This window comes from Macaca nemestrina, chromosome 13 (assembly GCF_043159975.1).
Source record: "Macaca nemestrina isolate mMacNem1 chromosome 13, mMacNem.hap1, whole genome shotgun sequence".
NCBI classification, from domain to species: Eukaryota; Metazoa; Chordata; class Mammalia; order Primates; family Cercopithecidae; genus Macaca; species Macaca nemestrina.
Genome location: NC_092137.1, coordinates 122463172 through 122515906, shown reverse-complemented (window position 1 = coordinate 122515906; position 52735 = coordinate 122463172). Strand labels below are relative to the sequence as shown.

The window sequence follows — 52735 nt, the reverse complement described above, 5'->3', positions numbered from 1 at the left end:
GGGAGGCAGAGATAGGAGAATTGTTTGAGCACAGACCTGCCTGGGCAACATAGCCAGGCCCCATTCTCCACAAAAAGGGAAAAAAAAAAAAAAGTAGATTTACAGATTCTTCACTTTGGATGATGAGAATTGAGCTCTTGTCCTTCTCCGTCCCCCACCTCCCGCATTCAGTTCCCCTCCCTCCACCCTCCTGTGCGGCTGGCTGCGTGGGAATCTTGTGTAGGTCAGAATTCATCCTTCGTAGCGCCGTATGTCATGCTCTTCAGAGACAAGCCATTTAGGGCACCAGAACCACTTCTCCTTTCTTTTGTTTCCCATGAAGCTAGTAATTGCCTGCAGTTTGGGGTTTTGTGGAGTTTTTTGTGTTTGTTTTGTTTTTTTGTTTCTGTTTTTCAAGAGAAGGGGCTTTTCTTCTTCTATTTACTTGTCATTAATTCAACTCAAATCTGGTGACGATTTTTTTTTTTTTTTTTTTTTTGAGACAGAGTCTCGCTCTGTTGTCCAAGCTGGAGTGTGGTGGCGGAATCACAGCTCACTGCAACCTCAATCTCCCAGGCTCAAGCCGTCCTCCCCTCTTAGTCTCCTGAGTAGCTAGGACTATAGATGTGCACCCACAGGCTTGGCTGATATTTTCTTTGTAGAGACGAGGTCTCGCTGTGTTGCCCAGGCTGGTCCAAACTCCTGGGCTGTGACAATTTTTTGAGTCTCCCTCATCATCAGACACATCAGGTATTCCATCAGCTTCCTCTTCCTGGGGGGTCTCTCCCAGAGCCTTCCCACCTGCACGGGGTGCCCTCAAGGCCTGGGGCCCACGGTCCCTGCCTCGTCTTCCTGGGTGCCCCTCCTCGCCCCTGTGCCCCTCTCCCCTTTCCTGCTGTGTGCACAGCTCTCGCTCCTGTCAGGTTCGTTCATGCAGGGACACGTTCTCCAGTGACCGCCTACGAAACTAACTAATAGGAGTTGGTATGGCTGGGTTTTAGACTGTTACTGTTGGACAACATTTTATTCTGCTTCCACCTTGATTAATAGTTAAGCTGAGAATAAAATTGGGGTTAAAAGTAATTTTCTTTCAAAATGTGGGAGGCATAGTTCTGTTGTATTCAAGCTTCCAGAGTTACTATTTCTTCCATGATTTCCTGCGCTATTTTTCTGTCCTGTTTAGGACTTTCTATTATTTGTGTATCCAGTTTTCTGAACTGGCTCTCTAAGTTTCTTTATTTTACTGTCTTTTTTTTTTTTTCGAGACAGAGTCTCACTCTGTTGCCCAGGCTGGAGTGCAATAGCGCGATCTCGGTTCGCTGCAACCTCCGCCTCCCTGATTCAAGTGATTCTCCTGCCTCAGCCTCCTGAGTAGCTGGGATTACAGGTGCGTGTCACCACGCCCGGCTAATTTTTGTATTTTTAGTAGAGACGGGGTTTCATCATGTTGGTCAGGCTGGTCTCGAACTCCTGACCTCATGATCCACCCGCCTCGGTCTCCCGAAGTGCTGGGATTACAGGCGTGAGCCCCCGTGCCCGGCTATTTTACTGTCTTCTATCTCTTTGTCATTTTGCTCTACTTTCTGGGAAGTTCCTCAAATTTGTCTTCCTATCCTTCTACTGAGTTTTTAATTTTTATTGTTAATTTTTAAAAACGTATTTCTAAGAGATTTCTTCTGTGCTCTGATTTTCCTTTTCAAAGTCATCCTTCTTTGCTTCACGGATCTGTTATATTTTCTTTTTTCCCCTCCTAGGATATTAGTAATCGTATGGATGTTTTATTCTCCCTTATACTCACTTTTTGTTTGTTTTGATTTCCCTGTTTTATATTAAAGGCATTCCTGGGATTTCTGGTAATCTTTGTTTTAATAGTTTATATTTTAAAAAACAACCTTATTGGGGCTTGGCGCAGTGGCTCACGCCTATAACCCCAGCACTGTGGGAGGCCAAGGTGGGTGGGTCACCTGAGGCCAGGAGTTTGAGACCAGCCTGGTCAACATGGTGAAACCTCATCTCTACTAAAAATACAAAACTTTGCCTGGCATGGTGCTGCACACGTCTGTAGTCCCAGCTACTCGGGAGACTGAGGCAGGAGAATCGCTTGAGCCCAGGAGGTTACAGTGAGCCAAGATCATGTCACTGCACTCCAGCCTGGGTGACAGAGCGAGACTCTGTCTCAAAAATAATAATTAATTAAAACAACCTTATTGAGGCACAATTTGCATTTAATAAAAGACAACTGTTTTCCACATACATTTTGATAAGTTTGGCACATACATGCATGCATGTGACAACCATGAGAATCAAAAGAAAGAACATTTCCATCACGCAAGATAGTTCCTGTGCCTTTCCCAGTCAATCCCCACCATCCTCACCCCTCAGTCCCAGGCAACCACTAATCTACTTTCTTTACTATGGAGTAGATTTGTCATTTCTAGCATTTTATATAAATAAAATCTTACATGGTATGTTCATCCACGGTGTACATGGTGCCCGCATTCTTTTGTCCAGCATGATGTGCATGAAATTCATTCATGTTTTGAGCACTTCAGAGTTCATTTCTTCTTATTGCTGTTTTCCCCCAGTAACCCATTGCATGAATATGTCTTTATTTATTCATCCATCTGCCAATGGACATTTGGCTTGGTTCAGTTTTAGTTATTATGACTAAAGCTGCTAGGAATATTCACGTAAAAGTCTCTGTGTGGGCATATCTAGTTGTAGAGTGGCAAAGTCAAATTGTCAGTGAATCTTAGGTTTATAGGAAACCATCAAAATGGTTTCCGAAATGGTCGTACCGTTTTCCATTCCCACCAAAAATGTATGAGAGTTCCAGTTTCTCCACATCTTCTGTTATCAATCTTTTAAGATTTTAGCCATTCTTATGGGTACGTAGTGGTAGCCCTTTGAGGTTTTAATACGCATTTCCCCAACAATTAATGATGTTGGACAATTTTTTGTGTCATTATTGGCTATTTGTATAGCTTCTTTTATGAAGTGTGCATTCAAATAATTTTTCATATTTTCTATTAGATGATGACAGATAGACTCAATTCTTGTTAATCACAGGAGTTACGTTCTATAAACTCACCACAAACACTGAATTAGGGAATACCGAACTGCTGCTCGCAGGATAAATAGAGGATGAGGTTCTTATGAGCCTATGGCCACAATATTTTTGTCATCTGAGAAATACGTAATCTTGTTTTATGTGAATTTCTGTTTAGAGACACCCTTATTTAACGTATGTCATTGGTTCATTAACGCTGAAATAACAGCCAACAGCACTGTAACTCACGCCTGAACAAAGCTGGTCGAACACGTGTATTTTCTCCACAAGGCACATGGAAGCACTCTCGAGCATCCGACAGCACGTCAGCACTGTGCTTGAGGGTCACTGGACACAAAGCACCAAATGCGAACAAAGGGGCACTAAGTGGGCAACACAAAGACTTGTTTACAGTGTGAGCTCACACCGTTGGGTTTAACCACGGCTGCTTGGATATGATACCAAAAGCACAGGCAACAAAAGAAAAAGTAGGCAAATTGGACTTCATAAATATTTAAAAGTTTTGTGCACCAAAAGGCAACATCAACAGAGCAAAACACAACCAGCAGAATGGGAGAACATATTTGCAAATCATGCATCTGATAAGAGATTAATATACAGAATATATGGAGAACTCCTGAAACTCAGCAACATGAAAAGAACGAACCTGGCTGGACGCGGTGGCTCACACCTGTAATCCCAGCACTTCGGGAGGCCGAGTCGCACTCTCAGAGCCCGCCTGTGGATTGCAGCCAAACCCTTCTGTGTCCACCTGCGGGGCCACATGAGCCGCCAGTTCTGGGGTCCAGGACATTTAGGCTCAGGAGAAACTGCACCTTGAAAGAGAGATGACCAGAGAGAAGCAGCCTTTTAACTGGCCTCCATCTGTTGGTGTCTCAAAACTTCATCTGTCAGATACCAAAGGAATCAAAGAAAAGCTTCACCCAGAAAAGGGAATAATTCTTATTTCAGAAGGTTCCACCACAGGACTACTGTAATGTTCTATAGATGTGCCATAATTTTTTTGGGATTTTCACCTTTGGATGCATCCATGGAATTGACATGCCATTTTGTTTTGTGTGTTGCCTGGACTTGGGAGCTTTAAAAAATACAGCCCAGGACCCAAGCCTTGGAAATCCGGATCCAGTTGCCAGGTAACGGATGTTGAAATCTGCTTTTTTTTTGTTTGTTTTTTTGTTTTTTTTGAGACAGGGTCTCTCTCTCTCTGTTGCCAAGGCTGGAGTGCAGTGGTACAATCACAGATGACTGCAGCCTTGAACTCTTGGGCTTAAGCATCCTCCCACCTCAGCCTCCTAAGTAGCTGGGACTACAGGTGCCTGCCACCACGCCCAGTTACTTTTTATTTTTTGTAGAGACACAGTCTCACGATGTTGCCCAGGCTGGCCACAAACTCCTGGCTTTAAGCAGTCTCCCTGCCTCGGCCTCTGAAAACGCTGGGATTCCAGGGGTAAGCCACTGCACCTGGCCAGAAATCTGCATTTTTAAAGAGCTTTTTCAGAAGGTTCATTTATGGTCAGCCAGGTTTGAAAACCACTGACTGAGAAGGCACTGGAAGGTCCTGGCCTCAGCCTCATCATCAACGAGATCAAGGGGCTCCTGGAAGGTCTCAGAGATGGCATGGTCACATGCCAATTCTAGCCCACGTGAAGCAGGAATGTGTGTGTGGGTGCACGCTGCTGAGTCCGGCTCTCACTGGGGACTCAAGGGGACTCTAAACCTGTGGCTTCCATCCTGAGGGCCCTGGGAACTAGCTCTGCACATTCACCTGCAGTCCAAGCCCCTTATAACCTCCAGTGTTGTTTTTCAAAATGTATACCTGTGCTCATGGTGCCTGCGTTAAAAACACCGCTGACCTCAGAGCGGTGTTTTACAAACCTCTATCTCCATCGACAGCTACTAGAAGTGTACCTACTATTAACATGTGTCTTGGGTAGAGGACCAATGTGCGAATTTAAAATATATATATATTAAACAGAGATCTTTGAGCATGGACAGGCTGGGAAGTCCTGGGGAGAGGGCCTCCCTGGAGCCAGAGGCCGCCTCTGAGTTAATGAGCAGCTGGGTAGCTGCTGCCCTGACCGCTGGGCAGGCAGTCACCCCACTCCCACCCCACTCGGGTGACAGCTGGCCCGGGTGCGGTCCAGGACTTGAGTCATCCCAGTCTGTGACAGGGAGGGCAACGTTAGAGAGGAGGGCCTGGGACAGAGTGAGCCTTTTGACCATGGAACTGCCTGGGGTGAGGGTGAGGGCACCGTGGCAGCCATCCTAGTGAAGCCCCACCCCACCCCACACTTCAGGCTGACTCTTAAGATTCTTAGAAGAGTTCTCAGCCTGCCCAACATTGAGTGGAAGGGTCTGGGTGTTGATGGCCTCAAAGGCACCTGTCAGGCCCACAAAGACACCATGAACAAGCCCACAGTACCTGACCAGCAGCATGGCTGACCCCACGGTCCTTCCCTAGGCGTAGGCAGGGGCTATGGAGGGTCAGCTGGCCAGCGTCTGATTCATAGGCTCAAATCAAAAAGGCCGCTGAAGCTCACATGGCTTCCTGTGGGGAGGAAAGGAGATTTTACTCCTGCACAGCCCAAGGGCACAAAAAGCCCTGGCCATACGGCCATCTGGAGAGGAGAGCACACCAGGCACCTGAGGCTGTGTGAGGTGGGTGAAGGCCAGCAGTCTCCGAATGCTCTCAGATGCCCCTGTGCTCAACAGCACGTTCCCCACGCCCCAGACGCCCAGCTGGGAAATTCTGCGTGGTCCATGGTAAATGCCCTTTCTGAGAAGCAACCACGACCTCCTCAAGAACACTTCAGAGGCACTTTTCCTTCTTCTCCACCAACCGACATTTTGTTGGAACTCACCAGGCAGAGCGCACCCAGCTCTGCTCCTGCACCTTCCCTCAGAGCTTTGACAGCTGTTTCCAGGCTGCCTCTTTCTTTGGAAACTGCTGCACAGCGGTAACAACGAGCAACAACTCGGGACGCGTTCTTGTTAACGGAAGACAGGGCCAGATGGAACCGCCAAGGGGGCCATTTCTGGCTCTGCTGGAGTCTGTCAGCTTCTGGTGGGAGCCACAGCCTGAGGGCAGCCAGGATGGCTCTGCTGGGAGGGAGACCCTGGGAGCAGGTGACGAAGGCTCCTGGAGGCAGGGTTATAGCCCGGGGTCCCAGAGGCAGGAACAAAGCCCCCAGGGCAGGCGGGTGAAGGCTGCTGGGGGTCGGAGAGGAAGCCTTGCTGCCTAGGAGCTCAGGCCGGACTGAGAAGGGCAATGCCACAGAACCTCTGAAAGGAGCAGGACAGCAGTCAGAGTTCCGGACGAGACTGCAGAGGGCGGGGGAGCCAAGCACCACGGGGACGTCAGGAAGGGCCGTGAGCCCTCCTCTGAAGGCTACTGTGGCACCCGCATTCGTGAAGGGCTTGAATGACTCCTCTTTTAACGGACAGGCATCCAAGGGCTTCCTGAAAGCCACAGAAAGCCTGGCAGTAGGTTGTTCCTTACCTTCTAGGAATGATCTTGGTCATGCTGGTGGTGAATCCCCCTCCCTTTGGTGACCTTCCCCCCCCCCCGCCCCGACATCTGCCCCAAGCGACTTCTCCAGGGCCAGCCTTAGGAGGCAGAGAGAGCCACTCTGGCCTGCTGTCCCAGACCTTGAGGGTGCCATGGGTTACATGGGTGCTCACATGAGTCTATGAGTTGAATCCCCATAGGCCTGGGGGCAGCACCATGTCTGAAGCAGCAGCTGCACTTGCAAGATGAAGATCTGAGCCAGTTTTTCAGTTGTATCTGCAGCGTTTATCAAGAAAGGGCCTCTGGGTTTGTGTTTACTGGACATGAATTGAGCTGCTCTCCAGGGATAAGAAAAAAATATAGCAGCCCTGCTATGTGGGCACCCCATGGCAGCCCCCGGGGTTAAGGGGCAGCTTTCTTTCCAAGGAATCCCATTGCCAAAGATGAACCTTCAGGTGAGGGCTCAGAGCTGCTTGCTTGGGCAGATACTTACGGCATGGCAGCATGGTTCCCAGGGAGGTGAGCCCATCGCCCCACAGAGGAATCTGTGCTCAGGCGCTGTGCCCAGGGAATATCAAGATCCGCACCCGGGAAGCCTAAGGCTGTAGCCTCAGCCCCAGTTAAGGATCATGCAGTCTGGTCTGTCCCTTAGTTTTACAGATGGGGAAACTGAGGACCCAGAGGAAGCAAGAGCAGCCCCAGGCCACACAACCCCCTTTTTATTATTCATTCACTGACTACACTGCAGAGGCTGGACCCCTATCTCATCATCTGAATAGTAAATTGTTTTCTCTTCCTGACCCTTAGTCTGTGGGGGGTCTCATTGCACCATGCATCCAAGAAGGAACTTTCTGAAGCTTTCCAATGCCACCCAATCCCTGCATCCTACTCTATGCTTGAAAGTGAAGCTCGTGGGTTTTTTTCCACTTCAGGTTGTTTTTAAAACCACAATCGGCCGGGAGCGGTGGCTCACTCCTGTAATCCCAGCACTTTGGTGGGAGACTGAGGCCGGTGGATCACCTGAGGTCAGGAGTTCGAGACTAGCCTGGCCAACATGGTGAAACCCCGTCTCTACTAAAAATACAAAAATGGGCCGGGCGTGGTGGCAGGCCCCGGTAATCCCAGCTACTCGGGAGGCTGAGGCAGGAGGATCGCTTGAATCCGGGAGGCGGAGGTTGCGCTGAGCCGAGATTGCGCCCTTGCACTCCAGCCTGGGGGTCAAGAGCGGAAAACCGCCTCAAAAATCAAAAACAATAACAAAAAACCCACAATCAGTGCTGAGTGCTGAGCGCCCCCGCCAGCAGCACCGCCCTCCCTCCCCGGCCACCCTCAGGCCGGCCCCGCCCCCGAGGTCACCCCTGGCAGGGGGCGCCTCCCGGGTGCAGCTCCCCGGGTGCAGCTCCCCCGGCGGGACTGGCGCCCCGGCCCTCTCGGGAAACGCCAGCGCCCAGCCCAGTTCGGGCCAGCAAGGGGCGTTCGCGGAGCAAACACCGAGCGGGGCTCGCTGACTCGCGCCCTCCAGAAGGCGCCTTGTTCAGGCGGGGGCGTCTGGACCCGCGCAGACCCCTCCTCGAACCAGCAGCAGCTAAGAGGTGGGACCGCCGGGGACCGGGAACGAAGGCTCCCTCCGGCGGCCGAGCGCGCCGCAGCCCGAGGGGGGGTCAGGGGACGCTCCCAGGTCCCAGCAGGCGCCACCAGCGTCCCAAACGCCCGCGCACCCCGCCTGCTCCTCCCGGAGCGCCTGGCGGAACGGAGGGGTTCTCCGGCCGCTACCCTGGCGGGGCGCCCCCCACCTGCAGGGACCCCACCAAGGTTCAGCAGCCCGCTGGGCAGAGCTGTGGGGATCGCAGAGCCCCAGGACTACGGCGGGGCGTCCCACACACCCTACGGGGCCTGTGCAGCTGCCGGGGTCCTCTCCCTTCCCCCTCCCCACGAGCCTCCGCAACCACTATGTCTCCCGGTGTATACAGCACCCTTGACGTAACCAACTCCGCCTTAGAAAAAGACTGCATCTTACACACCGTAGGACACTGTGCTAACAGGGACCAGATATTTGCCTGGTCAATAAAGACTGCATCCAGCCGGACAAGGGCACAACCAAGCACGCTCCTCCACTCAGTCCTCGTCAGAGGACACCGTGGCCATAAGAGCAGGACTTCAGCAGCCGCAAATGGCCGTCTGAACAGACCCAGTCTTACAGCCACTAGTGATCAGCACCTGACATCTGCCCACATCAAAGACGCTTCCTACAAGTACTGAAGGTTGCACCAGCCCACACCGAGAGATTTCTTTTTCTCTGTTACTCTCCTTGGACTGGTTTGTTAACCTTTTTCCTACCACCCTTCTCTTCATGTTAAATGTTACTGCGTGTTGTGGAATGTTTAATCTATAACATCTATATATTGATTAAGTATATGACTCTGCATGGCTTGTAATGCTGACTGGCTGGTGGAGTGGCTGGAGCATGTGTGCTCTGACTGGGGAAGTGAACAGGAAGTACTAAGGAGAACTGCCCCCTGAGGAACTCCATGGCACTCATGGCCCCTGTGATTGAAATAACATCAATCAGAGTCAGACACTGTGGAAAGACAAAACACGCGCGGACCTGGTTATCGCTGAATTGTGTGCACCGCTCAGGACAGAGGGCTCGGGACTCACGTGGCTCCCACACACAATCCAGCTTCAGCTCTGAACTAGCCAAGCTCCACCACGCCACAGTCCCTTCGCCCTCTACCCAGTGTGTGCACGCACACGCACTCACACACCTCCTACTGTCCCTCATGACCCTACGCAAAAATCCTTTCACTCCTCAGTGCTCCTTGAGCTTTCCTTCAAAGGCCTTTGAAACCCTTGCTTCTCCTCCACTCTCTGAGCTATTTCCAGGTAAGGGAACTTGTCCAGCCTCACTGGGGCAGCCTGGTCTTAGGAGCTGGGCACTGGGCCTGCCTGCCTGGGTGTCAACCCTGGCCTCACCTCTTACCAGCTATGTGTTGAGCAAGTTTTTTAATTTGGGGATCTAAGTGCTCAAGGTTATTAATTTAAATATGTAAGTGGATTACAACACTGTCAAGCACAGGTCAAGTGTTCAATAAATGTCAGCACATTGGAAAAAAAAACACCTAAAGTCACAGGACACTAATACTCACCAAACAATATTCTAGGTAAGCATGAGGAGATCAACCAACATCAAAGTAATGAGCAAATCTCTGAGGGTCCAGAATCACTGATTTGAGTGCTAAGAAAAAGGCTGAGGTGCTTCTGCCTGTCGCAGGCTGTAGAGCTGTGGCAGCCAGTGACAGTGCTGTGCAGCGTAGACACTCATTGCTTCTGCCTGCACCTACAGCTCGGTTCTCATTTGCTGGCCTCTTTCTAAAAATAAATGAGCCTCTGGCTGGGCACAGTCACTCACGCCTGTAATCCCAGCAGTTCGGGAGGCTGAGGCGGGAAGATTGCTTCAGCACAGGAGTTCAAGACCAGCCTAGGCAAGAAAGCGAGATGCTGTCTCTACAAAAAGAAAAAAAAATTACTGGGTGTGGTGGCATGTGCCTGTGGCCAGTTACCTGGGAGGCTGAAGTACAGGATCGCTTTATCCCAGGAAGTTGAGGCTGCAGTGAGCTGTTTACACCACTACACTCCAGCCTGGGCAACAGAGCGAGACTCTGTCCCTAAAAAAACCAAAAATTTAAAAAAAAAAAAAAAAAGAGCCTTTTAGAAGTAGCGGCACTGGGCTGTTGAGAGGATGGCTCCAACTCACACGCCTCAGGTCTAGGAGGAGCTCAGAAGGCTCCACTCCCTGAGCTGCTGTTTGTCCCCTGCAGCCCATCAGCCACCGATGACACCCAGCGTGATGCTTTCCTCTCCACCCGTGCTACGCTGGCCGACGGCGTGGATCTTACGTAACGCTCACGCGGTGGAGAGCTCACTACTTTCAGAAAGCTAAGATGGTGGTGGAGGGTGCTGGGGTCGGACCGAAGACTTAAGCAACACGACTGACGTCACACAGCAAGTTGATGAATTTTCAAGGGGCAGTCCCCAGATCCGGTGCGCGTCCTGCCTTTGCCCCACAACCCTGACCCTGACTTACACTTTAGGCTAGTGATAAACTGCAGTGCGAATGCATGATCTGCAGCTGAAAGGTGTTTGAAAACCGCTCAGGAGAGGAAGAGAAGCAAATGCGATTCTTTCAAGGTAGTCTTTGTCATGCAAATCTGGAAGCTTAACTTTAATCATGTTGCTAGCGGGTACTCACACCCCTTGAAGATCCCACATCTAGCATTTCAAACAGAAGTTATTATCTCTGTAGAACACAGCATTTTTCTTTTCTTTCTTTTGCTTTTTTTTTTTTTTTGAGATGGAGTCTTGCTCTGTCGCCCAGGCTGGAGTGCAGTGGTGCAATCTTGGCTCACCGCAACCTCCGACTCCCTGGTTCAAGCGATTCTCCTGCCTCAGTCTCCCGAGAAGCTGGGATTACAGGCATGTGCCACCACGCCCAGCTAGTTTTTGTATTTTTGGTAGAGACGGGGTTTCATCACGTTGGCCAGGATGGTCTGGATCTCCTGACCTCGTGATCTGCCTGCCTCAGCCTCCCAAAGGGCTGGGATTACAGGTGTGAGCCACCGCACCTGGCCCGGACACAAGCATGTCTAACTGCAAACTATTTCACTGAAAGGAGAGAGAGGTTTCTACTAGAATCATCAGTGTCTACATTGCGCATTCAGTAAACAGGGACTAATATATTTGGGAAGCTCTTCCTACCCCCTGGTGGTTGTAAAGATGTTTAGCATAAACTGCACACTAAAGAGTGTACTCTTGGCCGGGCGCGGAGGCTCAGCCTGTAATCCCAGCACTTTGGGAGGCTAAGGCGGGAGGATCAGGAGGTCAGGAGATCGAGACCATCCTGGTGGACACGGTGAAACCCTGTCTCTACTAAAAATACAAAAAATTAGGCAGGCATGGTGGTGGCGCCTATAGTCCCAGCTACTCGAGAGACTGAGGCAGGAGAATGGCGGGAACCCGGGAGGCGGAGCTTGCAGTGAGCCAAGATCATGCCACTGCGCTCCAGCCTGGGCAACAGAGCAAGACTCTGTCTCAAAAAAAAAAAAAAAGTGTACTCTTGGGTAAGTTTTGATATATACATACACTGTGAAACCATCACCACAACCAATTTGTTGAACATATCTGTCACCCGTAAATGTTGCTTCATGCCCCTTTGTAATCCCTCCCTCACACCCATCTTACCCCCACCCAGCCCCAGGCAACTGCTGATCCACTTTCTGTTATTGTAGACTAGTTTGCACTTCCTAGAATTTTATAGAAATGAAATCATACAGCATGTGCTCACTTTTTGGTCTTACTTCTTACACTCAATGCATTTTGAGACCCATCTGTATTGCATATCAATAGTCCTTTTTTTTATTGGCCAGGTGTGGTGGCTCACACCTGTAATCCCAGCACTTTGGGAGACCAAGGTGGGCAGATCACTTGTCAGGAGTTCAAGACCAGCCTGGCCAACATGGTGAAACCCCGTCTGTACTAAAAATACAAAAATTAGCCAGGCATGGTGGTACACGCCTGTAATCCTAGCTACTGGGGAGGCTGAGGCACGAGAACCCAAGGAGGTGGAGGTTGCAGTGAGCCAAGATCGTGCCACTGCACTCCACTCCAGTCTCGGCAACAGAGCAAGACTCCATCTCAAAAACACAAAAACAAAAACAAAACCTATGCTACCTGCAAGGCCATTTGCACAACGCATGAGTCAGATGACTCCATTCTTTGAATGGCCAAGGCGACAGCATTGTTTCAAAGAACTTCTGACTAGAGAGTATCATGAATGTGCAATATTTCACATAAAGAAATAGTTTTTAAAACATATTGAAAACTAGAGGAAAAAACATCCTACCTATAGAGAGTAAAAATAGAATTACATCCAACTTCTCCCCAAAACCACGCAAGCAAGAGTGAAGTGAAATATTTAAAGTGGTAAGAGAGAAAAAATCACCCCACTACCTAGAATTCTGTATCCTGTGAAATTATCCTTCAAAAGCACAGGAGAATAAAGATTTTCTCAGACAACAGGGAATTTGATGCCTTGTGAGAAATGTTAAAAGTTCTTTAGAGAGAAGATAATGACATAAGTCAGAAACTGGTTCTACACAAAGGAAGAGCATCAAAGGAGGAACAGGTGAAAGGAAAATAAAAACTTTTCATTTTTCTTGGTTGATCTAACAGATAACAGTTTGTTCAAAATAGTAATAGCAACAATGTACTTGATGAGTATAGTTTATATAAGTAAAATGAATGACAGCAACGGACAAGAGGGAGGAATTAGGAATAGTTTATTAATGCAAGGTACTCGCACTACCCAAGAAGCAATATACTGTTATTTGAAACTGGCCTTGGATTAGTTGCAAATGTGTACTGCAAGATCTAGGGTAAACACTAAGGAAAGTTTAAAAAAAAAAAAAAAAAAAAAGGGTGTATGCCAAGAAAGGAGAGAATATGGAATTAAAAGGCAGGAAAAGTGGGAAACAAAAATAGGAACAAAGAGCGAGGGCAGCAAAGAACAATAATGTTATGGCAGACAGTAATTCAATTCTATCAAGAATTACTGTAAATGTCAAAGTTCTAAATACACAGATGGAAAGACAGATTGTCAGAAGGGAGATTTTGATTCTTGATCAAAAATCAAGAATCAAGTATATACTGTCTACAATAAACCCACTTTAAATATAAAAATGCATGTAGATTAAAAGTAACGGAATGGAGAAAGACGTATCATGCTAACACGAATCAAAAGAAAGTAGCTATATTAATTTCAGACAGAGCTGACTTCAGAGCAAGGAAAATCAGCAAGCATATGGGAAGACGACATGATGATAAGGGGTCGATTTTCCTAGAAGACATATCCTTGTTTTGGGGGGTATAAACATGGCTCATTACAGCCTCAACTTCCCAGGCTCAAACAGTCCTCCTGCCTAAGCTTCCCTGTAGCTGAGACTACAGGCACGCACCACCATGCCTGGCTAATTTTGTAATTTTTTGTAGAGATGAGGTCTCACCATGTTGCCTAGGTTGGATTACAATCTTTAATGAACAACAGAGCGTCAAAAAATACATGAGGCAAAAACTGATAGAACTGCAAGGAGAAATAGAGGGATCCAGTATTACAGGTTAGAGACATCAACACCCCCTCTCAGAAACAGATCTAGCAGGAGGAACATCAGTAAGGACACAGGTGAAAGCAACACCACCATCAACCGACTGGTTACAATGGACACATTTAGACCATCTACACTTTAGGTGATTATGACATGGCTGGGTTTAAATCTACTATCTTGCATCTTTTCTATTTATTTCACCAGTTCCTTGTTCCTCTTTTCCTGCCTTCTTTTAGAATACAATCTTAAAACTTCTTCATAAAAATGTTTTAAGATTGCTTTTGTATCCTCTTTGTTGGCTTAATAGCTGTAACTGTGTTACTTCAGTGATTCCTTTAGGGCAAATTTTTAGTGCACATCTTTAACTTAAACCAATCTACCTTCATATGATACTACACGACTTCCAATATGTAACAACCGCATGACTACGTATTTCCATTTCTTCCCTCTGCCTTTGGGCTATTACCATAGATTTCACATCTGCACGTTGGAAACCACAATACATGATTATTTTTGCTTTAAGTGGTCAATTAGGTGTTAAAGATACCTAAATAAAAGGATATATGAAATATTTTATGCATATAATAACCTAGTCATCATTTCTAGTGTTCATTTATCTGCATAGAAGGGATGTTACTATCTTTCTTCTGCATGCAGAACCTCCTTTAACAACTCTTGTAACGCAGGGCTGCTGATTCTTTCAGATTTTATGTCTGGAAAACCCTCCATTTGTCCTTCATTTTTGAAAGAAATTTTCATTAGGTAAAGAATTCCAGGTTGGTAATGTCTCTTTTCATACTTTAAAGCTGTGTTTCCCTGTCTCGTACCTTTCGTTGTTTCCTACAAGCAAGCTGCTCTCATCTTTACCTTTGTTCCTCTGTACCTAATCTTCTCTCCCTTCCTCACTTCTAAAATTTCCTCCTTATTGCTAGTTGAAATTTGATTGATACAGTTACTGTATTCATTGGGTCTCAGTAGTTGCCATCAACTCAGCTATTATTTCTTCGAAAAAAAAAATTTTTTTTGAGACGGAGTCTCGCTCTGTTGCCCAGGCTGGAGTGCAGCGGCGTGGTCTCGGCTCACTACAACCTCCGTCTCCTGGGTTCAAGTGATTCTCCTGCCTCAGCCTCTGCAGTAGCTGGGGTTACAGGTGCCTGCCACCATGGCTGGCTAATTTTTGTATTTTTAATAGAGATGGAGTTTCACCACGTTGGCCAGGCTGGTCGCGAACATATGACCTCGTGATTCAGCCGCCTTGGCCTCCCAAAGTGCTGGGGTTACAGGTGTGAGCCACTGTGCCCAGCCATAGTTCTTCAAAAATTTTTTTATACCTCCCTTCTCCAGGGACTCCAATTATACACACATTTGTCTCCCGAAGTTGTCCCATAGTTCTCTAATGCCCAATTTCTCCTACCAACTCTTCTTCAGTCGTTTTCCTGTTTAAGTTGCTGTCTTCAAATTCTTTCATATCTTTTTCTAAGATGTCCAATCTGCTGTCAGCCCCATTCAGTGTTTTTCATCAGATATTGCAGTTTTCATCTCTAGAGGTTCAACTTGGTGTTTTGTATCTTCCACACCTCTACTTAGTATGTTTCTCTCTCTAGCTTTTTGAACATATGGAACACAGTCATAAAACCTGCTTTAATGTCCTTGTCTACTGATTGTGCCATTCCTGGGTGAGTTTTGATGGACTGATTTTTCCCTTCATTATGAGCTTACGTTCTCGTTTCTTTGCATACCTAGTGATTTTTTTTTTTTTTTTTTTTTTTTGAGACAGAGTTTCACTGTTGTTGCTCAGGCTGGAGTGCAATGGCATGATCTTGGCTCACCACAACCTCCACCTCCCTGATTCAAGCGATTCTCCCGCCTTTGGCCTCCCAAGTAGCTGGAATTACAGGCATGTGCCACCACGCCTGGCTAATTATTTTGTATTTTTAGTGGAGACAGGGTTTCTCCATGTGGGTCAGGCTGGTCTCAAACTCCCGACCTCAGCTGGTCCGCCCGCCTCAGCCTCCCAAAGTGCTGGGATTACAGGTGTGAGCCACCGCGCCTGGCTGCCTAGTGATTTATTCGATGCCGAGTATTGTATATTTTACTTTATTGGGTATATTTTTGGTATTCCTATATTCTTCAGCTTTGTTCTGGAACACAATGAAGTTACTCGGAAACAGCTGTGTTCCAGTTTGGTCTTGTTTTTAAGCTTTCTGAGTTGGGACCAGGGGTAGTTTTTATATATAGTTAATTTTTCTACTCGTAGGGCATCTTAGTTCTCTTCCAATGCCACCTAGATTACAAGGTTTTCCACCGTGGCTGCTGACACTATATTCTGCTCCAAACACTGTTCCTTCTAATTCTTTTGGATGAGTTTCCTCACAGGCATGCACTGTTAGTGTGTAACTAAATATTTAATGGAAACTCTGCAGATCTTAGTTCTGCTGTGCAACTCTCTCCTCCAAGGCATTCTCCCCGTGAACTCTAGCCATTTTGGCTGCCCAACTGCACCTCAACTCCAGGAGACCGCCAGGTCCTGATGGGGTAACGCTTCCTAGAGCCACAGACTTTCTGCAGATAGTAAGGACGAGTAATTTTGTTTCCCCTCTCCAAAGGATCATTGTCCTTTATTGCTTAAAGTTCATTGTCTTGATATTTGTTAGGTATTTAAGGAAAGAAGGTAAACTAACAAGACAGGTAACTTTCAGGAAATAACTACCTTACTCTAGCAAAATGCCACAGGAAAAAAAAGGGACCTCACCCTCACCAGATAATGTCACAGGCTGAAAACTTTCACCATCCAGCCTAACATGGACTTCTCCCTATCCCATGTCATCAGGGTGCTCCTCCTACTTCCAGCAAAAAGGCATCAGCAGAGGTCCCGAGGACAGCGGCAGTAGGAAACCTGGATCTCCATCCTCACCAGGCAGTAAGGAGCCAGGGCCCCATCCCACACCAGCACCGTCAGAGGAAGCATGCTGACAGATTTAAATAAGTGTCAGAGCTTCATAACGTAACAGTGACGATGTCCAGTACAGCCAAAGTCACTCATCATAACAAGAACCAGGACATTGTAAACTTGAATGAGAAAAAACCTCAAGGGATGTCAACACTAAGATGACACAGATGTTGAAACTTTATGACAAGAATTTTTTGTTTTTGGAGACAAGGTCTCACTCTGCTGCCCAGGCTGGAGTGGCATGAACAAGGCTCACTGCAGCCTCAACCTCCTGCGATCAAACGATCCTCCCACTTCAGCCTCCTATGGAGCTAGGACTACAGGTGCACACCACTATGTGTGTCTAACTTTCACATTTACTTTTATTTTTTGTAGAGATGAGGTCTCACTTTGTGGCCCAGGCTGATCTCAAACTCCTGGGCTGAAGCAATTCTCCTGCCTCAGCCTCACAAAGTGCTGGGGTTACAGGCGTGAGACACCACACCCACCTGATGACAAGGATTTTAAAGCAGCCACCATAAAAATGCTTCAGTGAGCAGTTATAAACACTCTTGAAGCCATTAAAAAAAAAAAGTCTCAGCAAATAGAAAGTCTCAGCAAAGAAACAGTAGGTATAAAAAAGAAATCAAATGGAAATTTTAACTGAAATATACAATGATAGCCAAAGTTAAAGTACTGCATGGATGGTTCAAGAGCAGAATGGAAAGGAAAGAGAAAATAACCAGTTATTCTGAAGATAAAACAATAGAAATTATCTAAACTGAGCAACAGAGAGAAAACAGACCAGAAAAAAATAAACAGAGCCTCAGGGACTCATGGACGATAATAAAAGATTGAACATTTGTGTCATCAGTGTCCGAGAAAGAGGATGTGGGTGGGGCAGAAAGAGTATGCAAAGAAATAAAAATAAAACGTTCCACAGAATGGGTAAAAACTTTTGTGAAGCATGCATCTGATAGGGGCTTATATCTAGAAACTATAAGGAACTCAATAATAATAAAAAATAACTTTTTAAATGGGTGAAGGCCCTGAATAGACATTTCTCCAAAAAACATATACAAATGGCCAATCAGCACATGAAAAGATGCTCAACATCATTAGCCCTCAGGGAAATACAACGGTGTACAATTAATCGCCACTTAACATTCCCAATGTAGCCAACAACTTCCATTTCCACTGTAGAAAAGTTTGGCAGTTCCTCAAGGTAGTCAAGTTACTTAACTGCTCTGTCAAATGAAGTTAATCACGTTCACTTTGGATGAATGAGTTCGTATATATCAGCTATAACTGCTATAGCGATTACCACTGTGTACATTATTACCAATCGGGTCAAATCATTAGCCCCGTCTCCCTAATTCATTTACTTTTGTTACTTTGGATGAATATTTAAAGTAGTCTTGAACTGAGATATGTATGTAAAGGTTCTATCACATTGGCATATAACGTGCTCAATAAATGAAAGCTGTTAATTATTTATTTCTGAAGAGTTTACAGATTAAACTTTCCTCAAAACAAACAAAAACCAAGGCCACGCCCCAAGCTGTAAGGGGCTGAGTCTCTCCTGGTCTCTCCGAGGTACAGGAACTGGCTGCACAAGGCCAGAGAGCTTACGTGGCGGCTCTCTTCAAATTAGCCCACACAGAGCGCTTCATCCCCTGCGCGGCCTTCACGTCTTGCCAGTCCAGTTTGATGTCCGGAACATCCTCTTCTGGCTCCGGATCCTTCCTCAGGGCCCCCCGGGGGGAGGCCACCACAATGGGCAGAGGGCCACACTCCTCCCGGATTTCTACAACATGGAGACCCTTCTTATCAGCCAGCTGCTGATGGGTTTCCTAGGCAAGACCAGATTCACAACAGATTAGGTCTGAAGTACATTTGCAACATAAAGAGCAGGAACTTCCACAGGCCAGAAGAGTACAGCCTGGGGGAATTCGAAGGCCATGTCAGTGGATTTGGGTTAATGTGTTTTGTGGCTAAACTCTAATAACCTGTCATGGGTGGAGCCATTTCAGCCTCACCTGCCGCATCTGCCCACCCCAAACTGGGACAGAGGAAGGGCCTTGGCCTCTGGTCTCTTGCCTTCTAAACCCTCCTGATTATGCACCATGCTGTGCCAAACACTGCACTTGAATCTCACCAACCCCCTAGATCTAACTACCAATTTACAGTAAATATAGGGGAGATAAGACATGAAGGACCCTACAGGTATTTTAGTCAGCAACAGGCCAGGAAGCACCACAAAACAAACAACCTGGTTTCCTCAACAAAAAATCCTAAGGGGGCAGGGCGGGGGGGGGGGGGGGCGGGAGACGAGGGGAACCTATTTAAAAGGCATAGCAAAAACATACATTAACCTGTTCTGCAAGCTGATTCAAACATATTGTGTAAAAAAAATTTTTTTTAATCTAACAAATGGAATTTGTTCGTTTGTATGAACACTGATTGGATGTTTGATGATACAAGTTACTGGTAATTTTTTAGGTATGGTAATAGTATTACAGGATTTTAAAAATCCTTATCTTTTCGAAGATACATACTAAAATATTTAGGGGTGAAATAAAATGTCTGAGATTTGGTTCAAAATAACGGGGGGTGGTACTAAGAAGCAAGACTGGTCACGAGCTGGGTGACGGCCATGGAGATCCACTGCAGAGGGAAACCAGAGTTCTGGAAGCCGGCAGATCAGTTCAGTAGACGTTATTCATGGTACACTGACATACCTGTGATCCCGGGCCTTATGGCTGCCTTGCACTATTCTATGTATGTTTGAAATTAGAAAAGAGATGAGCCATTCCACAAACAAAATAAAATAACTTATATTGGTGTGTCTTTCAATCAAAGCACATCAGCTAACTTGGTGGCATCTTTTCCTTTTTGAGTGACATATTAAATAATGCAACCTTTTATGGCTGATGGCATTTTAGGAGAGATGATATATGGTAACTACATCAGAAGGTTTAAAAGACTAACAGAAAACAAAAGTATCACATAAAAGAACAAGCCTAGGCCAGGCGCGGTGGCTCATGCCTGTAACCCCAGCACTTTGGGAGGCCAAGGCAGGGGGATCATGAGGTCAGGAGTTCAAGACCAGCCTGACCAACATGGTGAAACCCCGTCTCTATTAAAAATATAAAAATCAGCCGGGCATGGTGGCACGTGCCTGTAGTCCCAGCTACTCAGGAGGCTGAGGCAGGAGAATTGCCTGAACCCAGGAGGCGGACATTGCAGTGAGCTGAGATGGAGCCACTGCACTCTAAAACTTGGTGACAGAGCGAGACTCCGTCTCAAAAAACAAAAACAAACAAACAAAAAAAAAACAAAAACAGAACAAGTCTACTGGATCATAAATAACACCTATCTAAAACCAACACCTTAATTAAACCTCTAATGTTTCTGTTTAGAAGTGCTCTGAAGGGTGTTTAGACAGTACCTACACACAAAAGCTGTTCGGAAAACAGAAGGCTTTTACCCAAAGCCTTCCTTTTCTTTTAATTTTCCTATTTTAAACAGAGACATGTAAAATTTCTCCATGGATCACTCTAACTAAAACCCACTACTGTACTCCTGAAGTGTCAGGAAGTCTGCCAGAGTCCTCAGCTAACAGGGTCAGCAAATGGAGCCTACTGAACCTGGTTGTCTTTTCTGCTCATCCACCATGCTGAGGGCTACCCATCCTTTCAAGAGACAGGCCAGCCCTGCGGGGCAGGTAGGGCGGCCGCCCAAGAACGGGGGGCCGGTGCAGCCACAGCCCTGCCCTCCACGGTGGGTGACTGGGAGCCGGGCCCAGGGCTCCCACCAATGAGGAAAAGTAACCTGGCATGTTAATGTTCAGAGTCCCACCAACCCAGGCGTCAGTCCGAACCCTCAGTCCGAACCCCTACACAGGTAACCTGGCATGTTAACGTTCAGAGTTCCCTACTAACCCAGGCATCAGTCCGAACCACCTGCACAGGTCACAGGGAACTCACCGTGCCTGCCCTGAGTGCAGAGGTGCCCTGGGTGCTTCACCCTAGCCCCAACTGAAAGGACTAAATTAGGAAATAGACTTTCTCTTTTGATTTTACTTTTCCATACTGTTGGAGCTTTAGAACAAGCATGTGTGATTTTCCTAATAACATGTAGACTGTAATTATTGGCTTTAAAAAAATGCTACTTAGAAAAACCCTTGAAATACTTTTTATAAGGTAATTTTCATGAACTCGTCAGTGGATTTAACTAAACTGATGTAGTCACAGACAGCAAAGAATGCCCAACTCCTCAGGTGGTCCCAGGAAAGCATCGCCAGGAGGCCCCAGGGCATCGCAGCCCCAACACACACAACTGATATACAAACTAGAACTTCTGTTTCAGACCCCGGGGAAGGGTTACCTGTCTGGAGAGCCCATGGAAGAGGCCCCGGGTGAGGTTGATCATATTAACAGACCCAGAGACCTTGGCGTACATGTCTTTGATGCCAATGAGCCGGCAGATGGTGATGATGGCTCTGTGGCAGCGGAGGCCGTAACCTAGAAAAGGAGAACCGGGTGAAACACAGCCCACTCGCCTGCAGCGGGAGGAGTCGCCCTGCTGACTTGCGCATGGCTTCACTCTGGGCTTCGGGAAACTGGTTCACATTCTGGTATCACCACTTCCTGGTGAGCTGACCCGTGACAACTTACTTAACTTCCAAGATGACACTTCAACAGGATACTACAAGGATTAAAAAGATGACACCTGCAAATATCCTGAACACGTATCCAGGGCAAAGAAACAGGATTGTTATTGAGATTAACAAACATGCATGGAGACTCCCGACACTCCAGACTCACGTTAACCAAGGACGGAGGGACACACCTCTTCTCACCCTCCTTGATAGTTACGTTACCCTGAGCAGACTGGTCCACTTCCTCCTCCCGGAGAAGCTCTTCTTTTCGTGTTGGTAACACATCCTCTCCTGGCTTTCCTCCTGGCTATTGGCCTGTCCTCCCCTCCTTGCTGGCCTCTAACTCTTGGCGGGGGGGGGTCTCCCCTCCAGCCACTTGCCCTACCCTTTTCTGCCTGTAATCCCTTCTCCAGAGAGCTTTAAAAACACAAACCAAACACGTTGTTCCCCATTTAAAGATCCCTCCTTCCCACTGTTCTTGAGATTGAAATAAAGAATGCCATGGCCTATTCAGAGCCTTCTGTGCCTGAGAGTCCTGCCCACCTCCCTGACCTCATCTAGAGACGGGACACCTCCTGCTGGCTTCCTCACCTTAAGGACTGCACTTGGGATTCCCTCTGCCTGCAATGTCCTCCCAGCTCTGCCCCCTTGGCTCCTTCTCTTCTTCAAGGTCCCATTCAAATTGCTCCTCCTCAGACAGGCCTTCGGTGACCATGCTAGTCAAGGTGGCATCCTTCCTTCTGCCTTCCTCCCTTGTACTCTAACACAGTACGCTGATTAGGGCATTCAACAAAACCTGTTGATCCAATGTTTCCCCTGAATGGAAAATGGCCCCCATAAGGGCCAGGATATTGTTTGCTCACCGTGGTGTCCCCAGAGCCTACAGCAGCATCTGGCAAATGCAGGTGGAGTGAGGGAGCTGCAGGGCCCAAGTTTGGCCTCCAACATTCTTATTTGCCAGACATAAAACTCAGCACACACCTCTTATGCTCCAAGGCAGAAGATCTCCTCTGGAAATTGGACATTACTGGCTTTCCAGTTTGACTTTTTATGGTCAAGAACTATTCCTTCTACTTGAAAGTGCCAATGAACTGTGGCCTCCATCATTACGCCAGAGTGCGCAAGACCTTAAGAGGAGAGCTAAAGACTGGTCACAATGGGGTCCTCTGTTCTTCCAGATGGAGTTATTCACACACAGAACAGGTGCCATCCATGTCTGGATGAGCACGGGTGCACACACACCCAGAGAGAGGTACACGTGGAAAGGGCATCGTGCAGATTCTGGAAGGAGCTGAGAGGCAGCTCTACCCTGCCACTGCTCGCTGGATAACCGTGACAAGAAGGCCCCCCTTAAAATACCTACTTGGCAGGGCTGCTGGTGAGTGCCGCGAAGGTGTGTGATACACAGCACCTGGACCAGCACAGACACTGCAATGAACACTGCCACTGCGTGACACACACACCAACACCCACGTGGTCGTGGTCGTGGTCAGTCCGATGGTAATGATTTCACTTCCTTCCAGGCAGAGACTGTGTCAAAAAACACTGAATAAATATGGCCAAGTTTTGCAGTGCTGTGTGTGGAACTGAATACTGTTCTATAGCCGAGGCAGAAGTGTTCCATGGTGAAATAAATTTGGGAACACCACACCCTCCATTTCTCTTGGGAGATTCATATTGCACGGCAGAGCATTAATGACTGCAACATTCACAAAGATGCACAAACACTTTTGGTGCCTTTCCTTAATCCAGTTCTGCCATTTGGCATCCTTTTTGGAGTAACACCTTTTCTATCTCCTACAGAACTAGTAACACATAGGCGACATGGTTTAGGAAATGCCTATTTGAACATGTATGTACAAAATGTCTATAAACGTGTATGTATTTAGGAAATGTGTAATGGTCTAGATAATACAAACACCTGAAAAACACAGCTTTGATGAGAAGACAGGAAAGATTTTAAAAGGTAGCTTCCACAATTAAATTAAAATTACAGCAGTCATTTGAATAGGATTCTGTTCCAAGATGGCCGAATAGGAACAGCTCCAGTCTGCCGCTCCCAGCGTGATCGACGCAGAAGACGGCTGATTTCTGCATTTTCAACTGAGGCACCTGGTTCATCTCACTGGGACTGGTTGGACGGTGAGTGCAGCCCATGAAGCAGGGTGAGGTACTGCCTCACCTGGGAAGCGCAAGGGGTCAGGCGATTTCCCTTTCCTAGCCAAGGAAAGCTGTGACAGACTGTACCAGGAAAATCGGGACACTGCCCCCTACATACTGTGCTTTTCCAACAGTCGTAGCAGACGGCACACCCGGAGATTACACCCCGTGCCAGGCTCAGCGGGTGCCACGCCCATGGAGCCTTGCTCACTGCTAGTGCAGCAGTCTGAGATCCAGCTATGAGGCAGCCCTGGCTGGGGGAGGGGCGTCCACCGTTGCTGAGGCTTGAGCAGGTAAACAAAGTGGCCAGGAAGCTCGAACTGGGTGGAGCCCACTACAGCTCAACAAGGCCCACCTGCCTCTGTAGACCCCACCTCTGTGTGCAGGGCATAGCTGAACAAAAGGCAGCAGAAACTTCTGCAGACTTAAACGTCCTTGTCTGACAGCTCTGAAGAGAGCAGTGGTTCTCCCAGCATGGTGTTTGAGCTCTGAGAATGGACAGACTGCCTCCTCAAGTGGGTCCCTGACCCCCGTGTAGCCTGAGAGACACCTCCCAGTACGGGCCGACTGACACCTCATACAGCTGGGTGCCCCTCTGAGATGAAGTTTCAAGAGGAAGGATCAGGCAGCAATATTTCCTGTTCTGCAATATTTGCAGCTCTGCAGCCTCTGCTGGTGATACCCAGGCAAACAGGGTCTGAAGTGGACCTCCAGCAAACTCCAACGGACCTGCAGCTGAGGGCCCTGTTAGAAGGAAAACTAACAAACAGAAAGGACATCCACACCAAAACCCCATCACCACCATCAAAGACCAAAGGTAGATAAAACCACAAAGACGGGGAGAAATTGAGCAGAAAAGCTGAAAATTCTAAAAACCAGAGCACCTCTTCTCCTCCAAAGGATCCCAGCTCCTCGCCAGCAACAGAACAAAGCTGGACGGACAACGACTTTGACAAGTTGGCAGAAGTAGACTTCAGAAAGTCGGTAATAACAAACTTCTCTGAGCTAAAGGAGGATGTTCGAACTCCATCACAGGAAGCTAAAAACCTTGAAAAAAGATTAGACGAATGGCTAACTAGAATAAACAGTGTAGAGAAGACTTTAAATGACCTGATGGAGCTGAAAACCATGGCAAGAGAACTACGTGACAAATCCACAAGCTTCAGCAGCTGATTCGATCAAGTGGAAGAAAGGGTATCAGTGATTAAAGATCAAATGAATGAAATGAAGCGAGAAGAGAAGTTTAGAGAAAAAAGAGTAAAAAGAAACGAACAAGCCTCCAAGAAATATGGAACTATGTAAAAAGACCAAATCTACATTTGATTGGTGTACCTGAAAGTGATGGGGAGAATGGAACCAAGCTGGGAAACACTCTTCAGGATATTATCTAGGACAACTTCCCCTACCTCGCAAGGCAGGCCAACATCCAAATTCAGGAAATACAGAGAACGCCACAAAGATACTCCTCAAGAAAAGCAACCCCAAGACATAACTGTCAGATTCACCAAGGTGGAAATGAAGGAAAAAATATTAAGGGCAGCCAGAGAGAAAGGTCGGGTTACCCACAAAGGAAAGCCCATCAGACTAACAGCAGATATCTCAGTAGAAACTCTACAAGCCAGAAGAGAGTGGGGGCCAATATTCAACATTCTTAAAAGAATTTTTCAACCCAGAATTTCATATCCAGCCAAACTAAGCTTCATAAGTGAAGGAAAAATAAAATCCTTTACACACAAGCAAATCTCTCAGAGATTTTGTCACCACCAGGACTGCCTTACAAAAGCTCCTGAAGGAAGCACTAAACCTGGAAAGGAACAACTCGTACCAGCCACTGCAAAAACATGCCAAATTGTAAAGACCATCAATGCTAGGAAGAAACTGCATCAACTAACGGGCAAAATAACCAGTTAACATCATAATGACAGGATCAAATTCACACATAACAATATTAACCTTAAATGTAAATGGGCTAAATGCTCCAATTAAAAGACACAGACTGGCAAACTGGATAAAGAGACAAGACCCATCAGTTTGCTGTATCCAGGAGACCTATCTCACATGCAGAGACACACATAGGTTCAAAATGAAGGGATGGAGGAAGATCTACCAAGCAAATGGAAAGCAAAAAAAAAAAAAAAAAAAAAAAAAGCAGGGGTTACAATCCTAGTCTCTGATAAAATAGACTTTAAACCAACAAACATCAAAAGAGACAAAGAAGGCCACTATATAATGGTAAAAGGATCAATTCGACAAGAAGAGCTAACTATCCTAAATATATATGCACCCAATACAGGAGCATCCGGATTCATAAAGCAAGCCCTTAGAGACCTACAAAGAGACTCAGACTCCCACACAATAATAATGGGAGACTTTAACACCTCACTGTCAATATTAGACAGATCAATGAGACAGAAGGTTAACAAAGATATCCAGGAAGCAGACCTAATAGACATCTACAGAATTCTCCACCCCAAATCAACAGAATATACATTCTTCTCAGCACCACATCGCACTTACTCCAAAACTGACCACACAGTTGGAAGTAAAGCACTCCTCAGCAAATGTAAAAGAACAGAAATTATAACAAACTGTCTCTCAGACCACAGTGCAATCAAACTAGAACTCAGGATTAAGAAACTCACTCAAAACCACACAACCACATGGAAACTGAAAAACCTGCTCCTGAATGACTACTGGGTACATAACGAAATGAAGGCAGAAATAAAGATGTTCTTTGAAACCAATGAGAACAAAGATACAAAGGCACACATTTAAAGCAGTATGTAGAGGGAAATTTATAGCATTAAATGCCCACAAGAGAAAGCAGGAAAGATCTAAAATCAACACCCTAACATCATAATTAAAAGAACTAGAGAAGCAAGAGCAAACACATTCAAAAGCTAGAAGAAGGCAAGAAATAACTAAGATCAGAGCAGAAATGAAGGAGACAGAGACACAAAAAACCCTTCAAAAAAAATCAATGAATCCAGGAGCTAGTTTTTTGAAAAGATCAACAAAATTGATAGACCGCTAGCAAGACTAATAAAGAAGAGAGAAGAATCAAATAGACACAATTAAAAAATCACCACCGATCCCACAGAAGTACAAACTACCATCAGAGAATACTATAAACACCTCTACACAAATAAACTAGAAAATCAAGAAGAAATGGATAAATTCGTAGACACACACACCCTCCGAAGACTAAATCAGGAAGAAGCTGAATTGCTGAATAGACCAGTAACAGGCTCTGAAACTGAGGTAATAATTAATAGTCTAACAACCAAAAAAAGTCCAGGACCAGACACATTCATAGCCAAATTTTACCAGAGGTACAAAGAGGAGCTGGTACCATTCCTTCTGAAACTATTCCAACCAATAGAAAAAGAGGGAATCCTCCCTAACAAATTTTATGAGGCCAGCATCATCCTGATACCAAAGCCTGGCAGAGACACAACAAAAAAAGAGAGTTCAACCATGGTGGAAGACAGTGTGGCGATTCCTCAAGGATCTAGAACTAGAAATACCATTTGACCCAGCCATCCCATTATAGAGTATATACCCAAAGAATTATAAATCATGCTACTCTAAACATGCACACGTATGTTTATTGCGGCACTATTCACAATAGCAAAGACTTGGAACCAACCCAAATGTCCATCAATGACAGACTGGATTCAGAAAACGTGGCACATATACACCATGGAATACTATGCAGCCATAAAAATGGATAAGTTCATGTCCTTTGTAGGGACATGGATGAAGCTGGAAACCATCATTCTGAGCAAACTATTGCAAGGACAGAAAACCAAACACCGCATGTTCTCACTCATAGGTGGGAACTGAACAAGGAGATCACTTGGACACAGGGCGGAGAACATCTCACACTGGGGCCTGTTGTGGGGTGGGGGGAGGGGGAGGGATGGCATTAGGAGATATACCTAATGTAAATGATGAGTTAATGGGTGCAGCAAACCAACACGGCACATGGATACACATGTAACAAACCTGCACGTTGTGTACATGTACCCTAGAACTTAAAGTATTAAAAAAAAAAAGAAAAGAAAAGAAAACATGAATATAATACATAAACCTATGGGGACCTTGCCAGAGAAATTATTTTTAAAATAAAAATTGTAGCAGTCATTCAAAAATCATTCAGATATAAATGTGTCTAAACCATGCCACCCAACATAAGTATGATCCAAGCCATAAGCAGAAGCCACATACGTAATTTTAAATGTTCTCAGATACATTTTTTCAAGTTTTTTTAAAAAAGTTTATTTAGTGATGTGTTTTATTAACCCAACATGTCTAAACATTATCATTTAAAATGTAATCAATGCAATAATATTTTTGAGATTTTATATTCTTGTTTTGTACTAAGTCTTTGAATTCTGGTGTGTATTTGACAATTAGAGCACATCCCAATAGCCACATGTTAAGTGCTCAATAGCCAGGCCGGCTAGTGACTAGTGGCCGCTGTATGGGACAGCACAGATCTAAACCTTGAAGTCCACTTAACACCTTTTCTAAAGACAAAATACGTGGTTTTTATCCAGCACCTAAATCATTAATTATGGCTTTAAAGCAGAAGGCAAGTTCTGGTGCATTAACACAACTGATTCTGTATTTGAGGGTTTTTTCCCCTGATTTATTTCCAAGCCATGGCTCTAGCAAAGTTGTATTGGAAGCTTCGATATGAAAATTTAACGTTTTATCTCTTCTGACTCAAACTTTTTGAGATTTAAATACCAAAAGTTATATAAAATTATTTTTTACTGATTTTATATAATCAGTAAAATGCAAATCAGAAGGTTCAAGAATCCTACACTCAGAGACCACTAGGCATGACTGCCCTAGCCCATGACCCTGAACTCGGTCTGCCCGCCTGCTTGTCCACAAAACAGGAAAGGCCATCTCTGCACATCCCTAGTGCCCAGCATAGCACCCAGATCACAGAAGGCATCCAATCAGAATGTGATGAGCAGTAAACACCTGGACCTGAGTAAGTCAGAACAGAAACACCTAAATGCATCAATGAATTCCCTGTGAGGAACTCATGTTCCCACTCCTCCAAACCCTACCACTCGCTCAGGTGCTATTTCCTGTTTCCAATGTGCTCTCCCCACATAAACTTTTTCTGGAACAGGCCTGTGCTCACAGGAGCCTGTGTGCCTTGACTATTCTTATTTCTCCAAAAGCCTCATCGTTCTTAAACCTAACATAAGCCTTTACATTTTGGTGTTTCCAAGATGAGTTCAACTAAAGATGAACAAAAATAGGGGAGAGGATAGACCTGTTATAATTTCTCTGCTTTATCATCGACAAATGGGAAGAGTTTTAAAGTTACCTTTGGGTTGTTTCTTCATCCTGATACGCGTCCTTTTAAATCTTAATGAAATATCATGGAATACTGGAGGGTAAAAACATAAACACAGAAGGATTAAGTGTGTGGCTTTAATAAGCCTTTGCAAATATTGCAAAGCAATTTATACTAGCCTCAACAGCCAGCACATACTGACCGAAGATAAATGGTAAGCTCTGATTTCATTCACTTTAGTAACCTTCTTAGATTTGTTTTCACACTTCATATATTTGTAAGAGTGTAGTAAGAAACACAAAGATACTTATAGAGATGTATTACCACACATACTTTAACAAATGTAATCCTGCAAATTAAAAAAAAAAATAGATTAACACTCACTTGTGTGGTCTTCATATCGTTCTATATAATGCAAACAGTGAACTGCTCTGTTCTTTGCCTGAAAGAAGGAAAATGTTTTTCTTAAATCTATTGTTGAAATTCACATCTTTTCAAGGATTCCAAAAATACCTTTAAAAATGTTTCATTACTAAAAATTCACTTATGCAAAAAGGTTAGTATATACTTCTAAAATATAAGGACTTATTTTTTAAAACTCTTAACCACGATATCGGTATCACCCCTAAAAAAATTAACAATAAGTCCTGGCTAGGCGTGGTGGCTCACATCTATAATCCCAGCACTTTGGGAGGCCGAGGCAGGCCAATCACTCGAGGTCAGGAATTCGAGACCAGTCTGACCAACATGGAGAAACCCCATCTCTACCAAAAATACAAAAATTAGCCGAGCCTGGTGGTGGGCACCTGTAATCTCAGCTACTTGGGAGGTTGAGGCAAGAGAATCGCTTGAACTCAGGAGGCGGAAGTTGTAGTGAGCCGAGATCACATCATTGCACCCCAGCCTGGACAAGAGTGAGGCAACATCTCAAAAAAAAAAAAAAAAAAAAAATTAACAATTCCTTAGTATCTTCAAACATTGTCAGTGTTCAAACTTTCACAGTTGTCTCATAACTTGGCTAGGCAATTAAAAATCTGATTTAAAAAAATGGTGCAAAGGAATATAAGTATTTCTGAAACTGATTTTTACGAGCTAATTAACCCTTGACAGCAAGCCTCATGGGAAGGTTTTGGGACAAATTATTACTGCTTTGTGGTTCCCACCGTGTCCAGCATATAACTTACTAATCTTTTACTAAGTGTCGACAAAGGAAAAAAAACGCACATACTTTCCTGAAAGCGTCCATCCGATCAGTGGCTTTCCCAACAGCAAAACCTTTAAACAAAAAAGCAAAAATAAGAAAAGAGACAGAAATTTGGCCCACGTGGTTTTCGCCACATTTCAAGTTTCTGCTCCTACAATATTTCATAGCACTTCATCTTTCTACCACCCACAAAAGACTTGCTATACAAAACCAGTAACAGGCTGGTGTGATGACTCACATCCGTTATCTCAGAAGTTTAGGAGCCTGAGGTGGGACGATCGCTTGAGCCCAGGAGTTTGAGACCAGCCTGAGCAACACAGCAATGCTTTGTCTCTATTAAAAACAAAATTTAAAAAATTTGCCAGGCATGTTGGTGCGTGACTGTGGTCCCAAATACTCAGGAGGATGAGGTGGGAGGATTACTTGAGTTTAGGAGTTTGAGGGTACAGTGAGCTATGACTGTGCCACTGCACTCCAGATAGAGCAATTTCCTGTCTCAAAACAAAACCAGAACAAAAAAACTAACAATAACAAAGCATGAGGTTACAGAGATCTGTTCTGAAGCATCCTGGAAATAACAAACTTAGATGTATTTATAAAATCCAAGGTTAGATGCCACCTTTTAAAAATAGCTAGATAAAATACACTCAATTTTTAAAAAACTAAATATGTTCTAAATTAATTAGGCAAATCACTTTTGACATTTAAAGATAGATTAAAATAATCAGAAAGGGGCCAGGTGCGGTGGTTCACGCCTATAACCCCAGCACTTTGGGAGGCCAAGATCGACAGACTGCTGGAGCTCAGGAGTTCACAATGAGCCTGGGCAACATAGTGAGACCCCGTCTCTACCAAAAATACAAAAATTAGCCAGGCATAGTGGTAGGTGCCTGTAATCCTTGCTACTCAAGAGGCTGAGGTCGCGGGATCACTTGAGCTCAGAAGGTTGAGACTGCAGTGAGCCGTGATGGTGCGACTGCACTCCATGCTGGGTGACACAGCAAGACCCTGTCTCAGGAAGGAAAAAATATCAGAAAGGGTGGGAAAAAACATCCACTGCTAGAGAGTAAAACCATGATTTCAATGGAACTTCAAATGGAATCCAGATTTTAATTAACCAGGAAACCAAATTAATGACTTTAGTTTCTGAACACTTCACTAGGAAATACAATTTACCAGCCGTTACAGAGACACTGCCATTATTTGCTGCCACTGTATTTTGTTTTGAACAATGTGTTTTGTTTTTAAATTATACATGGGAAAATAACATAAAACAACACTGCTCCATAAGACACATGGGACCTCTGAGCCCTGGGACAAAAGAGGCTGCGAATGCCAGTTCCTGGTTTAAACAAAACAAACTAAACCACGGAGTCCTAGAGGAAAATACGGGGACACTTACTGACATTTATAATCTTCAAATGAGGCTTTCTGAGCAAGACACAAACCCGAAGTGGTAACTAATATTTATAACCCAGTAGTGATACAAGACTGATAAATATGCCACAGAGCTTAAAACTTCTGTGTGGAAAAAAATTAAAACCTAAGTCAAAATATCTGACTAACAAAGAGCTAATGTCCTTAACTTACGAAGAGCTTATACCATTCAATAAGGAAAATAATAACCACCCAAGAGAAAAATGAGCAAAGCACGTAAACGAATAGATCTCAAAAAGGAAATAACAACAGCCAATAAACATGTAAAAGGGTGTTCAAGCTCTCAGTTTAAAAAACAAAAGTCAGGCCGGGCGCGGTGGCTCAAGCCTGTAATCCCAGCACTTTGGGAGGCCGAGGCCGGCGGATCACGAGGTCACAAGACCGAGACCATCCTGGCTAACACGGTGAAACCCCGTCTCTACTAAAAATAGAAAAAATTAGCCGGGCGTGGTGGTGGGCGCCTGTAGTCCCAGCTACTCGGGAGGCTGAGGCAGGAGAATGGCGTGAACCTGGGAGGCGGAGCTTGCAGTGAGCCGAGATTGCGCCACTGCACTCCAGCCTGGGCCACAGAGTGAGACTCCTTCTCAAAAAAAAATAAAATAAAATAAAAGTCAAAACTGAGAGATTTGTTTCACAGATCATACTGACCATCAGTAAGGTTTGATGATACCCGAAGCTGGCAAGGGTGAGATGGTGTAGAGGAACACAGACAGTGATGTAACCTTTTGTGGGGAGGCAATCTAGCAATATTTATCAACACTTAAAATATGTATAACCTTGGGGCAGCAATTTCACTGCAAGAAGTTTCCCCTATTGATATACTTGCAGCAGTAAAACAAATTACATATACATGAACCATACTGTTTTTTATAATTAGTAAAAATTTGGAAACAACATAAATATTCAGCAACAGGGAAAAGGTTACAAAAATTATTCATGGACAATGGAACACTTTGCAAACAGTACAGAGAATCAAGGAGAATGTTTATGTTAATCTGAGTATTAATATCTCTGAATATAATACTATGTAAGAAAATCAAGGTGCAAAATTATGGCTATAATGTGATTCCTTTGTGTAAATTTTTTTAAAGATATGTGATAATAATATGAACATAAAATTTAGGAAAATTACAAAAGTAGCTGTAAGGCCTGGTTTCCTTTGGCCACATACTATATACATGTATTACTTTTGTTTTGAAAATATCAGTATGGGCTAACTAGGCCATTTTCCTGTGTTCCTTTCCTTCAAAAGACATGAATACATTTCAAAAACAAGTGTCCACTATGGTAACTACACATAGGAGAAAATTTAAATCATCAGCAAACCTACTAATTGGAGTAAACACTATTAACCTTAACAGTGTATAGTTTTCCAGTCTTTTCTTGGCATATAAATATACTTAAAAAAACAAAACAAAACTAGGATTTGATATGGTCTTATATAAAGCTTTTGTGTTCTTTTAACTTAGCATTATAAGTAATTTCCCATAATTCTTTAATGGATACAGAATATTACACTGTATGGCTACACTGTTTTTATAACCATGACTCTATCGAACATTTAGTGTTTTTCTCCCTAATTTTCCACTATTATACATAATAAAATAATGTCTTCAGCCTTTTATAATATTCCTTTTCCTCAGAGGAAAAGGCACGTATAGTAGAGTCTATTCTCTCTTTTCTAGGGGAAGTCATGGGCTTACCACAAGCTTTGTGAACTCAAACCACTAAAAGGTTTAATCAGCAGAAAAAGTCTGGCCAGCAGCATGAGCCCACGGGCTCCACAGCACGGCCCCGTGCCACGCCTGTCCCTGCGTGTCACGCCTGTCCCTGCACACCACTGCCACTGTGCAGCCACCACTCCCCATTCACCTGCAGCTCCTTTTCCGTTCCCCACAGCCACCAGGACACGGACCGATTTCTTTCTTCCCTCTTTCGCTGTCATATTGAAAACATTTCTTACCTAAAAGGCAAAATGTCTCATAAATATTGCACATTAAGAAAATGTGAAGGAGAGAAAGGGAGGAAGCCGCCTTCCTTGCAGGCATACACGGTGAACAGGCGCGCACAGACACAGGCGCACACGGTGAACAGGCGCGCACAGACACAGGCGCGCACAGACACAGGCGCGCACGGTGAACAGGCGCGCACAGACACAGGCGCGCCATCCTCCAGCTCCTGAGCACAGCAGCCTTTCTCCAGATGGAACCTCCTCCTGGACTGTTACAGGAAGAAAACAGAAACGAGACTTTCTCTTCATTCCACAGGCTTGTGAGAAGCTTCAACTGAGAAAACCTTTAAAGGTATTTGACATTATACATCTCGATATACCCTATCTCAATGAATGTATCACAAGAAAGAAAAAAGTTGCTGTCAAACTTTGATGTAATTTATCACTGATTATAAGATGCATTCTAATGTCAGAGATGATAAAATGTGAGGAAAATATGCACCTTAGAAATTATGACGTGCAGTGTATAGACATAACCAGCACAGGACTGGCGTCTATGCTAATGATTAGCATATTTGGAAATACCTGCTTACTCCATGTATTTTTTTCTCATGTATTTAAAAGGCCAGGAACAGCTGGGCGCGGTGGCTCACACCTGTAATCCCAGCACTTTGGGAGGCCGAGGCGGGTGGATCACGAGGTCAGGAGATCAAGACCATCCTGGCTAACACGGTGAAACCCCGTCTCTACTAAAAATACAAAAAATTAGCCAGGCGTGGTGGCGGGAGCCTGGAGTCCCAGCTGCTTGGGAGGCTGAGGCAGGAGAATGGTGTGAACCCGGGAGGTGGAGCTTGCAGTGAGCTGAGATAGCGCCACTGCACTCCAGCCTGGGTGACAAGAGCCAGACTCCGTCCCTCCCCCAAAAAAACCCCAAAAAAGGCCAGGAACTACTGAACTGTTAACTAAACTGCTTACGTGGCAGCTGGCTCCCTGGTGCATAGCTGTCTCTTATCCCATAAAACAGGGTTAAAAGAAAAGGGAGCTTGAATCCACCTCCATGGATCTTACAGAAAATCACCCACATATATACGAATTATTCAAAGAGATTAACTTCCAAAAGCTGTAAGTGGGAATACCAAAGACATAATATGTGTTAACATTTTAAATCCTACAATGCAATTGATATTGAGGAAACAATATAGATAATCAGAGGCTCAATCACACACTCAATAAATGACTATTCCACATAGTATTTAACATTGAGGGTTCAGTGCCAGCTCAAAGGGAAGCTGACTATTTTAGAGACTGCTCCGGAGAGTGACAATAGCTTACCTGACACAGGCTTCAGTTTCAAGGGCCCGTGAGCAACCCAGAGACCATTTCCCCATCAAGAACCAGACATGCACCACAACTCTAGGCTTTCCACCCTGCCCAGGGCTCCCCGCAATCCCAGCTTCCCGCACAGAGTGCTAGATACAGCTGGTTTATATTCGAACATAGACTCCCAAAGCTACTTTAGCCTTAGGAAGGAGAAAATTTAAACCTCATCTCCAAATCCTGTAGTTAACAATATCACCACCTTATCATGAGACCTCAACGGTAGCCCCCCAGAAAAAAGAGGGTAGTAGTCAGAAGAGCCAGTGTCAAGTAACTGAAATTAAAGTTGCATAATTTCCTTCCCCAGATCAGCTGTGTGTCAGAAATAGTCACGCATCCAAGGCCACCCCTTACAATTCCTCTTGCCCTGTCCCTGCCCCAACCACCCCAACCTCTCCAAAGGCTTAACCAGGTATTTAATTCTGCATGCCTACCTCAAGTACCCTGGTATCAAAATCCTCGTATGTTTCTGCAGGGAGAAAAGAAACAGGGATACAGATGAAATCTGTGTACACAACTCACAGGAAAGCATTTTCAACACAGGCACCATCACAGACCTTTCAGGGAGAAAGAATCTCAGATCTTTTGGTCCCACTCTCAAGGCCACGCCCCAGTCGCCCCTCATCACTACAGACCACTCCACCAGTAAGTTCATAACTTAGTCACTGATCTCCCCACCTGCATCCTCCTCCCCGTCCAACTGCCTCTCATCAGTTCCTGGCCCCTCCAGACCCTGGATCCCTGCTCTCCCTCCTGCTTTCCTCCATCTTTGCGGCCTCTCCCCATTGACCAAGACACCACAGTCCATCATTTCCACCAGACCTTGTGATGCCCCCAACCCCTTCACCCTTTGCTCTCTCCACCACACTAGCCAGGCCTGAATCCATGCAGCTCTCTGGCCACTCCTGACCTGCTAGGTGCTGCTGGAAAGAAGTCAAAGTATGCACACACAGGGCCCGCTAAAAATCCATGGACTCCAGTTCCATCAAGTCCTCCCTGCTGCCAGCTGGCCTTTATGTACTTTCAATTCGGTCTCTCTCCGTTCACCACCGCAGCCATTTCAGAGACTCTCCACATTCTTTTATTTTTTTAATATTTTTATCACAGACAATTTCAATCAAACAAAAATAGAACAGCAGAAAGCTTTACGTATACATTAGTCAGCTTCCACACGCATCAACTCACAGCCAATCTTCTTTCCTCTAAACTCTGCTCAACTCTCACTCCGTTGGATAATTTTGAAGCCAGTTTCAGATATTCTACCTTTTCATAAAGAAACAATCTGGAGGCCACAATCAATGCCCCCACCTCACTCTCCGCAGATGATTCCACCTCTTCCTCACAGACCAACTGCGGCCACGTCACGCAACACCCCCACCTACCTTTCCACTACAACCCCACAGGCTCACCTGATCCCGCACCCTGCCCTTCCTTCTGTGAACAAGTGAAGCCGTTTCTCCAGACTCCGGATCTGGGCCGTCGTTAGGGACTTGATTCACGGATTTTGTTCTCTCCCCCCCATACCTTCATCCTCCTGACTGAAGCATTTTGATCAGTTCTAAGCATGGTCCTTGGAATTTCTCAATCTCTCCCCTCCTCTTTAAGCCAAACTTCTTAAGAAAGCAGCGAAACTCTTAACGATTTCTTCTTCCTCCGCTCACTGACAAGAACAAGTCTCTTGGATGACGGTTTACTGCTTTACATACTCAAGGAGGACGGAGGGAAACTTTGTCTTCAAATTTGGCCTAAGTATTTTCAATTTTTGCTTCATGTGTGCTTTTCCAGGGTTAACATGACAACTATCTGCTTTCCTGATTTCTAGACAGAAACAGCATTCCCAAGCCACGCTGCTCCACTGGCGCCCCTGTGGCCACCTGTGTTTTGGAAACAGTGTATCCTACAGGCAGCTCCTGTAGGTCCACAGGGCACATCCCCACATTTAAGGATCTGAGAAGGTACATGATAAACACCAGGAACCCAGTGCTTTCTATCCTGTTAGTGGAATACTTCTGCACTCCACAAAATACAGTTGGGATATTAATGTAATATGTTATTTCAAAGATGTTCAAATCTTTTTGGAAAAAGGTAGTACGAACAGACAAATAATAACACCACTTCAAGGAAATTCTAAACTACAAGTACTCTGTCACAAAGGCAAACAAAACCAGGAGTCTGCTACCTCCATTGGGGCCAGGGCCAGGGGGGCCAAGACTGACGCCTCCCCAGGAGTTTCCACTCCATCCTCGCTCGCGTTTAACCTTTATCTTCCTCTTTCGGTACCACTCTTCTCTCTGCTGGATCATGTCGGCCTCCATCTCCTTCTGCTCTTCCTTGCTTCTTTGGGCGATGGCCTGCACTGCTCCATTTTTCATAAGAGGGACATTCAGACCAGGCCACAGAAAACCGTAATGCCCTGAAGGTTTAAAAATACAAATAGTAATTTTTTTAAAGTACTCATTTGTCAAGTGTTAAAACGTCAGGCAATGCATGTACAGATAATGATGACACACTGTTCACTGGAGCTTCAGCTAACATTATTAACTTGGTAGGCCACTTGGCACAATCACAATTTTACATATACTTCATGGTATTACCTAGAGAAACACTCACATATAGGTACAAGGCATATGGATGCTTGGACAAGGACGTCCACTGAAACATTATTTGCAAAGAGAAGAAATGCAAGTTATCTAAATGTCCAGCAATTATGGACTGGTTAAATGAACCACAGTGTCTCCAGCAGAGGAAACACCCTGCACTAAATCAAAAGAACAAGGTATCGCTCTAGATTCTGATGTGGAATGATTTCCAAGACCTATAATTGAGTGAAAAAAGTAAACTGTAAGACAGCATGTATCATGTGATATAATCTAAATTTTTTTTAAAAAAGAAGATACCTATTTGTTTTTAGGTATTTATGTAAAAATTAATAAAAAAATTAACACATAATACCTTTTGCATTAATCTTTTTGGGTATTTATGTATAAATAAAATTTAGTAAATACCTTTTTAGGCATTTATGTATTAAAAAACTGAAGGAAACACACCAATATGAGGCCAGTGGTTTCCTTGAGGGAGACAACAGGATTGAAGAAGGTAGAAGCAGCATCCAGGGGGACTTCATGTTTCTCTATAATCTTCACATTTTTTACTGAGAAAGTACACATACATGATCCTTATAATTAAAAAAAAGTGTTGAAAAGATAAGATACAATAAAGGAAAACATCCGTGTAGACACGCGATGCTGGAAGTGTGCTGCCAGGTGTTTTCTTCATCCCTGAAGGCCGTTACTATCAAAGACGGTTTGGCAGCAAGCACAGCACAAGATGGGCTGACTGAAGTACACGACACTATTTTTACTCTTCCAAAAGCATGAGTATAAACAATTATGTGTTCTAGGTGTCAACAAACGAAGGCCCACAGGCCACCTCAGTTCGTGGCTTGTTTTTGTACATGAAGTTATACTGGAACATAGCGATACCTATTCGACTGTATGTTGTCTGTGGCTGTTTCTGTGCTACAACAGCAGAGCTGAGCGGTTGCAAAACAGACTATGTCACTCACAAAGCCAAAAACATTTACTGTCTTCCCTTTGCAGGGAATATTCGCCAACTCCCCATTTAGTCTCTATTTTACCACTGATTACAACCTCCTTGAGGGCAGGCACTGCTACAGGAGTTGACACATAGAGACATTTAATGCTTGCTGAATGAATAAATCCATTTCCATGGGATTTTCCTCTCCCAGAATCCTGGGGCAATGAGTAAGTCAACTGGTTGAATTCTAAAACCATAGATCCTAGTGCCCTTCATGAGAAATGTTTTGATGCTTCTAGTTTGTAAAATATCTATAAAATCTAGGGTAAGAAACTTAAAAAGCACTTCAGCTATTTTTATAAACAAGTTTACCTTCACCAATGATCTGACCCCTGTTCAGATCCTTTCTTTTCCTCTTTTTAGTTCTTTTGCCTCTTCCTTTTCTTGATCCGGCACCACTCTCCGCTAAAGCGCCTTTCCACAGCTCATCTGCAGTCACTGTAACGAAACAGGGTTTCTTTTTATAATTCTGTAGTTTTCAAGCAATGGTCTATGCTCTCCTATTGAATCATAAGAGAAGTGGAGGTCTGCTTACAGCTTTACCCACACATCACTGAGGTGATGAAAGCAAAATTAAATCATTCTTTGCACACATCAAGACGGTTACATTTGGAAAGCCCAAGAAAGACAATCCTATCACTTTCCCCCACAAAACTCTCACTAAACATTTTGTTTTTCCCTCTAACGGCTTAAAAGCCAGCGTTCCGATCTCAGTTCTCCACAAAACTCTCACTAAACATTTTGTTTTTCCCTCTAACGGCTTAAAAGCCAGCGTTCCGATCTCAGTTCTCCACAAAACTCTCACTAAACATTTTGTTTTTCCCTCTAACGGCTTAAAAGCCAGCGTTCCGATCTCAGTTCTCCACAAAACTCTCACTAAATATTTTGTTTTTCCCTCTAACGGCTTAAAAGCCAGCGTCCGAATCTCAGTTCTCCACAAAACTCTCACTAAATATTTTGTTTTCCCTCTAACGGTTTAAAAGCCAGCGTTCCGATCTCAGTTCTCCACAAAACTCTCACTAAATATTTTGTTTTCCCTCTAAGGGCTTAAAAGCCAGCGTCCGAATCTCAGTTCTCCACAAAACTCTCACTAAATATTTGTTTTTCCCTCTAACGGTTTAAAAGCCAGCGTCCGAATCTCAGTTGCTTACCAATAGGTTCGTTTCCCTGACATTTTACCAACCAGGATACAGGCGTCTTCCTGTCCTCTTGCCTCCACTATAACCACTAAGATAATTAATAACTATCCTTCCTAAGTATAAGTTTTCTAGTCCAAACAAGAATCAACATTTCAATCTGAACCCATAAATCTGGAACACAATCTATGGTTATAAAATCAACTGTTGGCCAAGTACAGTGGCTCATTCCTGTAATCCCAAAACTGTGAGAGACCGACGCAAGGGGGATCACTTGAGCCCAGAGTTTGAGACCAGACTGGACAACATAGTGAGACTCCATTTCTACTAAAACTTCAAATATTAGCCAGGTGTGGTGGCATGTGCCCGTGGTCCCAGCTACTAGGGAGGCTGAGGTGGGAGGGTCACTTGACCTCAGGAGTTTGAGATTACTATAATCATGCCACTGTACTCCAGCCTTGAGAACAGAGTGAGACCCTGCCTTCAAAAAAAGAATGGTTCCATTACCAATTTCTTTAATAAAGAATCAGAACCACAAAATGTTGTAATAGTAAAAAATCTAAGACACATTTATATCTATATACCTGAAACACTAAACAAATTCTAGAAGACAAACGAGTGCCTTTATTCTTTTATGAATGCTCAGAGTTTAAAACGTCTACCTACTTGCTTCCTGCAAGGTCTTACGTTGATCCTCTAGGTAGATAACACGAAAAGAGAAAAATGTTTTAGGTTTATAATACTTTTAAATGCTCTATATCTGTACAGCATCCAGTTTTTCAAAAACACACACACGTATCACAACTGGTCTTCGTAAGCGAGGCTCAGGGAAGTGCGATTCCGCGTTGCGTGTTGCTTTGGACATCCCTGATCAGAACAAAGGATTCAGCTCATCTTTAAGCTCACTCGAATTCACTTTAAAAGACCACAGGCTCAAAATAAAAGTACCAACCTCCAACCAAACTCTCACTAACGATTTGATTTTTCTCCGTAAGTGCTAAAAAATGGTGGTACCTATAAATGCCATGGAAAACTTGAACTTCACTTGTAATGGAGGCATACTAAGAGGCCAATCGATCACAGAGTTTTCTTTCACTTAGAATCAGAACTCATAAATCACTCATTACGATTAAGAGACTCAATTTTAAAAAGAACTTGACATTGAGACAAAAATGTAAGCTCTTTCATATATATAGTAAGAGAAAAATAAAATATTTAACTGCATTTGAAAAAGACAGCAAAGTCATTAGTCAATCTTTGCATGCCACTATGCTATTAAAAATGTTTTAATCCTTTTTCAAATTATAAAATAGTTATTTTTTAAAATCTGGAAAATACAGAATGCAAAAATAATCATAATCCCATTACCACTGTTAGATAAGAATGTGTATTCTGCCTTTTTCTTTACACATGCATACATAATATATATTTAAGCAAAATTATACTACATGCACATTTGTATCCTGTTTCTTAATTTAACATTACATCATGAGTCTTTTCCCATATTCTTAAATATTATTCATCAACACAATTTTGTAATGGCTACAAGGTGAATTAAGTTCTTTTTTTTTTTTTTTTTTTTTTTGAGACGGAGTCTCGCTCTGTCACCCAGGCTGGAGTGCAGTGGCCGGATTTCAGCTCACTGCAAGCTCCGCCTCCCAGGTTCACGCCATTCTCCTGCCTCAGCCTCCCGAGTAGCTGGGACTACAGGCGCCCGCCACAGCGCCCGGCTAGTTTTTTGTATTTTTTAGTAGAGACGGGGTTTCACCGGGTTAGCCAGGATGGTCTCGATCTCCTGACCTTGTGATCCGCCCGTCTCGGCCTCCCAAAGTGCTGGGATTACAGGCTTGAGCCACCGCGCCCGGCCGAATTAAGTTCTTTTAATAGAAATTTTACTATTTTCACATCAGGTCTAAGATTCTAAATAACCTAAAAGGCTAGTTAGAATACATCTACTATTATTTCAATTCTTTCTGTCATTTTTCCATAAGGGTGCAGTTAGGTTAATACATACACCTATTACTATTATAGTTATAAAAGATTAAGTTCATGTTTTTTTTTTTTTGAAACGGAGTATCACTCTTGTCGCCCAGGCTGGAGTGCAGTGGCACGATCTCAGCTCACTGCAACCTACGCCTCCCGGGTTCAAGAGATTCTCCTGCCTCGGCCTCCCAAGTAGCTGGGATTACAGGTGCCCGCCACCACGCCCAGCTAATTTTTATATTTTTAGTAGAGACAGGGTTTCACCCTGTTGGTCAGACTGCTCTCGAGCTCCTGACCCCGGGTGACCCGTCCACCTCAGCCTCCCAAAGTGCTGGGATTACAGGCGTGAGTCACTGCACCCGGCCTCATGTTTTTTATATATATACACATATACATAAATCCACTGTAGTGTCTAATCTTATACACTGAGTTATTTCCCTCTTAATCATGCTAAGTAACACAGATTGCCAATTTGAATCAAAAGGATTTAAACAGTGGATCCTCTATAGAAAAGAGATAGGTTTACAAGAACAAGATTCAATACTCATAGGAAATCATTTTTGAAAAAGTGTGTCCTTCTATTTCTTGGAGATTCAGAAATCAAAGACTATTTCCTAATGAAACAGTGAAAACTAGCCCCATGCTAGTTTCAACTGAGCTGGCCCCAGTGAAGCAAATCTTACTACGACTTGGAGCCATAAACCCACAAAAGTACTGAGTCGGGCCGGGCGCGGTGGCTTACGCCTGTAATCCCAGCACTTTGGGAGGCCCAGACGGGCGGATCACGAGGTCAGGATATCGAGACCATCCTGGCTAACATGGTGAAACCCCGTCTCTACCGAAAATACAAAAAATTAGCTAGGAGTGGTGGTGGGCGCCTGTAGTCCCAGCTCCTCGGGAGGCTGAGGCGGGAGAATGGCATGAACCTGGGAGGCAGAGTTTGCAGTGAGCCGAGATCGCGCCACTGCACTCCAGCCTGGGTGACAGAGCAAGACTCTGTCTCAAAAAAAAAAAAAAAAAAAAAAAAAGTACCAAGTCATGTCACTGAGGAAGAACACCGTGGATGAAGAGAGTCCGAGGCAGGGGTGGGACAACTGTGAAGGATGAGGTCTCGGAGGGTAAGGCCACTTCTAGAACAAGGCTTTTTAAAACAGGGAAAAGGCTATTAAAAAATAAAAATTCCCGGCTGGGCGCGGTGGCTCGCACCTGTAATTCCAGCACTTTGGGAGGCCGAGGTGGGTGGATCACAAGGTCAAAAGATCGAGACCATCCTGGCTAACACGGTGAAACCCTGTCTCTATTAAAAATACAAAAAATTAGCTGGGCGTGGTGGCGGGTGCCTATAGTCCCAGCGACTCGGGAGGCTGAGGCAGGAGAATTGCTTGAACCCAGGAGGCGGAGGTTGCAGTGAGCCAAGATCACACCACTGCATTCCAGCCTGGGCGACAGAAGCAAGACTCCGTCTCAAAAAAAATAAGTAGGCCGGGCGCGGTGGCTCAAGCCTGTAATCCCAGCACTTTGGGAGGCCGAGACGGGCGGATCACGAGGTCGGGAGATCGAGACCATCCTGGCTAACACGGTGAAACCCCGTCTCTACTAAAAAAATACAAAAAACTAGCCGGGCGAGGTGGTGGGCGCCTGTAGTCCCAGCTACTCGGGAGGCTGAGGCAGGAGAATGGCGGGAACCCGGGAGGCGGAGCTTGCAGTGAGCTGAGATCCGGCCACTGCACTCCAGCCTGGGCGACAGAGCGAGACTCCGTCTCAAAAAAAAAAAAAAAAAAAAAAAAAAGTAAATAAAAATAAAAATAAATAAATAAATAAAAATTCCCAAGGCTTGTAAATCTGATATACCCACTCAAGTACAAAGTCATCTCTTAGAAAAAACTGGGGCTATGCATACCAAGTGGAGAGAGACTAAAGGCCCCAACTCTGTCCAACTCTCTTTTCTCTGTACTGGAATCTGCAGGTTCAACTAAGCCTACGTTGCTTAATCCTCCACCAAGTCTTTTCTGTGTTGTTGCTACACAAATGACCTCGTTACCAGGAGACTTCCAAATTAAAGTGAGCTGTATCCATACAATGAAATACTCTATGGTCATACCGTTGCACTGCAGAAGTCCATGGAAAAATGCAATGTATTACTACATTGAAAAAAGCAGCAGGCCAGGCGCAGTGGCTCACACCTGTAATCCCAGCACTTTGGGAGGCTGAGGCAGGCGGATCACGAGGTCAAGAGATAGAGACCATCCTGGCCAACAAGGTGAAACCCTGTCTCTACTAAAAATACAATTATTAGCTGGGCGTGGTGGCACGCGCCTGTAGTCCCAGCTACTTGGGAGACTGAGGCAGGAGAATCGCTCGAGCCTGGGAGGCAGAGGTTGCGGTGAGCCGAGATTGCACCACTGTACTCTGACCTGGTGACAGAGCAAGACTCCGTCTCCAAAAAGAAAAAAAACCCAACAAACTCAGTATTTCATAGTAGGAATATAGGTGATTATCTTTTTTTTTTTTTCTGTATTTACCAAATATTCTAAACTAATCATGAATTGCCTTTATAATCCTAATTTCTTTCTTTTTTTTGGAGACGGACTCTCGCTCAGTCGCCCAGATTGGAGTGAGTGCAGTGGCGCAATCTCGGCTCACTGCAAACTCCGCCTCCTGGGTTCACGCCATTCTCCTGCCTCAGCCTCCCAAGTAGCGGGGACTCCCTGGGACTACAGGTGCCCGCCACCACGCCCAGCTAATTTTGTTTTTGTTTTTTTAGTAGGGACGAGGTTTCACTGTGTTAGCCAGGATGGTCTCGATCTCCTGACCTAGTGATGCACCCGCCTCGGCCTCACAAAGTGCTGGATTACAGGTGTGAGCCACCGCGCCCGGCCAATCCTAATTTATTTTAATCTGCTAATGCAGAGTTTAAATTCAATCTCCATTTATTCCCTGAGAAGCCAGTCTCAGTTCAGATTAGACTCTTTTAAATGCTATCACAAATAAGAGTAGCGTTAGTGAACAGTATCTCCTTAAAATTAACTTTTTCCAATTAGATGTCCTGTCTCCTCAACTAAGGCACAAATGAAAACATGAGTATATTCTTGGTGTGAATCTAAGTCAGCAAGAGATATGGGCCATGATACAATATCCTTCAGGCCTCAGGTGCCCCAAACAAGGGGACTAAAGCAAACTAGTACTCCCCAAAATACAACTGGTAGCATTTGAGATAATTCTAGGACGTACATCAAGGAACATTTTCATTTTGACAGTACATTGTAAACTAATCACTAAAATCTTCATTCATGTAAAAAAGAAGAAAAATTCAGATACAAGAAATTCTTTTCCTGTTTCAAGAAACAGGAAGTTTGTGGCCATTCTACATACATTTAGTGAAGAAACTATATGGTCTATACTGCTGGCCCATCAGGTGACTGGGAGAAGAAACACAGCATTGTGTCTGCAGCGCGTGGCTCAAGCTGGCGTAGGGATGGGTGTCTCTGGTTCCCAGTGATGACAAACAGCCTGTAGGCAGAGGGGTTAAACTTTGAGTTAGATGTTTCGCGGCTGTGGAAAAACACTGGTAGCATCAAACAATCATTACTAATAAAAATAAGTCACTAAAATCCTGAACTTTTAAGAATCAGATTTTTAGGGCAGTCTTTCTTTTAAAAATAAAACAAAACTCTTGACCAACAACAACCTAAATGCCCAGCCTAGCTGGGAAAGTTACAGTTCATCCGCACAATGGGTGCAGCTGGGTAAAGAAAGAAGTAGATTTGTCCATCCCGGGGTTTCAGCACTGCACTGCCTAGCCTAGGTGAGCAGTCTACGCTGGGCAAACGGCGCCCTCTGCTGTGTGCGGCCAGCAACACACTCTTCGGAAAGACCTGCAACTGGCCAGGTCAGAACAGCAAGGTGCAGAGAGCACGTACACCATCCTACTCTTCTGTTAAAAAACAAGGAGCGGGTGTGAATGCATTTCACAGACTAACCCAGAAGTATGTAAGAAAACCTGGAAACAACGGTTGCCTCTGGGGAAGAAATCTGATACATTTAAAACTGGGTATGAGGGACTTGCTTTTTTTGTTATTTTTTGGAATTGTTATCATCCAGCGCATATATTACTTAAAAAGTTTTTAAACATCCATGTCTTAGAGGCAGCATCTAATCAATTCATGGAGGGTAAAGTCCTGTGAGGAAGGGGAGAGTTGAGAATTGGTGCATGTGAAGAAATGGGAATATTGCTAACAAAAACAGTGCACACTCTTAAGCTTTGCATTTCAATACAGACACTAGTGACTCCAAGAGAAGTGAAGGGAATTAAAACAACCCTTGAGAAAGAAAAAAAAAAGGTTATTTAAGAATACTTGGCTTAAAAAAAGAAAACCAAACAGTGACAACAGCAGCTATTTTCAAGTCTATGTGAAGTTATGAAGAAGACGGTAACAGCTGCTTTATGGCCACAGAGGGCCATATACCAGCAATGATCTTACGTGGCAATAACAAGTAGTATTAAATGGTTACCGTAGGCTATCGAAATATCTCCACTGCATAGACACACTAAGAAATAAAGGAATAATCTCCTTTTAATTAAATTAGATGATCTTTAAAATCATTTAAATATCTAATTAAAAGGAGGTTATTCCTCTTTTAATTAATTTAAATGATCTAATTAAATTAGATTATTTAATCCAATCTTTTCATTTTACAAAATAAACTTAGGCCTATGAGGTTAGGGACTTGCCAAAAGTCACAAGACTAGTTAGTAGCTGGGATTTAAGCACTAGTTCTGATTCCAGATGAGTTACTCAATCGCACAGAGGCAGGGAGATGACACACTGAGTTCTCTCTCAGCGCACTTAATGAACTAGTCAATAAAAAGTAGACAGGACATACTGGCGTTTCATTTTTAAACTCAGGACTTCATCATTCTAAATTCCGTCATGCAGCACACACTTTAGTTTTAGCTTTTCTTGTATGCTCCTTAATTTTCTTTCTTTTTTTTTTGAGACGGAGTTCTGCTCTTGTCACCCAGGCTGCAGTGCAATGGCACAGTGTCAGCTCACTGCAACCTCTGCCTCCCAGGTTCAAGCGATTCTCCTGCCTCCGCCTCCCGAGTAGCTGGGATTACAGGTGCCCGCCACCATACCCGGCTAATTTTTGTATTTTTAGTAGAGATGGGGTTTCACCATGTTGGCCAGTCTGGTCTTGAACTCTTGACCTCACGATCCACCTGCCTCAGCCTCCCAAAGTGCTGGGATTACAACTGTGAGCCATCGCTCCTGGCCAGCTCTTTAATTTTCAACAAAATATCTTACTTAATATTGTTATTTATATTAATATTAAATAAGATATTTAATCTTGTACTGTTTAGTACTGCAATCTCTGACATACTTCAAAAAGTGTAAAATCATTACTAACAAATGTAGAATTCTTTAACTTTTTTTGAAAGCCTGAAATACTTCCCCAGCTAATAATGTACCTTAAAAGGTCCAACTGTCGGCCGGGCGCGGTGGCTCAAGCCTGTAATCCCAGCACTTTGGGAGGCCGAGATGGGTGGATCACGAGGTCAGGAGATCGAGACCATCCTGGCTAACACGGTGAAACCCCATCTCTACTAAAAAAAAAATACAAAAAAAAAAAAAAAAAAAAAAAACTAGCCGGGCGCGGTGGCGGGCGCCTGTAGTCCCAGCTACTCGGGAGGCTGAGGCAGGAGAATGGCGTGAACCCGGGAGGCGGAGCTTGCAGTGAGCTGAGATCCGGCCACTGCATCAGCCTGGGCGACAGAGCGAGACTCCGTCTCAAAAAAAAAAAAAAAAAAAAAAAAAAAAAGGTCCAACTGTCAAAAGCAGAAAGAAATTGACTTTAGAATTGAGAAACAGTCACTTAAAATACACTGTTACTACAACTGACTTTGTTTAAAATGTGTTATAATTTTTAAAACAGGAGGTGGCATCAGCTTATGCTAAATTACTCAGTTATAGATTATCCATCAATGATCAATTATCAGTTTGGGTTTTGTTCTTATTCTCTGAATTATTAATTTCAGACCATGAAGTCCCCATTTTAGGAAACAATTGCCCTGGAATCCAAAATGGGCCGAGCCCAAAAAGCACCCTCCTGTGGGTTATGTAAAAATACAAAAATTAGCTGGGTGTGGTGGCACATGCCTGTAGTCCTAGTCACTCGAGTGGCTGAGGCAGGAGAATCACCTGAACGCAGGAGGCAGAGGTTGCAGTGAGCCAAGATCAAGCTATTGCACTCCAGCCTGGGCAACAGAGCAAGACTCCATCTCAAAAAGAAAAAAAAAAAGACACACAGTCTGACCCCAAGGAGGATTCCGTTTCAGCATTTACAGTTTTCACTATTTACAGTTTTCACTACGATGAACTTCTTCCTCCTAATTGAAATCTCATCTATTTAATCAAACCAGCTGATCAGCGATGTGTTTGAGAGATTTTAGAAAACTATTGCCATTTGTCTGACCAATCTATTGCAGCATTTAGAAAAATACTGTAATAGATACTAAGGAAATTGTTGTAGGAAAAAGAAAAAAAATGTAAAGATAGAATTCTACCTAACTCAGCTATAAATACATACACAAACTTAATAATAAAAACACTGACCAGAGATTCAATCAAAATTGTGCTTATAACTATGTTGGAGAAGGCAGGGACAATGAAGGGTTCAATTTTCAATTAACATAACCATTGGTAAATTGAAAATTCAACTCTTCATTGTCCCTGCTCTAAGCCTAATACACAGAAACTACCCCGTAATCGTTTAGTTACTATTTTGTAAAGCCTTGAACTATAACAATTACAATCATAAGAAATCTGAAAATACTCTTCAGAGCCTATGTATTTGTATCATAAAGAATGCGATTATTGAAGTAAGACTAACCAGGCTAAAAAATGAAAAAGAGAGAAAAGAAAAAAGCAGGTGATTACTCATATTTTTGAAAACTATAGAAACTACTCCGACATTACATCTTATGAGAAAAGGTGGTAGCATTAGTGAATCTCACCATTGCTCAGAGGACTCTTCCACGCCAAAATGGAAGCTGCTGGTAAGGTGCTTAGGGAACGCTGCCTCCCCAATAAATGACCTGCAAATTGGGGGGAAAAAAAATTAAGATCCATTTCTACATGAAAAGGAACATTTTAAACAGTAACACCCACAAAATATATCTATAGAATAAAGAACCAAGACAAGGGAATAAGTAATTTCTGGGCTCCAGGGCAACTTGTCAAGTAGCTGACATCATACCTCATCTTCTCCCTTCACCCTCACATCCAGCCAGTTACCAAGCCCTTCAGTCTCCTCAAAAATCAATCCACCTGCCAGCTGTACCTTTTCCTGTGGCCTCAAAGACCCTTCTTTGCTCAAGCCTCATCACCACTCAGCCACAGAGTAACAAGTTTCCTAGCAGGTTTCCTACTTTCAATCTCTCCCCCTCTGCTTCACGGCTTTTCTAAAATAAAAGGTCTGGTCACTTCACAGCTCTGACAGATTATTCTCTGGCTCCCTACTACCTTCAGAACAAAGTCAAAACTCCTCAGCATGGCCTACAGGCCTGCCACATGGCCCCAAGCTTCCACACCAGCCTGCTGCCTCACCTTTCTCTCCTCCACCTTCCCTCTGGCCATGCCAGGCTTGTACTCAGTCTTGAACCTACTGTGCTCTCGCATACTTCTGTGTCTCTGCAAGGTTCTCTGTTAGCCTGAAACATCACCTCTTAGTGAAGCCTCCCCGATCCTACAATGTTCCCCCTTCCCTCTGGAACCCCTGCAGCACCAGGCTGACTGTACTGTGTACCCCCTCACACAGTGTGGTACTCCAGAACAGGATCTGACACAGCATTTATGGGCAAGTGATTTTTGACAAGTGTGTCAAGATCACTCAATGAAGAAAGAATCATGTTTTCAACAAGTGGTGCTGGGACAACTGGATATCAACATGTAAAAGAATGAAGTTGGCACCCTACCTCACACCATATATAAAAACAAATTCATAATGGACCAAAGACTTACAGGTAAAGCTAAAATGATGAAACTTAGAAGAAAACATAGAGGTAAATCATCATGACCTTGGATTCTGCAATGGCTTCTTACATGAGACACTAAAAGCACAGCAACAAAAAGAAAAAAAAATAGATAAATGAGACTTCATCAAAATTTAAAACTTGTGGCTTCAAAAATACTGTCAAGAAAGTGAAAAGACAACACACAGAATGGGACAAAAATTTTGCAAATCATATATCTGATATAAGGGTCTTGTACCTAGAAAACATAAAGAATACCTACAATTCAACAATAAAAAGACAACCCAATATAAAAGTGGGCAAAATATTTGAATAGCTATTTCTCAAAAAAAAAAAAAAAATATATATATATATAAAAATGGCCATTAGCACATGATAATATGCTTCTTATTCATAAGGGAAATGTAAATCAAAACCACAAACTGATACCACTTCACATCCACTGGGCTGGCCAGGTATGGAGGTTCATGCCTGTAATCTCAGCACTTTGGGAGACTGAGGCAGGAGGACTGCTTGAGCCCAGGAGTTCAAAACCAGCCTGGTCAACATTGTGAGACCCTGTCTCTACAAATTTTTTTTTTTTTTAATTAGCTAGGCATAATGCCACACACCTGTAGTTCCAACTACTCAGGAGGCTGAAGTGGGACGGTCACCTGAGCCCAGAAGGTTGAGGCTGCAGTGAGCTGCAACTGTGCCACTGCACTTCTACCTGGGTAATGGGGTAAGAATCTGTCTCAAAAAAAAAAAAAAAAAAAAAAAAAAAAAACACGAAAAAACAAAAATAAAAAATAAAAAAAAAAACCCACATCCACTAAGATGGTTATAGTCAAAAAGACAGACATTAAGTGCTGGCAAGGAAGTAGAGAAATTGGAAGCCTCATATACTGCTAGTGGGAATGTAAAATGGTGCAGCTTTGGAAAACAGTTTGGCAGTTCCTTGACACCTAAACCTATGTTTCAGCATGGTGGCTCACACCTATAATCCCAGCACTTTGGGAGGCCGAGGCGGGAGGATTGCCTGTGCCCATGAGTTAGAGACCAGTCTCGGCAACATAATGAGACCCACTCTACAAAAAATAAAGAAAAACTAGCTGGGCATGGTGGCATGCACCTGTAGTCCCAACTACTCGGCAGGCAGAGGTGGGAGGATGGATTAAGCCCAGGAGATGGAGGCGGCAGTGAGCCATGATCGTGCCACTGCACTACAGCCAGGGCGAGAGAAGGGAGTTAAAGAAACAGCAATTACAATCCTAAGTATATACCCAACAGAAATAAAAATATACTTGCAAAAACATTGCACACAAATGTTTCTAGCAAAATAGGCCTAAAAGCCAAAAGGTGGAAACAACTCAAATGTTCAACTGATGAGCAGATAAACAAAATGTGGTATTCATACAGTAAAGTCTTGCTACAGAGAGAGGGAAAGCACATCAGTGGTTGTGCTGGAGGCCAACGGGAAGCTGGGAAGTGACAGCTAAAAGGCACAGGTTTTCTTTTTGTAGTGGTTATAATGGCTGCATTGCTCTGGTGATATACTAAAAACCACTGAAATGTACACTTTAAATGGATTCATTGTATGGTATGTGAATTATGTCTCAACAAGGAAGCTGTTACCAAAAACAAAAAACAGGCTTTGGAGCCAGGTGATGTGGATGCAAAAACCTGATGTCCACCTAGCCTAACCTTAAGCAAGTTTCTCAATCTATGTGCCTTAACTCCCTCATCTGTAAAATGGGAATAGCAGTACATACCTCATGAAGACATTGCGAAGATATGGTGAGGAAAATGAAGGAAAGCTACAACAGCTAGGAGCTATTTGAACAGGGCCTTGAAAAAGGAGGAGACAGCCGGGTGCGGTGGCTCACGCCTGTAATCCCAGCACTTTGGGAGGCCGAGGCGGGTGGATCATGAGGTCAGGAGTTCGAGGTCAGCATGACGAACATGGTGAAACCCCGTCTCTACTAAAAATACAAAAATTAGCCGAGCGTGGTGGCGGGCACCTGTAGTCCCAGCTACTCAGGAGGCTGAGGGAGGAGAATCGCTTGAACCCGGGAGATGGAGGTTGCAGTGGGCGGAGATCGCGCCATTGCACTCCAGCCGGGCGACAGAGTAAGACTGTCTCAAAAACAAAAACAAACAAACAAAAAAACAAAGGAGAAGACAGAGACAACATGGACAAAAGAATGTTCAAGTCAGATTTTCTGCCAAATGACTTCAGGTTAAAGACTGCCGCTAAATGAGTTTTAAAATACACATATTCGGGCTTTAGCGGTCTTCGGATTTCGAAACTACAAACGCTGGATTGTGGACTTCCAGTAAAATTGAGCAAACAGAAAATGCAAAGTCAACCACGGAGCGTTTCCTAGAGATAAACGTTACGCCGGAGGACAAACCCAGGCCGACATCCAACGACCCCGGGGGTCGCACGCGTGCCAGTTCCCGCTCCTCTTCGCCAAGCACGCTCAATGGGTTTTGGGAACTGGGAAGAACCTTGGAGAACGACGTCCAGTTCCCCCTCATTTGACAGACAGGAGCTCCGCGACCCAGAGACGGAGGGGACGCGCGCAAGGTCACACAGCGGCTCCGGGGGAGGTGGAAGCACGGCGTGCGGAGCCGGCGGCCGCGGCTTCCCGCTTCCCTCCGCCCGGGCTTCTGCAGGCCCCAGACGAGCCCCGCTCCCGGCGTCCCAGCTCTCACCTGCCGTCCCGCTACACAGCGCGGGCAGCCGGCCCACAACACGCGCCGCGGTCGCCATGCTGGAGCCCGAGCCTCGCCTCGGCCCCCGCCCAGAGCAGCCTCGCCCACCGCCTGCCGCGACTGCTCCTCGTCAAACGGCGAGCCTTGGGCCGCAGCGGAATTCCTGAGGCCCGAGTCCACGCAGCAGCGCAGGCCGGGGTGAGGCACTGTCCGGACGGGACACACGGCAGGCGGAGCCCGGCGCGGCCGCGGACAGCCCCGCGGGAGCCTCGCGTTAGGACCCGAGGGCTGGGCTTGGGCGGGCGGCCGGGCGGGGGCGGGGCTTGGACGGGCGGCCGGGCGGGGGCGGGGCTTGGACGGGCGGCCGGGCTGGGGTTGGGCGGGCGGCCGGGCGGGGGCGGGGCTGGGACGGGGGGACGGGCTGGGGTTGGGCGGGCGGCCGGGCGGGGGCGGGGCTGGGACGGGGGGGGGGACGGGGGGACGGGCGGCCGGGCGGGGGCGGGGCTTGGACGGGCGGCCGGGCTGGGGTTGG

General features: G+C 44.8%; 1 protein-coding gene across 3 annotated transcripts; it reads right to left on the bottom strand.

The window, feature by feature from the left end:
- Positions 1-18120: 18120 nt before the first annotated feature.
- On the bottom strand, positions 18121-52476 carry LOC105490011 (mitochondrial ribosomal protein S5). Of its 3 annotated transcripts, none has more exons than XM_011755212.3 (12): positions 52204-52476; positions 48490-48570; positions 44847-44984; positions 38668-38793; positions 36938-37171; positions 35193-35227; positions 33303-33393; positions 30018-30064; positions 29174-29231; positions 28820-28882; positions 21033-21169; positions 18121-18496 (listed from the first exon to the last, which is right to left on the bottom strand). In XM_011755212.3, the coding sequence occupies exons 1-12, from the start codon at positions 52259-52261 to the stop codon at positions 18272-18274; spliced, it is 1293 nt and encodes a 430-aa protein (XP_011753514.2). In that variant the 5' UTR covers positions 52262-52476; the 3' UTR covers positions 18121-18271. The 3 variants fall into 3 exon arrangements, with proteins under 3 accessions (XP_011753514.2, XP_011753516.1, XP_011753515.2); XM_011755214.3 differs by lacking the exon at positions 52204-52476 and adding an exon at positions 51258-51445; XM_011755213.3 differs by lacking the exon at positions 52204-52476 and adding an exon at positions 49496-49566.
- Positions 52477-52735: the final 259 nt, after the last annotated feature.

Excerpts from the sequence above, each read along its gene's own strand:
- LOC105490011 (XM_011755212.3), bottom strand. The coding sequence starts at position 52,261 with ATGGCGACCGCGGCGCGTGTTGTGGGCCGGCTGCCCGCGCTGTGTAGC. Across the intron at positions 44,985-48,489 it reads GAAGAGTCCTCTGAGCAATG|GCTGTTTGTCATCACTGGGA; the intron begins GTGAGATTCACT and ends CTCTGCCTACAG. Across the intron at positions 18,497-21,032 it reads TCCATGGGCTCTCCAGACAG|GAAACCCATCAGCAGCTGGC; the intron begins GTAACCCTTCCC and ends GGTCTTGCCTAG.